The following is a 61,008-nucleotide window of genomic DNA, read 5'->3' on the forward strand; positions in this document are numbered from 1 at the left end:
CCTTACTGGTGAGTTGGACACGCCCACTAACACAAGTCACGCCCACTTACTCATAATTCACGCCTACAATCAGATAAATCAGGCTAACAAGCAATTAAGTCACACCAAGGGTTTATGAGTTAAGCCTATATACACATAAGACACGCCCATTTGTGTGCCAGAAACGCCCACGTCTTCCATTCAGTCATTTAGGACAACCTAAAACACTGGAATATGTCCTATCGTTAATCCGCATGAAATTATGAAAATTTTATTTTATTGTTCAAATTTGTCAAATTATTAATTACAAATGTCAAATTGACATGACATGAAAACAATCTTGCTTCCTTGATGTTGGCAGCCACTTATGGTCTCTTTCCCACATTAGGGTTTTTATCCAAAATATTTACCCCCTATGTTTAATAATAGTATTTTGTAGATGTAAATTAAACTACAATAAGTATACAAAATCGTATTAAATGTAGACGAATTTAACCGTCTACGTGACGCTAAACGGTTAAATTTAAATTTAACCGTTTAGCGTCCTTTTGACCGTTAACACATTAAACCAGAATATTTCGTCTCTTTTCGTCTCGCATCCGACTTCAACAGTCCATCTCTTTCAGTTGGCGCACGGCGCGGACCCTTTTTTAAAAAACCAAGAAGGTCAGACCGCATTAGAGTTAGCGGGGGCTGATGACGTGCGCTCGCTGCTGCAGGACGCGATGACGGGCGCGGCGGGGGGCGCGGCGGGCGCGGGGGGCGTGTCCGCGCAGGCCCCGCCCCCGCCGCCGCCCGCCCCGCCCCGCCTCCCTATACGACTGCCTTCAGGAGAAACTGCAACATTAGCACCACCGGTAAGAAGTAAATTCATATTTCTTAATGATGTTTGATGTGTTTAATGTTTTTTTTATATATATAATATAAGATGGCAAACGAGCAAGCGGCCACCTGAATCCGTAGAAATGGAAAGCGACCGCTGCCCATATCCGCAATTGCAGCGCTGCCTACCCTTCATTAACGAAGAAGACGCACATAAAGAGGACATTTCCTTTTCATATGCCTCTCCTCCACCGTCAAATCCACTTTTCCTTCCCATCTTCTCCTCTTAAGAAAAGGGTGGAAAGTGAAAGGGACTAAAATTAGGCCTCCGGCACCACACTCAACAGAGTGTACGCGGAATTGCTTCCACTTCACGTCTGTCTGTATGGTTGTGGTATTGCTGGCGAGCCCTGCAGTGCGAAGATGTTAAAGCGGGCTCTACCACTGTTGCTGTGATCTTAAGTGTACACACAAGGATATAGTTTTGTATGAAAATGTCCCCGTTTGTTCGAATAATCTCCGGAACTGGAGGACAGGACTAACAGGAATTTAACTGGATGATATATATCCAGGAATGTTTTAGGCTACTTTTTAAGTTTTTCAACATTTGAATTATTTTCCGGTTGATTTATTTTGAAATTTCGTGTTTTAAGGTTATGCCGTCAAACTACTGGGCGGAGGGTTCGCGTGGCAGCTTGGAAGATGCAGCCGGTAGACCTGCATCAGCTCTCTCCACCTCCGAATCCTTGCAGACCTTCCTTACTAGGTAACACCTCGTTTCCTTTAATCTAGTACCGGCTAAGGACGTTGGATATAAAGGGGCGCCATGGCCACATAAATAGGCGCCTTTAATGCATCAATGGGCGCTACAGACGTGTCACACTCATAAATAGGTGCCATAAACTAATTAATAGGCGCCATGAACTCATAAATAAGCGCACACTCATAAATAGGCGCCACAAAATCATGAATAGACGCCACAAACTCAAATAGATGCCATAAACTCAAAAAGGCGCAACACTCAAAGATAGGCTTCACAAACTCATAAATAGGCGCCACAAACTTATACAAAGGTGCCACTATTTTATAAGTAGGTGCCACAAACTCAAATAGTTTCCACACTCAAAAATAGGCTCTACAAACTCATAAATAGGCGCCACAAACTTATAAAAAGGTGCCACGATCTTATAAGTAGGTGCCACAAACTCAAATAGTTGCCACACTCAAAAATAGGCTCTACAAACTCATAAATAGGCGCCACAAACTTATACAAAGGTGCCACTATTTTATAAGTAGGTGCCACAAACTCAAATAGACACCACACTCAAAAACAGGCACCACAAACTCATAAATAGCCGCCACACATGCGTACATAGGCACATGTAGGGGTGCCGCAGACGCTTCTTTTTCGTATTCAATTACTTCTAGGTAAGTCTTGGTGTCCAGAATGCCACCTCTGGCATACGAACTCCTTTTTAGTCAAAAAAGTTGGATTGTCCACTGAATGAGTGTATGAAATGTGTGCAGGATCGGCCTGGAGCAGCTGTGGGGCGTGCTGGAGCGCGAGCAGATCTCGGTGGACATCCTGTGCGAGATGTCGCACGAGGACCTGCGCGCGGTGGGCGTGGCCGCGTACGGACACCGCCACCGCCTGCTCAAGGCCGCGCGCCTCGCGCTGCACGCCAACACGGGTACCTATGCTAGTATTGTACAGAGGAATTGCTATTCGAAAACTACTGGACCGATTTTGTTTAATATTTGGATGTATGTTTTTTAGAGTTTGTAGCCTAAAAATACTGATTTCGTTGAAATTTAGCATTAATTGCATAGGCTTATTTCTATTGATATACTTACTGTTAGGAACAAAATTATTACCGTGCTGTAGAATTGGCGCAACACTAGATTATCGGCATAAGTCACGTCCCTAGCTGACAGCTGTCAATGTCACTGGAAGTATGGAGTTTGGCGCGCAACCTGAGTCCTGACGAGAAGTGTTGCTCTGAGTTTAAAGCGACAGTATCAAATAAGTTATCTAAAAATATCTGTACTCTATACTAATATAATAAAGAGATCGCAATATAATTATTACACAATAGGGAATATGTATGTATTTTTTTTTTTTTTTAAACGATTCTACTTGTTATATAATAACCAGAAAAAAATTGACGCGAAAATATTCAACCATTGAGCTAGACATTGACCACAGGATTTGGCATGAGACACGTGACGTCAATCGTCATATTCCATTCATAACATATGCTCAGATGACATTTCGATGTAAAAACAACGAAGTATCTCATTGGTTAACAAAAGTAAAAAATCGATTCATTTTTATTATTCCTGGTACAAATAAGTGGTAATTTATAATTCTATTCATTAATTTTTTTATTTTAAAGTTGGTTTTGATATCGTGTTTACAGTAAAATATTTCAAGAGTGTATTTCTATATAAACTAACGTAAATGAACTGTGTATTGTCAACGCAGCGACGCCATATTAGATAAGCCACTTGCTTCGACCAATAGTGTGCGTTTTAGAACTTAGCGAGGGAATTTGAAAAAATATACATTTTAAAGATTACATTTCGCCAATAAATGTTATTATATTAAAAAATCTTTACAGGTATGTTTTTATAGTAATAAAGAATACTTTAAAAAGCTTGGTCCAATTCTGCGTCATATGCATATTGCCTATTGCTTCATATATGTTTTGTCTCTTTCTCGTAACGAATATTGTGTTCTAGAATACTACGGGGGCACGACATTAGTGGAGGTGTTGCCGGAGGAGTGTGGGGCGGGGGCGGGAGCCGGGGGCGAAGTGGCCGGGGGCGAGGGGGCGGGGGCGGGCTGCTCCGGGGGCGAGTACGGCATGCTGGAGAGGGAGATGCAAGACTCTGTTCGCGCCCATAGAGATCATGTCGGTGGACAGTTCTCTAAATATAGAGTTGTTAGGGTAAGTACGAATCATCATCACCAGCTCACTACGTCCCCACCGAGGGGCTCGGAGCCTACCCTAAGTTAGTGACTAGGACATAGTCAACCTGCACTGCGGGTTGACTTCACACATATCTTTGAATTTCTTCACCGATTGCATCATGTTTCTTTTACCGTAAGAACGTCGGGTAAAATATGTACATATGAAAATTCGAAAATCACATTGGTACAGCGGGATTCGAACTCAAGACCTGTAGATTACAAGTCAATTGCTTAAACCACTGAGCCACTGAAACTCACATATTAGTGTGATTTTATTCAAATATATAATATTTTAGATACAAAAGATAGTGAACGGCCGCCTGTGGGAGCGCTACCAGCACCGGCGGCTGGAGGTGGCGGAGGAGGCGGGCGCGCACAACGAGCGGATGCTCTTCCACGGCTCGCCCTTCATCAACGCCATCGTGCAGAAGGGATTCGATGAACGACACGCTTATATCGGTCAGTTAACACTTATAAAACATTTAAGTCACTTATAAGTCAATATAAGACACTTTTAAATAATAGGGAATATGCGTGTATTTTTCTACACGATTCTACTTGTTATAAAATAACCAGAAAAAAAATTGACTCGAAAATAATCAACCATTCAGCTAAAAGTAACAAAATAAAATTACGACTATTTTCAAACGACTAAAACGCGAACGGAGTTGTCTTGAGACAATTGACGTCAATTGTCTTATTCCATTCATAATATACGCTCAGATGTCACTTCAATGTAAAAAACAACAAAGTATCCTCATTGCTTCTCAAGGTCTAAAAGTCAAAAATCGATTCATTTTTTTATGCCTGGTACAAATAAGTGGTGATTAATGATCCTTTTCATTAATTTTTCCCCTTTCATTGCGTCTCCTCCACTTTTCTTTCCCATTCTTTTCTCTTAAGAAAAGCTCGGAAAGGGAAATGGACTAAAATTAGGCCTAAAGGTACTAAACTTAATAATTTTTTATATATTTCAGGTGGTATGTTCGGCGCTGGTATATACTTCGCGGAGCATTCCTCTAAGAGTAACCAATATGTGTACGGCTTCGGAGGAGGCTCCGGCTGTCCAGCCCACAAGGATAGGAGCTGCTACCTCTGTCATAGGTATATATACACACAAACTACTAACGAACTACACTAACTACTAACGAACAACACTAACAACTAATGAACTACACCACTAACTACTAACGAACTACACTAACAACTAACGAACAACACTAACAACTAATGAACTATACCACTAACTACTAACGAACAACACTAACAACTAATGAACTACACCACTAAGCACTAACGTACAACACTAACAACTAACGAACAACACTAACAACTAATGAACTACACCACTAACTACCAACGAACTACACTAACAACTAACGAACAACACTAACAACTAATGAACTAAACCACTAACCACTAACGAACAACACTAACAACTAACGAACAACACTAACAACTAACGAACAACACTAACAACTAACGAACAACACTAACAACTAACGAACAACACTAACAACTAACAAACAACACTAACATCTAACGTACAACACTAACAACTAACGAACAACACTAACAACTAACGAACAACACTAACAACAAATGAACTACACCACTAACTACCAACGAAATACACTAACAACTAACGAACAACACTAACAACTAACGAACAACACTAACAACTAATGAACTAAACCACTAACGAACTACACTAACAACTAACGAACAACACTAACTACTAACGAACAACACTAACAACTAACGAACAACACTAACAACTAACGAACAACACTAACAACTAATGAACAACACTAACGAACAACACTAACGAACAACACTAACAACTAACGAACAACACTAACGAACAACACTAACAACTAACGAACAACACTAACAACTAATGAACAACACTAACGAACAACACTAACAACTAACGAACAACACTAACAACTAATGAACTACACCACTAACTACTAACGAACTACACTAACTACTAACGTCTGATATTTTTCGATCATCTAGGGGGCATTAAAATTAATTTAGCATTAATTAGATGTTCGGTATAATGTGTGTGTCCGCAGACAGATGTTGCTGTGTCGCGTGACGCTGGGGCGGGCATTCCAGCTGTCCAGTGCGATGAAGATGGCGCACGCGCCGCCCGGACACCACAGCGTGGCGGGCCGCCCCAGCCACGGCGGGCTCTGCTTCCCCGAGTACGTCGTCTACAGGGGGGAACAGGTATCACTTTGTACTTCCAAATATTACTACACTAGTTTAAGACCGCGACTCTACGTGGAATTGAAAAAACAAAAGTAACTAGCCTATGTTCTTCCAGACCAATGACGGATCTAGGGGGGTCATGGGGGTATGACCCACCTGAGCTGGTTGGTTGGACTTGACCACGACTATGTGACCCCCCTAGCGCCAAAGCTGGATCCGCCCTTGTTCTTGACTATCTTCTACATCTGTACCAGATTTCATCGAAATCCGTTCAGCAGTTTAGGCTATAAACTCTAAGAAACATCCATTCATTTGTTAAAGTTTGTAGCTTGATTTCACGCGGACGGAGTTGCGGGCAAAAGCTAGTCTTACTAATGTTATAAAGAGGAAATGTTTGTATTTTTTTATGTATTGGAGTAAATTAAAAACTACTATTGTTTTTTTTTATTTTAAGCGGACGAAATCGCGAGCAATAACTAGTTATATTAAAAAGAGGAAAATTTTGTATTTTTCTATGTATAAAAATAACTCAAAAACTATTATTTCTAAGCTTAATAAACGTAAAATATAACTACTACGGCGTTTTCATAAAATCTTTTACCATTGAAAAGCTAAAAAAAATATAGGCTGTTTTTATTTTTTAATTTCACTCGGGCAAAGTCGCAAGCAACAGCTAGTATCTAAAATATTATTTTTCTTATTCCAGGCTTATCCCGAATATTTGATAACATATCAAATAGTTAACGAAGAGAACACTGGCTCAGTGTAACTGCATATTAGTCTATGGTGATGTGAAAAAAACTGTCTATGGTCGAATGTGTAACCAATTTGTGTTCGATATTTGAATCGGTTGATAAAACTGTGGTCGAAATGTGAAAATGTCTATGGTAAACAGATAATAAAACTGTTTATGTTCGTAAAACAAGATTATATAAATTGTATAAAACAAAATAGAAGAAAAAAAATTCTTTTCTGTGCTTCAAAATTAAAACAATAAAAATAGTTAATAAACGAAAAAGAAAAGATGAATATTGTTTATGGTCTTAAATTGAGGAAATTGTCTATGACCGTAAAACTATTTTATCTGTGGTTATGAAACAATGCAGTTAACTCTGTAAAAGAAGACATTACGTAAATAAATAATTTATCTATTATTGAAATAAAACGATAGTGTAAATAAATTTAAATTTTATAATTTATTATCTAAGGTTTGGGATGCACGTTGCTTTTATATTTTTCTAAAAAGCTGTGATTTTTAAAATGGCGCGAAAACTGCGTTAATATTGATATATATTCTATAGAACATACAAAGCGAGGCAAAAAAGGTTTTTGACATAATAAATGGAAATACTTTATTAAGTCTGTCCCATAACTGACTGATAGAGGCTCAGATAGATGAAGTCACTGTCAGATAGAATAAAATCCGATATTTCCATCACATATATTTATTGTTATCGGACAGTTAACAATTTGGTGGGACAAGCCCTAAGAGGCTTATAAAAATTCATAAATATAATTTTCATAAATTCAGGAATTATTTACTTCTATATATAACAATTTATAATTCTGTGAATAGATTTGTAAACATTTTAGTATAAAAAACACAAACTACAAAATCCATAGACAAAATGAAATTGTTAATAATGTGTACATAATTTCTCGTTTGAATTAATTTTGACTATTGGTTTTAAAAGAAATGTAACAATTCATAGGAGAATAAATGAATCTCAACTTTTTATTTGGAAATTAAATAAAAAAAAAACAAACTGGGTATCGATGTGTTGTCTCTGTTCTGTCAAAAGTAAATAAAGATGGCATATGACAAATTTTAATGCAGAGTCTATCAATTACGTAATTTACGAAAATGAATTCGTAACGTATAAAATGTCGAATAATGAGTTTTCGTGATAAGTACAATCAGGGAAAATGGCGGTGTTCCTTAATAAGTGTAGAAGTTAAAAGTTTTGTAAATGAACTTTTAAATGTGTGGTTGAAAGTTATTGTTTAATTCACTTATGGGTTATTTATAAGGTTGTGTCTCGTTGCAAGGAATATAGCTCTGAAAGTGGAACATCGCGGAATACCCTGACTGTACTTGCGATTCGAACTTTTTTTAACATCTTAATAGCAATAATGCTAGAAATTCGCTCATTGTATATTTTTAGTATAATTGTATAAAAATGTTTGGTGTTGAATATATTTTGAAAAAAGTATTTTTATAACTGTCAAGATAATTTTAAAATAGCAATAATTTTACCGATCATTTTTTTATTATTATTGTATATATTGAGGTTTTGTGTAGAAATGATTGTGTGTAGAATGGAATACATTATGTGGATTTTATATTGTTTTATTTCTCAAATTTTCTTAACCAATATACTATATTTACTTATTACGTTGGCGCAGCGACCGGAAGTGGGTCTTGGCCGACACGAGAGAGCGCCAGCTTCACTATATTTAGTGGAATTCAATATAAGCGAGAAATGGGGATGTTTCCTAATTTTTGGAATTGCTTTTATTATGTAGATAAACAATATCTAAACAAGAAAAAAAATGTAATAAAATCATACACGCAACATTTCATTACAAAAACACTTAACTAAAAACAACTCCTCGAAAGACCGCGAAAACGCCTCATGACATGACGTCACTTCTTTGCTAACAAACCTCGCGTCGCGGTCTGTCAAAGTCATTCAAAGTGACCAGACGTAAATTGAATTAGCTATTCAAATGACTTTTACTATTTTTTTTTCGTCATAGTGATCAAAAAATTTGCTCGTATAATATGTCGTAAATATAAAAACACTTAATAATGGAGTCCTCATAATATAACACACGAAAACTCAATTATTATAATCATTAAAAAAAATTATAACTACAAAATGCACTGACATTCACTGAAGCTGGTCACACTGCCATGTTGTTTGCGAAGAAGTGACGTCACCGAGCTCTGATTGGTGTTTGAGATAGAGTAATGGAGGGTAAAAAATATTGCAGCGTTTTTATTTTTATTTCAATGGAGACAAACATTTAAGGTCTCCAAATGTTATTATAGGTTTTAAAATACTGTCTTTAAAATATTAAACATAACTTTATTTGAATTTGTAACATTAGGAAACATCCCCATTATAGCAAAGCTATGTAAATAATTTCACTTTTAAACTCTGTAAATAGACTTATTACAAACAGAGATGGCACAATCTTTACTTGAAAATTAAATTTGTTTATAGGACAAGATGAGGGTTTCTAGATAAGGAATAAAACGATTTCGTTTTTTTAAAGTTTTATTATAAACAATGAAATAAATTACACTTATAATGACTAGATAATCATCTAACCGTCGACGTTCACTGTCAGTAAATTTTTATCACAAATGAAAATTCGACGTATTGTTGTTGTTAATATACACGCAGTGAAAATCCACGGTTAGGCTAAATACGGACTATTTAATATATTCTACACTTTTCAATGTTATCCGAGACATCGGAATTCGCCAAAATGGCGAAATGACAAACATTTCATTGCCTACTTTCAATAGACGCACAGATTTACTAAGCATTCGCAGTCAAAGCTTCCCCTTCCCATATCCTTTTCTACAAAGCATTACAAAACTTCAAACTACCCTACAAATGTCTACAAACAAGGGTTCAAATCTCCTGTCATATTAACATGAGAGCATGTCACCTTCTGTCCCGTTGGCACAGCAACTTTGAACAATTTCCCTTGAGGCATACATACACATACTTTAAACTGTCCCGTTACATATTTCTCTGATTTATTCAACGGAATAGCTATAGGTAAATATCTGACATCAACAAACACTCCCTCTTTCCCACTCAAAACTATAGAACCATTGATAGATTTAAGATAAATATCCTGGTCCGCAGACCAGAATAATTCTTTAGATTCCATCCGAGTACCCTCAGCACCTCTCAAATGAGCAGCCGTTTCAGATCTGATGATCAAATCTTCATCAATAGGTGATGAGATGCGTTTAGTTGAGATTTGCTGAAATATAATATACTGTTAAGACAAAGCTTATTAATAATACTAGCTTTTTCCAAAAACTCCATCTGCATGTTTATTTTTATAATATAAGGTGGTAAACGAGCAAGCGGCCACCTGAATCTACCGAAATGGAAAGCGATCTCTGCCCATAAACATCCGCAATTGCTGATGCGTTGCCTACCCTTCATTGACGGAGGAGACGCACATAAAGAGGACATTTCCCCTTCCTATGCATCTCCACTATCAAATCCACTTTACCTTCCCATCCTCTCTTAAGAAAAGGGTGGAAAGTGAAAGAGAATTAGTTAGGCCTCGGTATCACACTCATCAGACTGTACGCAGAGTTGCTTCCACTTTACGTCTGTCTTCTGTGTGGTCGTGGAATTACACCGGGCGGGTCCTACAGTGCGAAGATGTTTAAGCGGGCTCTACCATTGTTAACTGGTAAAAAAACAAAAGTAGTCTCTGTGTTCTTCCAGATGCTCTACATCTATGAAAATTATCGAGATGCATAACAATTTAGGCTACAAACTAACAAACATCCATCCACCACAACTTTCGATGGATGGATGGATGTTTATAGCCTAAACTGATTTTTAGGGCATTGCTCCCCTAGCTATGGCAATACCTGATTGGACATATACAATTTTGAATTTATACTAATATAAAAAGGAAAGATTTGTATTTTTGTATATATTGATATAACTCAAAAACTACTGGGGCAATTTAAAAAAGTCTATCACTAAATAGCTACATTTCAATAATATAGGTTACATTTTTTTAATTTCATTCGGACAAAGTCGCGAGCGACAGCTAGTAGTCGAAGTGTGTAGGTCTCACCTTAGCCAGCAAATTATTAACACCATCAGGAATGTTCATCTCCGGTTCGTTAGTACTAAAGATAACTTCTCCCGAGTCAGGATATACCAATTGCAGGGAACTGACTCCCTTCACAAATACTCCTGATGTGTTGACGGTCAGTTTGGCATCTGATCTGGACAACCTGGAAGGGACAATGAGAAATTATCAACATCTCCATACATCCATAGTGACTATAGTAAATTAGATGTGACTATGAGTCGAGACTCCAAAATATATATAAAAAAATCATTATTGACACTATACTTGAGAAATTTTGCATATAAAATTGCTAACACTGTCTATTACCAGCCTCTAAGCTATGACAATATATTTGTCAATGGGTTTCATCTGTACAAATATCATAAAGAGGAAAACTTTGCTTGATTGTAATGAATAGACTCAAAAACTACTGGGGCAATTTTAAAAATTCTTTCACCGTTAGAAAGGTATCTGTGAGTAACATAGGCTATATTTTTTCATTCCTTTATTATGCTTTTTAAATTTTACAAGGACGGATTCGCTGGCAAAAGCTAGTTAAATAATATTTGAATGTTCTTTTTTTATTATTTAGTGACACAATTTAGTCTATTTCATAACTAGCTGATGCTTACGACTTTGTCTTCATGGAATTCAAGAAATAGTAAAAACCTAGCTTACATTACTCAGTAATAACATAGCTTTTTAATGGTGACCGATTTTCTGTAATTGGCCTAGTTTTCAAGTTATTTCAATACATTTAAAAGTCCAAAATTACAAATCTTTCCTCTTTATATTAGTATAGAAGTTGGAGCATATAATAATTTTATAATAAGCTCTTTCTTAAGATACTATTAAAGTTTTAGACAGACAAAGTCGCAGGCAACAGCTAGTTGATCAACACATTTAAACAAATTGAATTTAAACTACACATATGGGCATTGACAGACAATTATAAAGGTGTGGAGGTTGTAAAGGGAAACAAATGAATATATTTAAAAATAGAAAACCTTGTTTGTAAATTAAATATGACTGATCCATTCTCACTGCTAATGGTCATCGGTGTGTCTTGGAAGCTCTCAAGTACTCCGTCTCTCTTGTAGACATGATCCAAGTCTATAGATCCCAGGAACTTGACTGCATTGTGGTCTAATAAGATTTCCATGCTCTCCATACCTAAGAAATATAGTTAGAAAACTGATATGTACAAGTTTTTCTAAATTAGAATAGTAATATAATTATGTTTTAATATTCACTAGCTAGGAATAATAATTATCTATTTTAAAAATGATGTACGTAATTACCGTATCCAAGTCTCAGAACTGCGAAGACGGTAGAAATCAATACCAAATTCCCAATAGCGAGAACAAACATTAAACACACGAGTGTCCAAAACGCGAAAGTCTTTCGTCCTCCGTGTAAATTCTTACTGACTTCGTTTCCATTCTTATCCGAATAATTTTTAGCAATGTTCCCATTATTCTTGTTGAGAAAAACCTGACTGTGTGTCGGTGTTTTCGTTATAAGAGCTTTTTCAGCGTGATTCCTTTCTAATGTACTTTCAGACATCGCGTCGGACATTGGTGATACCCCACGCAAGCCCGTCAACATTATTGTAACTGGAAATATCGGAAATTTTAATCGTGATCATAGAATTTATAAATAGAAATATAACTATACGATTTTCATTGAATCAAAATATTGAGCGAAGAAAAAGCAATGCTATTGGTTGAAAAACCAGCCAATGAAATGGTTTTCCACTTTTGCCGCTATAGATACTTGGTTTTTCAAAAAAGTTTTTTTACAAAAAGAATAATATTTAAACGACATTTTGGGAGTTAAAAATTAATTCATTTTGTTAACGTTTTCACGAGATAACATATATAGCAATTAATTTTTTTTTAAAGTGGAATATGAAAGATTTTAAACGAAATGTTTAAGTGCAGATAACATGACAGCGCTGAATATTTTTGACAATTTGCTTTGTAATCATGGCGTCAGAACGTTATAGTTTCTCTCTTACAACTTTTAGGTAAATTTAATTGTATTTACTATTTTTCAGAACTTCAAAACTACATAAACTTCTTTAATAAAACTGCCATTATCGATTCTAATATATAAAACATGTTTAACTTGTATTTGAAGCTGAGGATTTTTTGTTTTTGTATGACAATAACTTTCAGTGAATGTGCAAATATAAAATGATTTTATTTCAGCCCGTCAGGTAAATTGGTGCAAATTGAATATGCTTTAGCCGCTGTAGCCGCCGGCGGAACTTCCGTCGGGATTAAAGGTAATTTTTCTAATAAAATAAAGGTTATGTGGTTGTTGAAATTCTACGTTAAAAATTGTACTTACTTTAGATTGTATCTTCTTCCAGCATCGAATGGCGTCGTGATCGCAACAGAGAACAAACACAAAAGTATTCTGTACGATGAGCACAGTGTGAACAAAGTCGAAATGATAACTGGTCATATTGGTAACTACAACTTTCATTAATTTTAATGCTCTTAGCTATAAATTTGTACTAAAAATTCGGAGAATCACTACTAATTTAATATCAAATCAATCATAATGCTTATTTGCGAATTTATGAGACATTGTCTATCCCAGGCATGGTTTACTCCGGCATGGGTCCCGACTATCGTCTACTAGTGACCAGAGCTCGTAAGATGGCACAGCAGTATTACTTGATGTATCATGAGCCGATACCAACAGCACAGCTGGTGCAGCGAGTGGCCACCGTGATGCAGGAATACACACAATCTGGGTAAGTAATTCAGTCTTAAATTTAAGTTTTTTATAACTTAAATAGTTAACTTGCTCTCACTAATGTAATAAATGTTATTTATGAATGTGGAGGAGTACATCGGTAGAGGTAGACCTAGAAAGAGATGGATTGATTGCGTGAAAGGTGACATGATAAAGAAGGGAGTGATGACTGAGATGACGGATGATAGAATGCTTTGGAGGACGAAAACCCGGTGCGCCGACCCTACGGGAGTAGGATAAGGCAGGGGAGATGATGACAAACTAATAATCGAAATAAAAATTAAAAAGAGAGAAAAATGCCGTTTGTATAATTTTATATATTTAAAATGGAATGTTGATCACTTTACCATAAACCCCTCTATAACACAATTTCTGGACCCTCATATAAGACAGTAATTACAACATGTGAATATAACCAAAAAAATTTAAAAGTACCTCCATATAAATAACTCATTTTGTCTGTGCTATATTCAAAAATGTGTTATATGAGGGATTTCTATGACATGGAACTAACAACCATGTTATAGGGAGGTTTACTGTAGTCTTATATTTTTTTGCTTAAAATTGTTCAATAAATTCTTTAATATACAGTGGTGTCCGTCCATTTGGAGTATCTCTGCTGATATGCGGGTGGGATGAAGGCAAGCCTTATCTGTTCCAATGTGACCCGTCCGGAGCCTACTTTGCCTGGAAAGCAACCGCTATGGGCAAGAACTTTAACAACGGGAAGACTTTCTTAGAAAAAAGGTAAGGTAGTTTACATATATGAACTGTAGTGACGTTATACTAATGTAAACTAACTTTTGTCTATGACTGCGTCTGTGTGAAATTTAAAAAAAAGTAGAATGTGTTCTTCCAGACTATTCTCTATGTCTATGACAAATTTCATTGATATTCCGCAGTTTAGGCTACAAACTCTAATACAAACAAACAAACAAACAAAACAGAGACTACAATACATAATACTGTCTTTTGCCTGTTACTTCAACTATGGAGAATTTAAAAAAAGTATGTATATGTGTTCTTCCGGACTATCTTCTACATCTGTGACAAATCGAGGTCTGTTAAACTAACTATCCATCCATCTAAACTTTCTCATCTTTACTAATATAATAAAGCGTAAACACACGCTACTTTGTTGCCTAAGATGTCAGCAATCACAGCACATTTTTGAATAATTCTTTCTTTAATAAAAAGCTCTACACTTACGTCACTCTTTAGGCTATATATTTTCACGCCATTAAACTTAGGGGGAATTTATTTTGGATAAAAACACTAATGTGGGACCATAAGTTGCTGCCAACATCAAGGAAGCAAGGTTGTCATGTTGTTTTGACATTTGCTATTAATAATTTGATAAATGTAAACAAAAAAATATTCATAAATTCATGCGGATGAAGCAGCACGGGAACAGCTAGTTTATAATATTAATGAGATAAGTTACATGTAAAGTTAGTATTGATGTTTGTTACTAAGTATTATTAGACAACTTATTTAATTGATACTGTCGCTTTTAACTCAGAGCAATACTTCTCGTCAAGACTTAGGATGCGCGCCAAATCTATCCATACTTCCAGTGACATTGACAGCTGTCAGCTAGGGACGTGACGTTTATGCCGATAATCTAGAGTTGCGCCAATTCTATAGCACGGTACTGATTTTATTCCTAATAGTATCTACATAATGGTTTAACAGACCTTGATTTGTCACAGATGTAGAAGATAGTCTGGAAGAACAAATATACATACTTTTTTTAAATTTTCCATAGTTGAAGTAACAGGCAAAAGACAGTATTATGTCTTGTAGTCTCTGTTTTGTTTAAGAGAATGAAAGAGATGGCTATATTCTGTAAGATTTTGAGAATAATGTACTGAATGGCTTTGGTATTCCTAGCTAGTTTTGTTTTCAAATTAGAAAGTGACTGATTGTAGTCTAGACATCCTGCTCTCTCATTAGGAGACAACCATAATAAAACTGTTTCCTCTCTATTCTTAGCTATTTTTCCTATGCAAAAGTATATAATTTTAACTTGTGTGCAGGTATACTGAGGAATTAGAACTAGATGATGCAGTCCACACCGCAATCCTCACCCTGAAGGAGGGCTTCGAAGGTCAGATGACAGCTGACAATATCGAAGTTGGCATCTGTGATGCAAACGGCTTCCGTAGACTTGAACCCTCACATGTCAAGGATTATCTTGCTAACATACCATAATTATTATTAAAGAAATTAAAATTTTGTTTGTAATTTAGTGTTTTATTTCTGTTTATCCTATACCAGGGGTAAATCTTTAAAGAATGCACCTGAAACTTAACTTAACTTAACGCTTTGAATCTTATAATTATATGGAGGTGCGCACAATGCTCGATTTTTATTGTGCAAACTAAACAATTGAATTGGCTGCAAAACAATCGACAATCAGACAACAGTTGTGCGATAGTTTAGTAAAAGGTGTGTGCCTGCTATACTGTTTACTTGCATTTTATGAAAGAATGCTTGTTTGATAGCATTTATTGGGTACATTCATACGAATTAATAAAGACCTTTTTATACAAAATATAGTGTCGCGTTACATTAGTTTGCTACCTCTGGTCTTAAACGTTAAGTTATAGTTAACAGTGTAGGTAAGTAAACAATTTTATTATATAATCTTTAATTAAATTGTAATTTCATCAAAAGAAAATAAGCCGTTTATTATTACTACCTAACTTTTTCAAACTACATACATCGAATCAATATTGATAATGCCCGGTTCACACTTAGTCAGTACAGTTACACAGTTGCGACATTCATTGGCGCCTGTTAGCGTTCATACTCGGCCAGTTGATTGACTGTCCAATCAGAGCGCGACTGACGAACTAGTCTTGGGCTTAATCGGACATCTGCAAGTACCTGCACCGTACTAGTACAATTGGGAAAACGTACTAGTACACACTTTTAGTACCTTTAGTACTTCAGATTTGTGAAAACACAATACTTGAATAGAATATAACGAGGGTTATATATTACTTCACATCAAATTTTAAGCAGGGTCAAACATATGTTATTAGCGAAAATAAATTTAGTTATGAATAATTTTATCCACTTTTGATTCTCATTATCGAAGGTGGATGCTTCAATCTGACAAAAAGGCAAATACCGATATCGTGTAGTGTACTAAAAGTACTAAATGTCCGATTAACAGAAGCCGTTCGGTAACGTTACTTTTAGTACAGTGCCGAGTAACATTACTTTTTAGTACATCGTACGTGTACTACCCAAGAGTAACGAACTATACTGGCCAAGTGTGAACCGCACTTTACAATCGACACATCAATCCGAAAATGAATGAGAACCATCGGTAAAGCATTCAATCGCTGTTAACTTCACACTTGCTCATTTACTTCGTTCATTTCACTGGTGCTCATTTCATTCAAGTGGCAGTTGTCATGGCGGCAGTGCGTTCTTTACGGACTAGTGGTGTTTTTCTATTATTATTTTTGTTGAAAATAACGAACGCATCGTCCGGACCATGGATATTTTCGGTGGATGTAAATGAAAAAGCGTGTTCCGAGTTAAAATGTGTTTACAATTTGAATGTGAACGGGTTAGATATCGATGTGTGGTCGTTAACCGAGGTGCCGGCGGCTCGTGGTGGGGACTGCGAGGGTCGTTTTCTCGAAGAAAAGTCGACCAAAAACGTCGAATTGATCGTACCTGTTGCGAAAAAGTTGTTCTTCTGTGCGAAAGGACCTGATGGAGTGTGGTATAACCAGGGCGAGAGCTTATTTTTGGAAGCCAATGACGTCATCGAAGCGAACGCACAATACGAGCCGTAAGTCCTCATTAAGTATACCAAATGGACAGATAACATACTACAAAACGTGTCGTTTTTTTGTTAATTTTTTTATTTATCAACCAAAAACACGTACGTCGTTAGCACAGACTTTTTGCGATGTTGGGATATTTCACTTATTGTTAATTTAAATTTGTTACGTAAAGTGATAATGAAAATTTTGAAGTTGTAGTTTTGCTTATCTGTAAAAGTTTAGATAAATTTTTGTCTTGTAACTTGTCGGTAGCAAATACCTCGGCGTTCGTGTCAATGTTGGATTTCCATATTTTTTATGAACATTTTCTTACTAATTATCTCACAGTGGGGAATGTAATTTGTATTTACGATTCTAACAATTTAAATGATTGAAAACGTTAGAAATTAATTTCTTACTTAATTCAATTTCATTCGATATTTAAAATTTTAACAACGAATGAATGAATTTCTCTTAATTGGTTTGACATAGACAATGTAAATAAATGAATGATCTTTATCGTTCTTAATTTGAAATTACCAATTTTGTACAACTACACTACATTGAGACTTGTATATTATTGTCGACCTCTTCTATTCTCTTTGATATTTTATATTTACAATAAAATAATGGTACAGACGAAACCTAGTGGTTTAGAAAATAGTTAACAGTATTCGACGAATTCATTAACTCTGCTTTACGTGAGTAAGCATTATAACTTTACTAGCTTTTGCCTGCGACTCGGTCCGCGTGGAATTAAATAATAAACAAAAGTGAGTAGCCTATTGTTCTTCCAGACTATCCTCTTATCTATGCCATTTCATCGAGATCCGTTCAGCAGTTTAGGCTAGAAACTCTAACAAACATAATATGATATTAGTAAGGTAACATTTCCTTGTGAGTTTGTTTAATTTGACACACACATCATTCAGTTCATGTATAGAATGACTAAGATAAAGAGATGAATGACTCAGTAATTTCAATGCGTCATAGTTTAGGATATGGGGGCGTAATTATCTGAAATACAGGAAATATATGTAACGCAGACAATTTGTGAACCTCCATTTTGAAGTTGTTTAAAACTAGTTTATGCACGCGACTCAGGCTGCTGGAAATCGGTTGAGGAAACATTTGTATTTTTGGACTTTTGTATGTGTTCGATTCACGGAAAAACTACTGGGCCGATTTTAAAAATTCATTCACTAGTAGAAAGGTAAAAAGTTATCTGTGAGTAACATAGACTATATTTTCGAACCACTAATAAAGAGCATATTTCTGGTCCCTGGCGTTAAAGACACTAAATTTTAACTTTTCTTGGCTAATTAAAAATAAGTAGCCTATGTGTTCTTATAGACTACTATATTTATGCTAAATTTCATGGAGATCCGTTCAGCAGTTTGCTACAAACTCTATCAAACTTCCATCTGAAGTTTCGTATTTATCATACTTTATACTAATATTATAAATGCGAAAGTTTAGATGGATAGATGTTTGTTAGAGTTTGTAGCCTAAACGGCTGAACGGATTTTGATGAAATTTGGTATAGATGTAGAAGATAGTCTAGAAGAACACATAGACTACTCACTTTTGTTTTGTTTTTTAATTCCACGCGGGCGGAGTCGCGTGCGAAAACTAGTAATATAAATAAAATGATAGTTACAAACGCTGACTGACGTTAAAAGATTTTTAAGTAGCTGTTACCTGAGGCGCCAGCGTGGAATTTAAAAAGCCTATATTACTCTCGCAATCATCAGCTATCGTCCAGTAAAAGTTACGGTCAAAATCAATCCAGCAATTCCGTAAACCTGAACAAACGCAGACGTGCAGACAGAAATAATAACAAAAAATCGTTATAAGACCGGTCGCACAACAGTTGTGCGATTGTCGACTGTCGCAATTCAACTGTTTAGTTGCACAACTAACGAGTAGTGTACCATTCAAGCTCTTAGAAACCGGGACTAAATGGTTGTGCTATAATTTAGTTCCTTTGTCTTAGAACTTTATTTCCTAGAATTTCTTTGTCATCGGAATGCAGTAAACATTCTACCGCCAGACACGTGAGCAAACACACAGACAGGAACGGCTCTGTATCACAAGCAAACAGTCAATATATGTACGGAGATATACATTGATATATTGTATTTAAAAAAAATTATATCCTAAAGTAATAAATGTAGAAAATAACGGTATAGTAGTAATTTAAATGTATACAAAACGTTTAATAACTTTGTGAGAGGATCTGAATTAGAGGCTATTTTATTTATTTACGAGCAGTCGCCCGCAAACTTCGTTAGCGCAAATTTGGACTACCAAAAAAAACTAAAAAAAAAGTAGCCTATAATATGCCTATCTATGTCAGCTACCCTCAGGTGAAAGTCCCGTCGAATTCGACCCAGCCGTTTCGGAGATTACCCGGAACAAACGCGGCTTGCGGACAGACAGACAAAAAAAATTTAAATGCCATTTTCGTTATCAGCAACGCAAATACATCATCTTCCCGAAATCTGGATTTTTTCTTTCGATATAACGAGTACAAACAGACACTCCAATTTTTTTAAACGTCAATTGCCTAATGGTTTGGGGTACGGACTATCGATCTTGAGGTCGAGCTTAGAGCTTAGTTGCAGTGGTTAAAGGAAATGTTAGTAAATTTACAAAAATCTACTAAAACTCTGAATAAAAATGTTAAATGTTATGTAACACATAATATAATATATTTTACGCTAAAAATATTTAAAATTATCGTAACGTAAGATAAACATCTTTTACGTGAACATTATCAATAGCAACCGAAATATGTAACATATCTAAAATAATCTAAAAAAACTAAAACGATAGTAAACATATACGCTGTTAAAACACCCACTTTGCGTTCAAAAGATATATATAAACTCGCATTCACGTGACAAAAAGGCGTAGGTAGAGATCGCAGTTTTAAGTGTGGACCAATTTGCAAAAATACAATTTTCTTTTACACCAAAAGTAAGCACACCTTAGATAAAATTATCGCAAAACTGTTAAGACTCGCTTTAATATCTTTGAGCTTATATGGAGGTGCGTACCACTCGATTGTTAGTTGGGCAACGAAACAGTTACATTAACTAAAACAATCGACAATCGCAAAATAGTTATGCGCCCGCTCTAAACAAGAATTAGGGAAGACTGGGGGAGACGTTGTACTGGATATTTCCCTTTCCTATATACCCTCCCCAGCACTTCCCCTTCTCTTCTAGTATACGTTAAACCCTTCCATCTATCCCACTTTACGTACGGGCGCAACAGTTTTCGACCTCCACATCGATCTTCCGTCACCTCAGTCATCATTTGACACAGTCCATCTCTTCCCAGGACTCAACATTTTCATCGTCTCCCCTTTTTCTTTCCCAGAGGAGAATGCTTTATGCATACTCCGTGCCTCGGGGCAGGCACGAGAGTTATGTGGGATTTTCCCCATAATGGGGCATACCAACTAATGCCCTCTGTTCCCTCCTGGCCATTGTGTGGGACGCCACGAGATCGCTTTCGCTGGCTACCCCGATGCCCCACTGACCGCTCCGGGAAGGGGCCCTCAATGCTTCCCAATAAATTGGGACGCTGCGCCCTAAGGCGTCCCTCTGAGACGGCACCGTGCAAAGCAGGTGCTGTCATCATCTCCCCTAGCTTATCCTACTCCCGTAGTATCGGCGCACCGGTTTTTATCCTCCAAAAAAAATCTACCATACGTCATCTCAGTCACTCTCTTCTTGATCATGTCGTCTTTTACACAATCTATCTCTTTTTATATCTACCTCTGCCGGTGTACTCATAACTAACGTTCTCCTTGTTACATGCATAACATACCATGCTAAGCTACACCTTAACATCTCAACCATTGGGGCTACTCTCAAACTTCCACAAATTTATTTAATTCTTGAATAGTAGAATCGGCAATTCAACGTATCCAGATGGCCTCTTAACGCGTATATAGGCGTAACTTCAGATATTTATAGGCACGCTCCATCTGGCGTGTACAAATCATAATTAAACGTATCTTTTGTAGTTGAAGAATTTAATTCGCTTCCCACCTTGGATAGCATACGCTAAGCTAGTGTGCAATTTTGAAGGTCAAATTTCACTAAAACGAATAAGAAATAAAGGTTCTCTATGTAATAAAATGTGTAATCATACTATCATACTTCATAGTAATGTTATAAATGCGAAAGTTTAGATGGATGGATGTTTGTTACAGTTTGTAGCCTAAACGGCTGGACGGATTTCTATGAAATTAGGTATAGATGACGAGGATATTCTGGAAGAACACATGGGTACTTGCTTTTGTTTTTTATTTATTCCACGCGGACGGAGTCGCGGGCGAAAGCTAGTAAATTAATAAAATGGTAACATTACTTTTGTCTTAGTTTTTCTATATTTTGTCGGAAAAATTAAAATTACCACTGGTAAAGATTTTTTATGCCTCAATCTATACTCTATACTAACATTATAAAGAGGAAAGATTTGTATATTGAAATAACTCATAAATTATTAGGACGATTTCAAAAAATCTTTTAAAATTAAAAAGTTACGTTATTGCTATGTTTTTTTTTACTTTTTTTAACTCCACGTGGGCGAAGTCGTGAGCAACAGCTTAGCAGCTAGTAACTTAATAAATCTTACGGGTTTATTTATTCCACTGCGTATGAAATTTAGATAGCTAGTCTTTCTAGTATTATAAATGCGAAGGATTAATATTGTAAAGACTAGTTTGTAGCCTAAACAGCTGAAAGGACCTCGCTTGTCATATATGAAGAGTATCTGAACAAACACACTGCATTACTTTCGATTTTTTCATACTTCTCGAACGGAGTCACGGGCGAGAGCTAGCAGTAAGTTATCATGAGCTTATCTGAATGTCTTACTACTTAATTGCGCCAAATGAGATGTAAAATGATACGACAAAACGTTGTTTGAATAGAAATTAAAATAGCAGTTTTATCTCATACTATCAAAATATCGTTTAAATTTTTCTATGTTAATTATGTTTCTGTTTTAGTATTTTTTTAACGTCGGTAGCTCAGTGGTTAAGGCATTTGTGTTGTAATCTACAGGTCTTAGGTTCGATTCCCGCCGTACCAATGTGATTTCCGATTTTTCGAATTTTCATATGTACATTTACCCGACGTTCTTACGACGTTATTTTTTTAAATTATAGAGGTTTTTAAGTTATCGAGCTTCTACTGTATTTGTATTTTTGTATGTATTGAAATAACTCGAAAATAACTGGGCTGATTTCTAAATTTCTAACATCATTTAAAAACTCCGTTAACAGTAACTTAGACTATACTTCTTATATTATGTTCACGCGGACGAAGTCTCGAGCAACAGCTAGTGTGTATAGTAGAAAAAGACTTGAGTTATCTAATGTGATGTAAATATATATATAAGGATCGGAAAGGAAATGGATTTGACGGTGTAGGAGACGCATAGGAAGGGGAAATGTTCTCTTTATGTGCGTCTCCTCCGTCAATCAAGGGTCGGCAACGTATCTGCAATTGCGGATGTTTATGGGCAGCGGTCGCTTTTCATTTCGGTGGATTCAGGTGACCGCTTGTTCGTTTGCCTCCTTATATTATAAAAAAAAAATACTTTTCGTATTAGACCCTTACGAAGTCTGGGCAGTTAATATCTAAAACGGAAAAGTGTTGTGGGGAATTACCCGTATATCGTATTCGCGTTCACATGAAGTTAGTTCATTGATATTCAATGAGGCAGTCCCGGGTTCGATTCCGAGGTCATTGGTTAGGTTTCGAATGCTCTGTTGAATTTACGCATTTAAGATTGATAAATCAGACAGCGTATTTTAAATGCAATTGTCTATGTCTAGACATACGAAACCCAAACGACACTTTTATATACGAATTCAATGGTTATAAGAAATCATAGCTTGGTAGTACAGGGTAAGGTGGAGGGCACCAGACCTAGAGGAAGATCGCCTATGAGATGGACTGACCAGATTAGAATGGCTATGGAAGTACCTTTGCATTAATGTGCGAAAAAAGCAGCGTACAGGGAGGAGTGGCGGCGGCTTGTGAAGCGGGTCACTGATACGTGATAACCACGACGAGTCTGTAAAGACTCAAGCGACAAAAAAAAGAAGAAATCATAATTAAAGCGACACCTATGACTATACTATCGCACAACTGTTTAGTCTTGCTTTGATTCCTATGAGCTTATATGGAGGTACACTTCTTGATTGATAGTTGTGCAACTAAACAGTTGAAAGTTACGAAACAATCGACAATCGCACAACAGTTGTGTGGTAGTTTATTATCGTTTTAAAAAGTCAGCTACTGGTACAATACGTTTACACATGCCAGTGTCGTCGACGTGTCAGGCGAGTTACGTGTTCTGTCGACCTGTCGCTTAACTTGCATGTCGCTTACAGAATCAAATAACATTCGAACTACTTGTATATGCTGGCAAGTAAGTTGGTAAATTGATGATACCACTGTCACTGTCAGAATACACGTGATTTTCAAGGAAAAAAGGATAAAGATGCAAATATTTCGACAATAAAAACCCACGCTATACTACAATCCTCGTACACGCGCTTAGAAACAAATACAGGCGGATTGTTTGCCGAGAATTCCGAGACAATTGTTCGCTATGACATCACTAGCGCCTCAATTTGACGGCGAGTAAACACGCGCTAGTGATGGGAACATCGCCTCGTGATTTATATCGATAGTGTAAATATTGTATTTTTATTACATACTAGCTTTCGCCCGCGACTCCGTCCGCGTGGATTTAAAAAAAACAAACGACAAACAGACTATCCTCTACATCTATACCAAATTTTATCGGGATCCGTTCAGCCGTTTAGGTGTGTTGATACATGTTGAGTTTAGGATTCGCGATTGAACATTTTTAAAGCCCGTTATATAGCGTATATAGGCAAAACTAGGTTATCATTTCCCCATTAAACATCAGTTTGTGTGTTCAGTTAAAAATGTCAATGTAAACTGAGCCATCAACTTGCCCTTATCCCTTATGGAGGGTCGGCACAGTATGTGCTGCTCTTCCATACATCTCTATCAGCCGTCATATCTGAATCCATTCCTTTCTTAAGCATATCCTCTTTCACACAATCCATCCATACTTACTTCGGTCTTCCTCCACGTTTGTAGCCAACAACACAACACATTCATCCTTACACTTTATGGTTTATTCCATCGTCTCGCATATGTCTATACCACGCTAATCTTTTGCTTCTCAATTCCTCCACCACTAGCGCTACTTTCCAACTTAATAGTTCAACAAACAAACGCAATATATTTCTGTACCAATAACTGCATATGTTTTTAACTTTTCAAATTAACAAAGATCATTCAAGTTATTTTAAAAAACAATTGAATGTTGCAAATTCTTCGAGATTAATATTTACTTAGGAGTCATCGTTAATTATGTTTTTCAGTTGTAACTACTTACAATAACATAAACGTATCTATTACTGACATCTCAATGTTTGATACTGAGTCATCCAATTAGCGCTGGCTATCTAATAGTGTTGTGCGGTTTATCGACGTTTTTACCTATTATTTTTGATACTGGAACTGCACCTTTATTGACGACTAGCTGTTCCCGTGCGACTTCATCTATACTATTATAATAAAGCGTAAACACACACTTTTTTGTTGCCTAAGATGTCAGCAATTACAGCATATTTTTCAACAATTCTTCAAAACTAAATAATGAAATAAAATTTTTATAATTATATTTCATCCGCATATAATTATGAAAATTTAATTTTATTGTTTACATTTGTCAAATTATCAATTGCAAATGTCAAAATGACATCATGACAAACCATGGCAACCTTGCTTCCTTGATGTTGGCAGCAACTTATGGTCTCTTTCCCACATTAGGGTTTTTATCCAAAATATTTACCTTCAAAGTTTAATAGCATGAAAATATATAGCCTAAAGCGTGACGTAAGTGTAGGGCTTTTTATTAAAAAAGAATTATTGAAAAATATGCTGTAATTACTAACATGTTAGGCAACACAGAAGATTGTGTTTACGCTTTATTACAATAGCATAGATACTAACGGTATACAAAGGTTGAGGAAGATCGAAGAAACTATGGATGGAATGTGTGAAAGAGGATATGCTTAAGAAAGGAGTGGAGATACGACGGCTGATAGAGATGTATGGAAGAGCAGCACATACTGTGCCGACCCTCTGTAAGGGATAAGGGCAAGTGGATGATGAGGAACGGGATAGAAGATCATGATCTCTCGCAGTGGCTTAGCAGGTTTCCGTCCTCCAAAACTCAATCATCCGTCTTCTCAGTCACTTCTAGATGTCACCTTTCACGCAATCTCTTTCTATGTCTACGTCTACCGGTACCGCTCTACCTATTCATAACTAACGTCCTTCTTGTTAAGTGAATAAAGGGATAGATGATGTACAGAATACGCTAATTTTGTTTTTTAAATCTATCGAAATCTAACGACCACTAGTGAAGTGTGTTTATCTTTAACATGAAGATATATCGATAAAGTTGATCAAAAGATCGTCCACACAGATATCACGAAAGCTCTCAATCTTGTTTTATCAGAATCTCGAATCTAACAAACGTCAGCTGTTATCAAGGATTAACGATAAACGCATTGGTTTTTACGATTTATATTATTTACAGTCAAAGACGTTTATTTCCTACCCACATTATCTTTGTTATGTCGATAGCTAGCATTCCACAACCGTGCGGTTTTCAATACGAATTAGGGTCCTTCAAGAAGCGAGCCTATAATTTCCTGAAAGACCAGCAACGCATTTGTAGTTCCTCTGGTGTTGCGGTAAATGGGCGTCGTTGACCACCTCTCCTCGCCGTTCGTTTGCCCCCTTCTATAAGAAACAAAATCAACTATACATCCCCACCGAGAGGCTCGGAACCCTAAGTAGAGTAAGGCCTTAGTCTTTATGTGCGTCTCCTCCGTCAATTAAGGGTAGGCAACGCATCTGCAATTTGCAGATGTTTATGGGCATCAGTCGCTTTCCATTTGTGGATTCAGGTAGCCGCTTGCTCGTTTGCCAACCTTATATTATAAAAAAAAAACACGCTGGCCAAGTGCGGGTTGACTTCACAGATGTCCTTGAATTTCTTCATCTATGTGCTGGCACAATGTTCACCGTAAAAATGTTGGGTGAATGTACATATGAAAATTCGGAAAATTGAAATACACATTGGTACAGGATTCGAATCCAAGACATGTAGACAAGTCAAGTGCTTAAACTAGGCACCGATATATTCCCTACCCACTGTAATTAAGTCGAAATTTAGTCATAGAAATATACTAAAGCGTGGAATTATAGCTCTTATGGTGATTGTTATACAAATCTCGATTTTAAACGGGAAGTGAATTAAATTCTTTATCCAAGGCATTCCAAAGATAAACAGACAAATATAAAAATAAAAGATAAGTTTATCTTTCTTATATAAATGCGTTAGTCTTTTAAAATTCGTACTGAAGGAATTATTACATAAGCGTGTTTGTTTTCAGAAATATGCTTTTCATTTATCTATACTGATGTTATAAAGAGGAAAGATTTGCATTTTTGTATGTATTGAAATAACTCAAAAACTGGTCTTGATTTCAAAAATTTTTCACCACTAGAAAGCTACGTTATCACTGGGTAACTGTATTTTTTAATTTTGGGCCGGCAAAGTCGCGAGCAACAGTTAGTACAATAAACGGAAACTTCAGAAACACAGTGGTAGAGCCCGCTTTAACATCTTCGCACGAATGGATTTGCCCGGTGTAATACTACGACCACACAGAAAATAGACGTAGAAGCAATTCCGCGTTTCGTCTGATAAGTGTGGTGCCGGAGGCCTAATTTTAGTCCCTTTCCCTTTCTAACCTCTTCTTACGAGCAAAGGATGGGAAGAAAAAGTGGATTTGACGGTGGAGGAGTCGCATAGTAAAGGGAAATGTCCTCTTTATGTGCGTCTCCTCCGTCAATTTAGGGTAGGCAACGCATATCCAATTGCGGATGTCTATGGGCAGCGGTCGCTTTACATTTCGATAGATTCAGGTGGCCGCTTGCTCGTTTGCCACCTTATATTATAAAAAAAAAAACAGTATAAATGAGTTGCTATTCTACTTGGCTAAATTGCTACAATAGAACAAACTAGTCTTATCTAAACCGTTGTAACGCTTCCCATACAACGTAAACATCATAACAAACCATTACCAAATAGTTATAAATAAAATTGAATCGACCCGTCCGTCCGTCGCGCCTACAATTACGTTGATTGAATTCAATGAATGGCGTATGACAACAGGGGGGCCACAATAACACAAACAAACCAAATGAATATATAATACAATTTAATTTTGCGCATTTACTTAGTGAAAGTCACAGTAAAAGTTATAGTCATATGCATTTTTTACTTTTCCATTAACTTGATGAAGGCTCGAAAATGTACATCACTAGCTGTTGCTCGCGTCTTCGACTGCGTGAAATTAAAAACATAGCCTATATTCCTCATTGCTAACGTAGCTTTGAATGGTGAATGAATTTTTGAAATCGGCCCAGTACTTTTTGAGTTATTTTACATACAAAAATGCAAATCTTTCCTCTTTATAATATTACTAGCTTTTGCCCGCAATTCCGTCCGCGTGGAATTAAAAAAAGCGAGCAGCCTATATGTTCTTCCAGACTATCTTCTACTTCTATGCATAATTTCAAAGAGATCCACTTTAAGCAACGCAAATGTCTGCCCGAAATCTGGAATTTTCCATTTGATATTACAAACAGACACACCAATTTTATTATATGTATATATGTCAGGTCTGGTTTATTTGAATCTACCTGTTCTGTACAGTTTGGACAGTGACGTCATAGCTGATTTCCTGTTATCGATCTCGCATCAAGCTTTTGTTTGCGTGAGTTCAGTAGCACCATATGACCTCATTCGTCGATGCATTGTGTTTTTGAGTCTGACTCATTTGTCTGATAGGAATTTGAATAGTGTTCTAAATTCGTTCCATACCAATCCATTGACTAAACTGTACAAAACTGTTGTGCGATTTTTTCGTAGCCTTCAACTGTTTAGTTGCACAGTTAAAAATCGAGTGTTCGCACCTCTATAACCTCATAGGACTCAAAACGCGACTGAACAGTTGTGCGATAGTTTAGTCAGAGAAGTGCGAGCTCTAAACGACTGAATCGATTTTGACGAGATGTCCAATTCGTCTTCTTCGGTTTGTCATAGGGTATATCGACACAAAATATAAATAGCAGAAGCAAGAATTGGGGTATTTCCCACCAGTGGCTGATAAAGGCTCAGATTAAAAATCACGTTACATGAAATACAAAATTCTTGTTCCACTGGTTTAAAATTTAGCAGACAATTTCAATCTGGTAAAAAAATACAAAAAAGTGAAAACATCGATTACAAATCTGATCCGCTTTTTTAATTTATTTTATTATTTCTGCGTAAATGTGACAATATCAAGAAGGTGACTGAGATGACGGATGATAGAGTTATTTGGTGGAAACCCGGTGCGCCGACCCTACCAGAGTAGGATAAGGCAGGGGAGATGATTGCGTACATTGAGACAATGTACAAACATTATGTTACTTTTACCTTCATAAATAATTAGTCTGTCAATTGTTTGGTTTTATCGCTTTTCAATTCGCGTGTAACCCAGTTATCAAGGTTGGATGACAAAATGACCTTTTAGTTATTTACTAGCTATTTCCCTGAGGTGCACTTGTTTTTTTAATTGAAAAAAAAAATAAATGCGATTTTCGTTAATAGCAACGCAAATACACCATTTTCTGGAAATTTGTAATTCTTCTTTTGATATTACAATCAGACACTTCAATTTTATTATCATCATCACCAGCTCACTATACGTCCCCACCGAGGGGCTCGGAGCCTACCCTAATAAGGGGTGTCTAGGCCATAGTCAACCACGCTGGCCAAGTGCGGGTTGACTTCACACATATATTTGAATTTCTTCGCCGATATGTGCAGGTTGCATCACGATGTTTTCCTTCACCGTAAGAATTTTATTATATGTATGTATAAATTTAGAAAAAGATGTTGTTGAACATTTGTTTTTATTTAGGAATAAATCAACGTTAATATAATGATACGGCTGATTTCTCGCTTAAATATTTACATAGGTATTGTGATATAGTTAACATAGTATTAAATGCAAAGAAAACTGTTATCATATACTGTTTGCAGATATATTTAGTTCTTTAGCACTTATACTTGGGCAATGTCATAACAAATATCATATAAATATTATAAATGCGAAAGTTACGTTGGATGGATGTTTGTAACCTAAACGGCTGCACGGATCTTTATGAAATTTGGCACAGGTTTAGAGCTTAGTCTGGAAGAACACATAGGCTACTTTTTATCCCGGGAATAGTTACGGTTGCCGTGGGATTCATTAATATAGTTTTTTTTAATGTTAACTCTATCATTCTGCAACGGTTCAACATATCTTATTGAAATTTGGCACAGATATGAAACAAAGTCTGGAATACACATGGAATAAATTCATCCTCGAGAAATGTCCGGTTCCCGAGGGACACATAGCTTTTTGTTATTCACAAAGTTCCTATGTTTTCTAATATCACGCGTACGAAGTCGTGGGCAAAAGCTAGTAAGTATATAAATGTACTGTACAAGTGTTTGAAATCTAGGTCTTAAGACCTAGATTTTAAAGTGTTAATACCTTAAGATAATAATCTTTATCAATGTTAATTAAATAAAGAGGAAATATTTGTTTAAATATCTACTTTTTCCTCTCGTTCAGGAACAGGCAAGTTTTAAAAAGTTATTACTTGCTGCAACTTTTTAATTTTTACTCAATAACTATCCCATGCTTCTTAAGCTTAAGGGACAGATCTACAAGTCCATCATAAGACGTGTCGTATTGTATGGAACTGTATGTTAAGATGGATGTGTGGTGTGACAAGAATGGATAAAGTAAGAATGTGTACATTAGAGGAAGTTTGAAAGTAGCGCCAGTGGTGGAGAAATTGAGAAGCAAAAGGTTAGCGTGGTATGGACATGTTATGCGACGAGACGATGAGGACATGACCCTCTACTGAGCTGATTGGCCAAGAGCTTGACAAAGCATATTTTGTCAAGCTCTTGACTTGACTACGACTGTATCCCCCCCCCCCCTCCTGGCGCCAAAGCTGGAACCGCCCTTGAGTGATGGTTTGTTTTGCATTTCATTATGGTCCAGTCCAGTGAGCACAGTACAGATAAATTTAAAGTATTTGCCGTAATATCAGCGGGATAAAATGGAATTAAAATCCTTGTTTGAATATAGTTCATTCGTTATAATACTTCTTGGTCTGCTTTAGATTCCTGTCTAGACGTAACTCATCGACTTGGTCGTAAAAAATCGTATCTCATTTTATAACATGATTCATTTTACAGCTCTCTTAGCGTAATTGTAATAAACTGGAATATAAACGTAACCCAGATGTTGTTTCGCGCCATTTTTTGCCGCCATTTTACGTTTTAGTGCCGGTAAACGCTGTCTGGGTGCGCTTGGCGTCGCGCCAAAATGGCGGCCGCTGTGCGTCCCGAAACGTCACGAAATTATTTATTATTCAAGATTCTTTGCCAAGTTGGACAGTTACCATATTGCATAAAAACCGTGGACAAATATTTAATGAGCGAGGTTAAAATTGTATGGAAGTGACAATATGTTTTGATAAGTCACGTGCTGGAGGTATTTATTTCCATGCCAAAATGCACATATTTAGTCGATTTTAATAGCGATATCGCTTATTAAAAGTCACTGTCTAGATTAGCACTTTAAAAAATTGGCAATTATTTACATATTCGGCAATCAGCTCTGTATTTGTTTTAAGCGCAGGGTAAAATTCAGGACCATCTCGTAACAAATAAAGCGTAGAAATGTCCGGAATTTTTGTCTAAAAGCATAGCCATTCTATCTGCGAATTCGCGTTATTCGAAAACATAAGAAATGTGTTTTTTGCCTCCGCTAATTCATACTCGTATTCTAATTATAATTTAGTTTGGTCTTAATGTTTTAACGTCAGATTCTTAGAGCGCGCGCACACCTTTGACTAAACTATCGCACAACCGTTTAGTCGCGTCTGATTCCTATGAGCTTATATGGAAACTACTCGATTCTTAATTGGGCAACTAAACAGTTAAAGGCTCCGTAACAATCGACAATCGCACAACAGTTGTGCGATAGTTTACTCAAGGTGTGCACGCTCTAACAGTTACGTCCACTAACTTTTATACATGGACAGGCTGCAGACAGCAGCAAAGCTGTGGAATTTTGTACCTATTGAATTTACACCATTTTAGCGCTAATAAAATACAGTCAATGATCCGTATAAATAGATAGGCGATTGCTTGGAAATGATTTGATTCATTTTGGCACTGACGGTAGCGGTCGTAGATTTATCCATCTATGGACATCATTTTAGTATTTGGCCTTAAACAACTTGATTTATTAGCTGAAATATAGGACACTGCGTGCCAGTGGGCTGGAGATATGAAGTAATTAATGACTGAAATTGCCGAGTCCATTTTACTTAATGGTGTAAAGAAATTAAACTCGGCACTCCCATTTCGTGATATAGTAAACTATAGAGGTAACAGATTTGACCTTTTTACGAAATTATATAAACTTTCACTGCGTTACCCATAAATAGTTCTATAAAAACAAGGACAGGATAATCAAATCGTATTTGCATATATACATATAATAAAATTGGAGTGTCTGTTTGTAATATCAAAGGAAAAATTCCAGATTTCGGGTAGATATTTGTGTTGCCTGATAACGAAAATCGCATTTAAATTTTTTTTTGTCTGTCTGTCCGCAAGCCGCGTTTTCCGGGTAATCTCCAAAACGATTGAACCGATTTTGACCGGACTTTCACTGAAGGTTAGCTGACATAGGCGGGCATGTTATAGGCTATTTTTTTGAAGTCGCGGGCAACAGCTGGTAAATAATAACTTTAATAATTTTTTTCGGAATGTATAACTCATTTTTGTTTTCATGCCCGCTATTGCATCCGTGCGAAATTTAAAAAGAAATAAGTAAAGAAATAATCTCTTGCAATGTTTTTTATCTTTAACAAACATCGAGAATCGTTCAATCCTATTGGATTGCATAGTAACATCATAACATAACATAACATAACATTCCTCCATACAAACTTTAATGTATCTATACTATCTTCTATACTATTACAATAAAGCGTAAACACACACTTCTTTGTTGCCTAAGATGTCGGCAATTACAGCAAATTTTTGAATAATTCTTTTTTTAATAAAAAGCCTTACACGTACGTCACGCTTTAGGCTATATATTTTAACGCCTTTAAACTTAGGGGGTAAATATTTTGGATAAAAACCCTAATGTGGGAAAGAGACCATAAGTCGCTGCCAACATTAAGGAAGCAAGGTTGTCATCATGTCATATCATTTTGACATTTGCAATTGATAATTTGACAAATGTAAACAATAAAATATAATTTTCATAATTACATGCAGATGATGTCACACGGGAACAGCTAGTTAGTAATAGTTAAGGTTGTTGTTGATGTAATATAGATTATCTTATGCCTTGTAAGTGTTAAATATTTATTTAATCTTATTATTGGAGTACTGGCTTAACGCCCGGTCAAGTACTATTGGCCTATTTATTCCAAGTAAGCACTTGTATTAATTATTGTTTACTAGAGCGATTTAATTTTATTTCATACTGATACAGTAGAACCTCGATAACTTCAAAAAATAATATGTTCTCTTCCCATTAGAGCCCAAAACATCTATAATATACCCTTGATAACTTAAAACCTCTATAACTTTAAATATTTTGTGTTTCCCTTGGACTTTAACTTATCGAGTCTACTGTATTATAAATGCGAAAGTTTAGATGGATGGATGGATGTTTGTAGCCTAAACGGCTGAATGGATCTCAATGATATTTGGTACAGATGTACAGGATAGTCTGGAGGAACACATAGGCTACTTACTCGTTTTTTTTTATTATTTCAATTTCACGCGGACGGAGTCGCGGGCGAAAGCTAGTGTTTTATAAATGCGAAAGTTTAGATGGATTGATGTTTGTTAGAGTTTGTAGCCTAAACGGCTGAACGGATCTTGTTTAAATTTCGCATAGATTTAGATAGACTGAAAGAACACATCGGCTACTTTTTTTTAATTCACCCGGACGAAGTCGCGAGCTACAGCTAGTATTAATATAAAGGTCAAGACAATATTGTGTGTACTAATATAAATTCGAAACTTTGGAATAATGGATGGATGGATGTTTGTGACTACATGTTTCCAAAAATGCTTAACGGATCTCGATGAATGGAACAGATATAGAATACTGTCTGAAAGAACACAATATCTCATCATCACCAGCTCACTGAACGTCCCACCGACGGGCTCAGAGCCTACCCTAAGTAAGGGTGACTAGGCCATAGTCAACCACGCTGGCCCACAGCGGGTTGGTTGACTTCACACATATCTTTGAATTTCTTCACAGATATGTCCATCATGATGTTTTCCTTCACCGTAAGAACGTCGGGTAAATTATGTACATATAAAAATTCGAAAAAATCGAAAATCACATTGGTACAGCGGGATTCAAACCCAAGACCTGTAGATTTACTATTTTTTAATTCGCGAACAAAGTCGCGGGTAAAAGCTTGTTTATAATATTAGTGACGATAAACATATTTAAGTTATAGTCCATTGAAAAATTGTATATGCGATAAAAATTACGTGTTTATTACGATTTTAGTGAAGTAAAGATTTTAATTTATTGATGGTATTATCTATAAAATATGTTTTAATGTTTTTCTGATAGGAAGATAACGTTTTTCTCGAATTTATAGTCAAAGAATTTAATTCGCGACCCACTTATCGACTACTGTCACGAGCTATATTGCACGTATGTTGCTATGACGTATTTAAGAAATACAAGTGGTCAAACAAGAAAATCCGGTGAGAGAAGCACTGCTTTCGATTCTGAAAATATGTCAAATATAGCCATAAAAGTTAAAATACATGACTACAGAACAAAAAGGGGTTTATGACATATTTTGTCAGACTATCCTAATTTAGTTCAATTTGTCTCCTCGGGGTTAGATATCCATGTCGGTGATAGCTTTATGACTATCAAATGATTTGAAAAGGAAATGGATAGGAAATATATGTCCTCGACTAAAATAGCGCACAACTGTTTAGTCGCTCTTTGATTCTTATGAGCTTATATGGTGCGCACAATACTCGATTTTTAGTTGTACAACTAAACAGTTGCTGCGAAACAATCGACAATCCCTAGCTTAGTCAAAGGTGTGCGCGCTATAAGGGTAGCCATATCTATACTAATATTATAAAGAGGAAAAATTGGTATTTTTGTCTTTTTGTATGCATAGAAATAACTCAAAAACTACTAGGCAGATTTCTAAAATTCTTTAACTATTCAAAAGCTACTTTATGTCTGTGTAACATAGGTTATATGTTTTAATTTTTTTAATTCCATGTGGACGAAGTCGCGAGCAGTAGCTAGTAATAAACAGTTACTAACAATTGTGTCTTGTTACAGATCAGAAATCGAAAGCGATGACGACAATGAGGTCGACATTGACAATGTTGACAAAAAGCTGACAGACGCTAAACTGGAAGTATTCGATGATATCAAATATCTCGATGATTTGGACGTCAACCGACACGGTGTTGAACAGAGCGATCTCATTATTGAAACATTCGCATATCCAACGAATACGGATAAAATAAGAATTAAACGTCAAATTGAAACAGATAATACAACTGAATTGGATAAAGGGGATGTTACCTTAGATAATGCGTCTGTGGTAACAGGTAGTCTAGGAGCTAAAGTGTTTACCAATGGTAACGTGAAAGTAATGGGTTTAAGAGTGGAAGAAGGAGAGAAGCCTAAAATAGTAGATGGTTTACCAAGTGTTTTGAGAGAATATCTGTTTACTGTAAGATTGTTTGGGGAAGGATTTACTGAGAGCACAGAAATTGCCTTCACTCATATACCAGCGGATTATGGAACACAATGTGTGTTTCTTCTGCCCGGAGAACATAAGGTAAGGTTTACACCCAACTAGCTATCGCTCGCAACTCCATCCGCGTGGAGTTAAGAAAAAAAAACACAAAACCAAGAGCCTATGTGTTCCTCCAGACTATGTTCTACATCTGTGCTAAATTTCATCCAGATCCATAGAGCCATTTAGGCTACAAAGTCTAACAAACATCTATCTAAACTTTCGCATTTATAAGTATCACTAGTTTTCGCCAGCGACGTCATTCGCGTGGAAATAAAAAAAAAAACAAAAGTGAGCACTCTATGTGTTCTTCCAGACTATCCTCTACGTATCTACCAATTTTCATCGAAATCTGTTCAGCCGTTAAGACTACAAACTCTAACAAACATCCATCCATCTAAACTTTCGCATTTATTATATTAGTATGATTAGTGTGATTGACAAAGACGGTACGATGTATGTTGCATTTTTAAGTATGTAAATTCCGTTGTAACGGCCTACAATCTAAAAGACTGTTCAGATTTTGACAAATGAGGTGTCATTTGACTCGTATTCTTCTCCGAAGTGTCAAGGGGTATATTACATCGGAAAAAAACTCATATATTGGAATTCCTCATAAACGAGGTTTAGGCTAAGCGCCATCTGTAAATGCCTTTTCTAGGCAAACAGTGGCCATTCAGTCACAAAAAAAATCATACATCGGATGGACGTGAGAATTTATACTTCACTGGCTTTTTGTTCTTTAACCGACTACCCAAAAGAAGGAGGTACTCAATTCGTCTGTATGTTTTTTTATCCATTAAAACCTGTCAGTCACATTTTGTAGGTAAAATGTTAACAGTTGGACTGTTAGTTAATGTTTTGCCTTCACAGGTTATATTAAGATTGGGCGCACACCTTTGGCAAAACTATCACACAACTGTTTTGCGATTGTCGATTGTTTCGCACCCATTCAACTGTTTAGTTGCACACTTAAATATCGAGTAGTGTTCACCATATAAGCACATAGGAATCAAAGCGAGAAACAGATTTGCGTTAGTTTAGTTAAAGGTATGGGCTCTTGAACAATTAACAAATTAATATTGAAATCTGTCCACCAGGTTAAGGAGATAACAGAAGATTCAGCACTGTTTGAATTGATAGCACCAGCATTATCCGAAGACAACCGATTCTATATCTGTGCTAGAAATGCCAACGGCTCCTTCTACCACCAAGGTAGTGAACGATGGAAGATTCTAGCAGTTCACGATAAACTGCTCCCTCTTTGGGCGTCTTTGATTCTTATCGTCATCCTCTTGATGCTGGCGTCCCTCTTCTCCGGTCTTAACCTTGGTCTTATGGCTTTAGACAGAACTGAATTGAAAATCATTGCGAATACAGGAACTGAGAAAGAAAGGAAATATGCTCGCGCTATAATGCCTGTTCGTGCTCATGGGAATTATCTTCTTTGTACAATTTTATTGAGTAATGTAGCTGTGAACAGTACGTTTACGGTAATTTTGGATGATTTGACGTCGGGTGTGGTAGCGGTTATAGGGTCAACTCTAGCGATCGTGTTTATAGCTGAAATTACCCCGCAAGCTATTTGTGCGAGACATGGATTGCTTATTGGTGCGAAGAGTATTTGGATTATGAAGGTAAGTTTATTACTAGCTGTTGCTCGCGACTTTGTGCACATAAAATTTAAAAATGTAGATTATGTTATTCAGCGATGACGTAGCTTTCTAATGGTAAAAGAATTTTTCAAATCTGCTCAGTATTTCAAATCGTACTAATCATTTTTTTTTTGGCGTTTGAAAGGGAATATTCCAAAGATACCTCGCCCGCAAAAGGAAGGCAGGGTTATGTAGGATTTGACCCAAAATCCCCTTGGTGGCCATCAACAAGTGACAGTTGAAGGTTCCGGGATCAAGGAACACAACAGAACCGTCGGCTATACATGCAAATCTATCCTCTTTATATGGGCGTCACAGCCATGTTATGCTTTAATAAAATATAATCTTCATTGCCTCTTATGTTTTCTTCCAATTTGCACAGAATAACCTTACCAATATGGCCGTCGTGTCGTCGAACTAATGCAACACCCTTGTTTTGACATCCGACTAGTATCCGATTATTAACATAAGCACAATTACGACATTTTAAAACCATGTCATAAATATTTTAAATAATGTTTTGGACAATTACAAAGCTTATATCGTTATTTCAAATTATGACAAATGATATTGATTTATAGCACAGACTAATAACCTTCAAGAATACAGAATACATCAAAATAGTTAAATAGCTAACATTTATAACATCGGTATAGATTTTGATTTTTTGGCAAAATTGTATAATATTCTTCAACTGAAGTAAATAATCGATCTCTGTATTATTGATTTTACGTGTTTGATTATTATTAGTGAAAATATCATCTATATTCTATCTATACTATTAAAGAGGAAAGTTTTTAATACTTTGTTTGCAATAGACTCCGAAACTACTAAACTGATTTCGAAAACTCTTTCATCATTAGAAAGCTACGTTACCAATGAGTGACATAGAATATATTTTATTAGAAAAAAAGGTTAAAAAACATTAATAAATATAGTATTTTTAATCCAGGCGAAACTGGGTCAATTCATTAGTATCGAATATTTTTAATACAAACCTTAGTACTTTAAATATTATTAATCCGTTTAGAAAGATTTTAGGGTAAAATTATAATGTACTAGCTTTCGCCTGCGACTCCGTCCGCGTGGAATTAAAAAAAGTGAGTAGCCTATGTGTTCTTCCAGGCTATCCTCTACAAGTGTACCAAATTTCATCGAAATCTATCCATCAGTTTAGGCTACAAACTCTAACAAACATCCATCCATCTATAATTTCGCATTTATAATATTAAGTATGAAGTTGACTGTATAGGGTTTTTTATATAAATAATTATTGTGTTTGTTTTTAGATTGTTATGGGTATATGTGCGCCCCTAGCATGGCCTACTAGTAAACTCCTAGATTACTTCCTAGGAGAAGAGATTGGTACGCACTATAACAGAGAAAGACTAAAGGAGTTGGTCAAGGTAGGTGACATCGTAAACAAAGGCTCCTATGTAAACTGTAGTAAGTCACAATTTTATGATTTACAATGTGATGTGTGTGTGACCATGCTATCCAATTCTAGAAATCCTGAGAATGACTGAGAGAATCATTAACTCGATTATCGATTTCAAAATTTCAAATGTTCTATACATAAAAAGAACTCTCAAACGATATTTCTTTCCTCTCAATTTCAAACGATTCTCTAGCGATTTGCATAACGGATGTTATATTATATTACGAAGTAATTTAAAATAATTATTAATAAAAAAAAACGGATGAATATTGTTTTTAAAAGTAGAATTGAATGTTTGCAACATATTAATACAAACAATAATTATGATGTAATTAAAAAAAATCATCTAATTTAAAAGTGACTCCTAGTTAATTACGAGACACCGTTGGAGACTTGGCACTCCGCCGACCGCCGACAACCGAATTAACCTCCAGTTTATAAAAATATCCACAAAACTGACTCCAGTCGACAATTTCGCACGGATTATTCGCATTTCAGACGTAACAAGGTTAAGAAATATACAGATACCAAAATTTTAATACATTAAAATAAAGATGAAATTGTCAATAATTATGATTTGACAATATCTTAGACTATTTGACACTTTTTTATTCATTCTATTATTATTTTCTTAATTTTATTCACAATTGAATGGGCACACATACTATCGGTGGAATGTTAAAGCGAGTTGAAGTGTTAAAAATTCGTTTCAGTATACGCCCGTTGTGTGTCAATGAATAATATTGCTCATTGAAAAAAAAAACGTACTCGATACTATGAAATTCATACTAAAAAGAGAATATCTATTTTCCTAACATTTTTGGTTTTGATTTAAGTACTATGACGTCATATGTCGCGGGCTTACGCATTCTTAGAGCGTACGTACACCTTTGATTAAACTATCGAACAACTTTTTAGTCTCGTTTTGATTCCTATGAGCTTATATGGAGGTGAATACACTATTCGATTTTTAGTTGTATCGACAACCACACAGTTGTGTGATAGCTTCGTTAATGGTGTGCACCCTCTCTTAAGTAATGGCTATACGGAGGGTTTATCACAAATATTCGTGAGAATATTTTCGAAACGTGATCGACATTTGTATAAGATTTGTACAAAGCCTGTATCGTTCGTAAAACACCAACAAATATTCTAGAAACTATCACTCATTTCGTAATAGACCCCATATACATATGCGTGTTTAATTTCGAATGAAATTGACGTCCATCTTGAAGTTATAACTCTTACTTCCAGGTAACGAACCACGTGAACGATTTAGATAAAGAAGAAGTGAATATTATCTCCGGTGCTCTCGACCTTCGGAAGAAGACGGTCAAAGATGTGATGACCAAGCTCAAAGACTGCTACATGCTGCCAATCACTAGTGTACTGGACTTCGAGACAATGTCAGAGATCGTCAAATCTGGTAAGAATATGTTTTTTTGTGTCTTTAAGTGTACTGTGACGTGGAAAGCGCGAAGTTTTATGAAAGAGACAAAAGATATGACTTTAATATGTAAAATAGTGCACTGCATTGACAGTATTCGTTACACGAAAGAGACAAAAGATGTGAGATTGGTTTTTTCTTTCCTTATTTACACAAAAGAGATACACGACACCATATCAGTGTCTACTATATCGATTGTAACATTTCAACACACGTTACAAGAACGAGACAAAACATACGACTCATCACCATCTCACTATACGTCCCCACTGAGGGGCTCGTTACACGAGTGAGATAAAAAGACTTTCAATGGTTTGTGGTACGGATTACCGATCTCGCGGTCAAGGGTTCGAATCCCACCATTCGACTATTGTAAACCATATCCTAGCACAAACCTATAGCTTAGTTGGAATGGTTAAAGGAAATAGTAAATTAACAAAAGTATACTATTATAAAAAAAAACATCTGTCTTTCAGGTTACTCCCGTATCCCGGTATACGAAGGTAACAGAGGTAACATTGTTACTGTGCTGTTCATCAAAGACCTCGCGTTCGTGGACCCTGATGACAACACGCCGCTGAAGACCCTCTGCCAGTACTATCAGAACCCTTGCAACTTCGTCTTCGAGGATATCACATTGGATGTCATGTTGAAACAATTCAAAGAAGGTGAGGAAAAAAATCTCTAGAATAGACTTAAAATTTCATTAATTTCACTTGAAGTCTAAGCTAGTACTTAAATAATAAGCAGTCTTAATCATATTTAAAACACTTTCTATTTTAAACACGGACAAATCTAGGTCAATACTAACTGTCGCCAATATGACGTCATCAGTAATAACGTCACACTCTCACTTTAGCCCATTGACGCTCTGGCAACGTCAACTGAATACCGATTTATGACGTATACACAGTATTTTTGGCGAGTATCCGTTCTAAATATGACAATAGAATGAGCGTTGCTTGATATAGGGGGTAAGAACCCTATTATGAGGAGAGAAGCAAAAAAGAGGGGGGTATTTGTAAAAATACCTTTTTTGTCTGCTACCGAATGTCTGTTCTGTTTATTTAGATATCTTGGACTAGTTCAACAATCATACTTCATACTAATATTATAAATGCGAAAGTTTATAATATTAGTATGAAGATGGATGGATGGATGTTTGTTAGAGTTTGTAGCCTAAACTGCTGAATGGATTTCGATGAAATTCTGTATAGACGTAGAGGATGGTCTGGAATAACACTACTCACTTTTGTTTTTTTTTTAATACCACGCGGACGGAGTCGCGAGCGAAAGCTAGTTTAATCTATTTTCGTGGCATAGTCCGTTATAGTTAAGTCTTCTTTCTTACTAATTGCTTCATATTATCGAACAAAGTCACAGTGTATCCCTAAGAAATGTATATATTTTTCTTTTTTTTCTCTATATATATACAAATGCCAATTTTTTGCCAACAACATCTAACCTTACTGAACCTCTGAATTCTTTCGTATCACATATTTCATATAACATAAATAAACAGAACGGATGTTACAACGATAGAGTTTGTTCTATTATTTAAAAATACACCTAAAGTTATAAGCAAATCGAGTTATTTTCCTATATTTCGATTGTTTCTGTTTGAAGGTCACAAAGGTCATATGGCGTTCGTACAGCGTATTGAAGAAGGAGACGGAGATCCAGTGTACGAGACTGTTGGCTTGGTGACTTTAGAGGATGTTATAGAAGAGATGATCCAGGCTGAGATAGTAGACGAAACTGACGTTATAAGTAAGTATGACTACGATACCAGGTTTACAGTGGTAGTGCCCGCGTTAACATGTTAGCAGTGCAGGGCTCGCCCCCAGTAATACCACGACCACACAGAAGACAGGCGTGAAGTGGAAGCAATTCCGTGTACAGTCTGATGAGTGTGGTGCCGGAGACCTAATTTAAGTCCCTTTCTCTTTACCATCCCTTATAAGGCGAGGATGGGAAGAGGAAGATTTGACGCTGGAGGAGATGCATAGGAAGGGGAAATATCCTCTTTATGTGCGTCTCCTCCGTCGTATAAGGGTAGGCAACGCATCTGCAATTGCGGATGTCTATGGACAGCGGTCGCTTCGCTATTTTGGCGGATTCAGGTGGCCGCTTGCTCGTTTGCCACCTATTATATAAAAAAGACCATTGATTCTGAACTACTTATTCCCTTAACAAACGTTAGCCAATGGCAAAACCTTTATTTTAATTACTTCTGATAGGCAAACGCAAGAGTACTAAGTATTCATATTAATGTTATAAATGCGAAAGTTTAGATGGATGTTTGTTAGAGTTTGTAGCCTAAACTGCTGAAATTCGATGAAATTTGGTATAGACGTAGAGGGTAGTCTGGAAGAACACAGCCTAATCACTTTTGTTTATTTAAATTCTACGCGGACGAAGTCGCGGGCGAAAGCTAATCTATACTATTATAATAAAGCGTAAACAGACACTTCTTTGTTGCCTAAGATGTCAGCAATTATAGCATATTTTTGAATAATTCTTTTTTTAATAAAAAGCCCTACACTTACGTCACGCTTTAGGCTATATATTTTCACGCCATTGAACTTAGGGGGTAAATATTTTTGATAAAAACCCTTATGTGGGAAAGAGACCATAAGTTGCTGCCAACATCAAGGAAGCAAAATTGCCATATTTTGACATTTTCAATTGAATTTGACAAATGTAATCAATAAAACAATTTTCATAATTCCATGCGAATGAAGTCGCACGGGAACATCTAGTATTTCATAGTTTTTCAAGCTGTGAATTCCTTATTGCTTCACTGCGAACATACCGGGTATAAACCCTTTCATTATATCGACTCGTGTTAACCTTTGTTAAACAAAAACTGTATTCCTATCTGCTATATTTGACGTTATATTTCAGGTGACAACCGCACTAAGAAGAGACTAGCTCGTCCCCTCAATAAATTCCAGGATCTAGCATCATTCGCTGGTCATCAACCGCACCGAGTGCACGTGTCTCCACAGCTCGTGCTCGCCACCTTCCAGTTCCTCAGCACTAGTTAGTATCCAATCTATACTATTATAATAAAGCGTAAACACACACTTCTTTGTTACCTAAGATGTCAGAAATTACAGCATATTGTTGAATAAATCTTTTTTTAATAAAAAGCCCTAAACTTGCGTCATGCTTTAGGCTATATATTTTCACGCCATTAAAGTTAGGGGGTAAATAAATTGGATAAAAACTAATATGGGAAAGAGACCATATACTACAAGCTGCCAACATTAAGGAAGTAAGATTGCAATGGTATGTCATGTTATTTTAACATTTGCTATTGATAATTTGACTAATGTAACACAATAAAATTTTAATATTTTCATGCGGGTGAAGCCGTATAGGAACAGCTAGTCTTTTATAATGTCAATTCAAGGTCATTTACATCTCCGCATCCACACTTATTTAAAATATCCCAGGATATTCCAGTCGGGATATATAAAATGCGAAAGTTTAGATGGATGTTTGTTAGAGTTTGTAGCCTAATCTGCTGGGATTTCGATGAAATTCGGATACTCTGGAAGAACACATAGGCTACTTACGTTTGGTTTTTTTTCACGCGGACGGAGAAAAGACGCGTAAAACCTGTCATGATGTATCGATCTGAATGTTTGGCAGTAAAAGGGACGGATGAAAGGACATATGGCAGAAATGCGTATATTAGAGGAAGTTTGAGAGTAGCCCCAGTGGTAGAAGGTTAGCATGGGGGCATGTTATGAGGAGGGATGAATCGCATGTAGCAAAGACGTTAGTTATGAGTGTGGAGGTACATCGGTAGAGGTAGACATAGAAAGAGATGGATTGCGTGAAAGGTGACATGACGAAAGGGAGTGAGTGAGATGAAGTATGGTAGAGTTATTTGAAAAAAAAATACTTGTTACATCACTACGTAGAAGAAGAAAGATGAAGAAATTATCTATAGATGGTCTATAACTTGTAGGTGTGGACGCATTCCGTGCGGACATGATCTCTGAGACGGTGCTCCGTCGTCTACTGAAGCAAGATGTTATTCACCACATTAAGCTGCGTGGGGATGAAGATAAGAACGACCTGAAACGCTACGTCTTCCAGGAGGGCAAACCGGTAAGTTATACCCTACCTCCGGAGAGTTTTTTACCCAATGGCTGTAGGTTTTTTGTAATTGACCATGAAAGAACCCCACTAGAATACGGGATACAGTTTAGTATAGAGGTAAGTTGCTTTTGCCCGATTGATTTGGTAGGGTATTTTTTGCCCGACTAATATTTTTTCCACTAAACTTACGAACGTAGTTGTTACATACTAAGGATGGTAATTTTTTTGCCCGACTAATTAGTAGGTTTAATTTTGCCCGTTTTATTTGGTAGGGTATTTATTACCCGACTGATATTTTGTAGAGTAATTTTTCTACTATACTTATGTAGGTAGTTGTTACATACTAAGGATAGTAATGTTTTTGCCCGACTAATTAGTTTGTTTAACCTTGCCCGATTTATTTGGTAGGGTACTTATTTCCTAACTGATATTTTGTAGAGTAATTTTTTCACTAAACTTACGAAGGTAGTTTATTACATACTCAGGATGGTAATGCTTTTGCCCGACTAATTAGTAGGTTGAATTTTGCCCGATGTATTTGATAGGGTATTGATTACCCGACTGATATTTTGTAGAGTAATTTTTTCACTAAACTTACGAAGGTAGTTTATTACATATTCAGGATGGTTATGTTTTTGCCCGACTAATTAGTAGGTTTAATTTTGCCCAAAGTATTTGCTACGGTACTTATTTGCCCGACTAATATTTTGTAGAGTAATTTTTGCCACTAAACTTACGAATGAAGTTTCTCGATGGAGAAAATGTTCTGAAAACTTAATCCTTCCTCACATTCGCTAAAAGTTTTAAAGACTGATTGCAGATAATGAAATAACAAAAAAAAAACTTACGAATGTAGTTACATTACACATTACATACTAAGGATGGTTATGTTTTTGCCCGACTACTTAGTAATAATAATATTTTGCTCGACTGACTCATAAAGGATATTTGTATTTGAATTACTCGGAAGGGTAAAGATTACCCGACTTATTAGTTTGTTGCCTACTGTTTAACGTATGAAGGTAATGTGTTTGCCCGACTGATGTAGTTAAGTAATTTATGCTCGACTAATTATTTTTAAAGACATATAACTGTAACAACGTAATTAAATCAGAGAGTCAGCTCATAATCTTCCATCAGAAAGGCGCGATTCCAATACTTCAAATGACATTGACAGCTGTCAGGTTGGGACGTCTATGGAATAATCTAGTGTTGCCCGATTTTATTCTCAAAGTTATTGAGAGTAACTTTTTTTCATATATTGGGGTACAATAGCACAAGAAAAAAAATGATACAGGAGAATTCAGAAGTTTTGAATAGATCTGCCATCCAGTAACAACAATCATACTAATATTATAAATGCGAAAGTTTAGATGGATGTTTGTTAGAGTTTGTAACCTATACTACTGAACGGATTTAGATGAATAAAGAGGATTGACTGAATGAACACATACTTGCATTTGTTTTTTTTAATTCGGACGGACGCTAGTAGTCGGAGTCGCGGGCGAAAGCTAGTAATAAAATAAATCTATATTTTTTTTTTATAACAAAAGGTGGCAAACGCAAGCAGAGCAAGAGGCCACCTAAATCTGCCAAAATGGCGAAGTGACCGCTGCCCATAGACATCCGCAATTGCAAATGCGTTGCCTACCCTTATCCGACAGAGGAGGAGATGCACATAAAGAGGATATTTCCCCTTCCTACGTATCTCCTCCTCCGTAAAATCCACTTTCCCTTCCCATCCTCTCCTTATAAGAAAAGGGCGGTAAAGAAAAATGGATTTAAATTAGGTCTCCGGCACCACACTCATCAAACTGTACACGGAATTGCTTCCATTTGACGCCTGTCTTCTGTGTGGTCGTGGTATTACTGGGGGCGAGCCCTGCAGTGCTAACATGTTAAAGCGGGCACTACCACTGTAAAATATTCTTACTAACTATATTTCTTGCACTTTTATTGAAATACTTCCCCAACAGGTGGATTACTTCGTACTTATCCTGGAAGGTCGTGTGGAGGTGACAGTGGGCAGAGAGAACCTCGTATTCGAAGCGGGACCTTTCACGTACTTCGGTGTGCAAGCACTCACACAGAATATTGGCGTTGGTAAGCTCTAAAAACAATTTTTTGACCGACTTCCCAAAAGAAGGAGGTACACAATTCGTCTGTATATTTTTTTTTATGTGTGTTACGGCATAACTCCGCCGCTAGTGGATCGATTTTGATAATTCTTTTTTTATCCGAAAGGTAATGCTTGCAGGTGGGTCCCATTTTTTTGTTTGATTTTTGGAGTCAAAGACTACGACGTAGTTATCTTGTTAAAGGTTCACACTACCTAATTGGACAGGATAATGGACATTCAGTACAAACGTTTTTGCTGTATCATAAGGCAAACGAGCAAGGGACCTCTTGAATCCACCAAAATGGCGAAACGACTACTCATACATTTGCCTGCAGATGCGTTGCCTACCCTTAATCGACGGAGGACACAAAGAGGATGTTTCCCCCTCCAATGCGTCTCCACGTTCCCTTCCCATTGTTTACTGAAATTTTAAAAAGGGTATGTGGGAAGGAAAAGCGACTAAAATTGGGCCTCCGCAATTAACTGTAGGCTCTGCAATACCTCGACCTCACAAGACGTGAAATGAAAATTAGCAGCTGCTTATATTATAAAAAATCTACTTTGTAATAAATAGCTGTTCTTCGTTGAAAATATATAGATACTAGCTTTCACCCACGAGTCCGTCCGCGTGGAATTAAAAAAGAAAACAAAATTGAGTAGCCTATATGTTCTTCCAGACTATCCTCTACATCTATACCAAATTTCATCGAAATCCGTTCAACCTTTTGGGCTAAAAATCTAACGAACATCCATCTAAACTTCCACATCTTACGATATCATACTTCATACTAATATTATAAATGCGAATGTTTAGATGGATGGATGTTTGTTAGAGTTTGTAGCCTAAACCGCTGAACGGATCTTAATGAAATTTGACTTAGACGTAGAGGATCTAGAAGAACTCATGGGCTTTTCCCTCTTGCTTTTTTTATCGACGCGGACGGAGTCGCGGGCGTAAGCTAGTTTATAATATAATGTTTCCCAGCGGAGACTCCAGCTCCATCGACGCTGGGCTCGCTGCAGAACCTGAACATGGACTCCATGCTGCGACACACCTTCGTGCCCGACTACTCCGTGCGCGCCATCGCCGAACTATACTATCTTACTATCAAACGGTAACACAATCATTTTATCTTCTTTTTAAACTTATTTTGTCTCCATTTGGCTGGCTTTTATATATCTATCTATACTATTCTAATAAAGCGTAAACACACACTTCTTTGTTGCCAAGATGTCAGCAATTACAGCACATTTCTTAACAACCCTTTCTTTAATAAAAAGCCCTACACTTACATGCTTTAAGTTGTATATTTTCAAGCTATTAAACTTAAGGAGTAAATAATTTGTAAAAAACCTTCATGTGGCAAGACCATAAACTGACAACATTAAGAAACCAAGGTTATGGTAATTTTGACCTTGGAATAGGTATTATGCATGTATTTTAAAAAAAAAAAGGACATTTTTAATGATTAAATTTTGCCACTAAATCACACTATATTTAAAAAAATCTTTGCAGGACTGTTTTTATAGTAATAAAGTATACTTAAAAAAAGTTTGGTACAATTTGGCGTCATATGCATATTGCTTATTGCAAATTCGACAAATATAAACAAGAAAATAAAGGTTCTATAATTTCGTGTATATGAAAATTTTTTTATGTACGTTTATGAAATCCACAATTCCAAATGTCATTTAAATTCACAAATGACAACAAAGCTCTTGATATTGGATAACAATTACTACTATACTTTGTCTAAATAAGATAGATTAATTTGATAAATGAGGCACATGAAGTATGGAATTCAATTTGTATGAAGGCAAATGCCGTACTTAATAGACAGGTATCGTAGTGACGAAACAAACACACAGCGAACAATTGTGAACTATCGATATTCGGTTTAAATATTTATCAAACTCAACAAAAATTATTATTTCCTAACTAATTTAGAGGACAATTTTAGTATTGATTATAGTGTAGAGAATTTAGCGATGACAGAAATAATAGCGAAATCCAATTCAATTACGTACAGCTGTAGTAGTAATAAACATCTATTTACTCTCATGATTTGTTATAGTCATTATTAATTTGAGAAAACAGTGTTTTTTTATTTCATAAGTTATAACTATAAATCTATCGATTCCAACTATAAGAATAAAAATCGAAAATCGATAAGATTCATGACTGATTTTACACAACCCATCCCTACTTAATTTGAAGTGAATTGTCAAACTAATCTAAATTATTTAGACACACTGTACTAGCAATCATAGATAATACATATATATACTGAGCAATTTTGCTTCTTTGATGTCAGCTTATCGTTTTTGTCTCTTTATCACATGATGGTTTTTCCAATTTATTTACCCACTAAGTTTAATAACGTGAATATATATTGCCTAAGCCTAAGCGCGTCGGTGGCTCAGTGGTTTAAGCACTTGACTTGTAATCTACAGGTTTTGGGTTCGAATCCTGCCGCCATGTACCAATGTGATTTTCGATTTTTCGAATTTTCATATGTACATAATTTACCCGACGTTCTTACAGTGAAGGAAAACATCGTGATGCCTGCACATATCAGCGAAGAAATTCAAAGATATGTGTGAAGTCAACCAACCCGCACTAAGCCAGCGTGGTTGACTATGGCCTAGTCACCCTAACTTTAGGGTAGGCTCCGAGCCCCTCGGTGGGGACATGTAGTGAGCTGGTGATGATGATATTGCCTAAAGCGTGAAAGTGTAGGACTTTTTTTAAAGAAAGAATTATTCAAAAATGAGACTAAAATTAGGTCTCCGGCACCACACACATCAGAGTGTACGCGGAATTGCGTCCACTTCACACCTTTCTGTATTATAGTGGTATTGCTGGGCTACTGTTAAACTTTTTTAATTATTTCAGGTCAATGTACTTGGCGGCGAAACGCGCTACACTAATGGAGAAGGGCGCACTCACTAAGGGCAACACTAATGAACAAATCGAACCTGAAGTCGACAAGGTAAGTGTATTATTCATAAAAACTGTTTCAAATATATCGATAGGGAAAGGCTATTTATTCTAAGAGCCACTAAGTTAAATGTCCAGGTCCATTTAAAAGTTTCATTTTTACAAAAAAAAAACATAGAAGAAAATTCTGAAAATAATTTCAATTGAAAGATTTTCAGACCGGTTCTAGAACATAATTATTATAATTCTGCATACTTCATTATTTATTTCATATTAATGAATCCCACGGGAACCGTAACTATTCCCGGGATAAAAAGTAGCCTATGTGTTCTTCCAGACTATGCTCTAAACCGGTGCCAAATTTCATAGAGATCCCTTCAGCCGTTTAGGCTACAAACGCTAACAAACATCCATCCATCCATCTATCTAAACTTTCGCATTTATAATATTAGTAAGATTTAAAATTCGCTAAAAATGAATATATATAAGACAATATCTCCTAAAAAGGCGATATAGGAAAAGTACTAAAAACTATTAAACTAGCCTTCACCCGTGACTTTGCGTAGAATTAAAAAAAAGTATTCTGTGTTCTTCCAGACTATCTATACTAATATTATAAAAAGGAAAGATTTGTACTTTTCTATGTATTAAGTCAAAAACTATTGCATCGATTTTAATTCTTTCACCATTAAAAAGCTATATTTTCAGTAAGTAACATAAGCTATGATTAATTTTATTATTTTAATTTTACGCGGGCGAAGTCTCGAACAACTAGTCTATAAATTACATCGAAATCCGTTCAGGCGTTTTTAGTATAATGTGGTATTGCTAGCTTTAACCCGCGACTTCGCGTGGAATGAAAAAAACAAAATTAGTCTGTGTTCATCCAGGATATCTGTGACTTGCTTTGATATCCGTTCAGCAGTTTAGGCTACAAACTCTAACAAACATCCATCTAAACTTTCGCATTTATAATATTAGTAAGATTTGATATAACTAGATAACATTTTCCCTCGATTTCGCGTGATATTAAAAAAAAAAAAAACAAAATTAGTGTTCATCCAGATTCTATATATCTATGACTTTCTTTGATATCCGTTCAGTACAGGCTACAAACATCCATCCATTTATAATATTAGTAAGATTACCTTTTTTTATTTCAGTTGCTTCGTGACGGTGACAAAATGGAGGATATCCCGGAACATGAGAGATTGCCGAAACAGGTATTTGATTTTGTACTAGTTTTTACTCGTGACTACGTCTGCGTTGAGTTAAATAATCTATACTATTATAATGCGTAAACACACACTTCTTTGTTGCCTAAGATGTCAGCAATTACACCATGTTTTTGAATAATTCTTTCTTTAATAAAAAGCCCTACACTTACATGCTTTAGGATATATTTTCACGCAATTAAACTTTGGGGGTAAATATTTTGGATAAAAACCCTAATGTGGGAAAGAGACCATAAGTTGCTGCCAACATTAAGGAAGCAAGATTGTCATGTCATGTCATTTTGACATTTGCTATTGATAATTTGACAAATGTAAACAATAAAATAAAATTTTCATAATTTCATGCGGATGAAGTCGCACGGGAACAGCTAGTAATAAATATATTCATTTAGTAATAATTGAGCTTTCTTAGGGTGAAAGATTTTTCGAAAAAACTACAGTAGTTTTTGAGTTCATTAGTTACATATATTACAAAATTTTCTTTGCAGTATTATAATCAATTTTTTTAATGTAATGTTAAATTGTGCAATAAAATATTTGATATATTATTGCACAATGAAGAAGATAATGAAGAAAAAAAAAATCAGTATTTTTAATTTTAATAAGTATGGATTTTCATATTTGTATTATAAATTATCATTATTCTTCCATGCTGCTTAGAAATCGGACATTTCTAAAGGAATATGAAGTATTTTGGTTTGTATTGTATTTAAAAAATATACTTAAATCGATAAAAAACAGTAATAATAACTTAAAATATTCTTCTCTTTAGAAAAAATCTATCTCCCCCTTAATTATAGAACCTAATCTAGTCTACTTAGTACCAAAACAAGAATACTTTGTCGTAACTTTAACATTGGTAGTGCCCGCTTTAACATGTTAGCAGTGCAGGGCTCGCCCCCAGTAATACCACGACCTCACAGAAGACAGGCGTGAAGTGGAAGCAATTCCGTGTTTCATCTGATGAGTGTGGTGCCGGAGACCTAATTTAAGTCCCTTTCTCTTTACCACCCTTTTCTTATAAGGAGAGGTTGGGAAGGGGAAGTGGATTTGACGGTGGAGGAGATGCATAGGAAGGGGAAATATCCTCTTTATGTGCGTCTCCTCCGTCGTATAAGGGTAGGCAACGCATCTGCAATTGCAGCTGTCTATGGACAGCGGTCGCTTCGCTATTTTGGCGGATTCAGGTGGCCGCTTGCTCGTTTGCACCTTATGTGATAAAAAAAAAAAATTTCGTGTTAGGCCAGCTAACGTTTATTAGTACTTATAAACCACTTAATTTCAAGTACATTTTGTAATATTCAAGTTAATCTATTCATATATTTTCCAGTTTCTACCAACATCCGCCAGTCCTCATACAAACTCCACGTTCAAGAACAAAGATGGCAACCCCGAGGAGGAGAAACTGCTGAAGTAGGGCAACACCGGACAAGGAAATACTGTGGGCAACATTATCATACTTTTATAGATATAAATTATGTTTGAAACATATTAATTCTTTTTTAATACTGTTTGTTAAAAAAAATACACAAAACTTAACTTAAGGATGTAATTTTTTAATTCAAAAGAAATGAGAAATTAGATACATGTAATTTATTTTCTATGGATTTTGTAGTTTCAGTCATAGATATAAAGAAATAGATCGGTTCTTAAAAGCTTTTTTTATGTTAATTCCAGTTAAATCTATAATTATTATGAATTCGAAAACTCTTCGGATAGAAACAAACTAGAAGCGAAAATCAAATAGAAATAGGTTAAGTTTATAGCCTATCTATTTATAAGTTCATTGTTTTTTGTTTTTAAAAATCTATTTACAGAGTTTAAAGGTAAAATTATTAAATTAGTTTATTAATTTTTCGTTTCTATTGCATTTTTTTATATTTTTTTCAACGTAAACCCACAGTTATACGTAACATGCACATTTAATTGTAATTTTAAATATATTATTTAATAGTTTATAGAGAAATACATTTAACAGAGCATTTTTCGTGGATTTTTTAACATTTATATAGTCTGTAAGTATTGTACTTATTTACGAACGAAAAAAAAAACCGTTAGTTTTGCCGCCATTTTTTGACAGTTGGGATGACGCGTGACATTTTTAGTTTGGGATTTTTTATTTCAAAACATCACAAATATTAATTTAATAAAATATTGTATTTACCAAATGAAAATGTCGCATTTTATTCGCAATTTTATACGAAATGTTAACAATTAATACGTTTTTTTGTAACTTTAGAGTTTACTTTAAGTATGTTTTTTTGTTTTCGAATGAATTTCAAAGAAGTTTACTCGGTTTTTTTATAGTTTAGCGAGTTTTTATTGAATAAAAAATTAGTTTAGTCCTTTTTGAAATATGAAATGTTTAATATCCAAAGCTAAAATCCTGCCATAGACAATGCTAGGATATATAATCTATAGATATCTAATCCGGAGCAGTGTTGCCAATGTTCTTGTTTTCGAACCATAAAATTGCAAAAATTTTTTTAAATAACAAATAAAAAATCGTTGATTAAAGTTTTTGTACCTAGAATAACGAAAATCAAGTAAATAATATAGGCTTTTATATAACTGTTGCTCGCGACTTCGTCCGCGTGAAATTAAAAAAATATTAAAAAACCATGCCCTATGTAACTCTCAGATAAATTACCTTTCTAATGGTGAAAGAGTTTGAAATCGACCCAGTAGTTTTTACGTGAATACATCCAGAAATTCAAAAATCCAAATCTTTCTCTTCAAAGTTTAATATTAAAAACGTTAAAATAGCGACATTTCGTTAATATTGAAGAGTTTCCTTTTTTACTGGTGTTAACAATGATTTTTTTTTATGCAAAACAAAATAAACGGGCGGGGAAAAAATTTTCATTGGCAACACTGATCCAAAGCATAGAGGCGGGAAAAATCTTTCAAACGCCTTTCATTGGAGTTTTAGTGGATTTTTATCCAAAATGTATTCTAACAGCCTTACAAATAAACGCGGTAAAAACTTAGGAATAAACTGAGTATAAGCAAATATTAGTACAAATTTTTATTCCTAAGTTTTTATACCGCGTTTATTTGTAAGGTTGTAAATGTCAGTTTTATGACACACTCCATCTATAGATTATACATCTATAGCTGTCTTATTTTAACCTCGTAAATGCCTTTATAATGTGTCTTTACCTTGGTGCTGAAAATCAGATTTTTTATAAATATTCATACTTTGGAATATATTTACTTAATATATGAAAATTTGTATTAAAATTCTATAAAATTTTGTAATGTGCAATTTTAGGTGCTTTCTACATACAAATTATTTGGAAATTTCCATAAAAATGTATGAATCGTTTATGCTGTTTAGATTGTATGAGTTTTTTTTTTGATAATAAAAGTTAGAAATCGCTTTTTAATAAATATTAAATATTTAAACAGATATTTGTTTTATTTACCTTCTGATTTCCAAATTTCATTGAAAAAAATCATTACCATTGATGTTTTTACGCTTATTTTTTCCAAAAAAAAGTTTTTGTCAAAAATCACAAACATAACCAACAATATCATTTAGAAAAATCTTACTAATATTATAAATGCGAAAGTTTATATGGATGTTTGTTAGAATTTGTAGCCTAAACTGCTGAATGGATTTCCATGGAATTTGGTATAGACGTAGATAACAAGGAAGAACCAAGGCTACTCACTTTTGTTTTATTTTAAATTTCACGCGGAAGAAGTCGCGGGCGGAAAAGCTAGTCTATTAAAAAATTATATACAGTAAGCATATTTGACACTTCAAACTTTTCGCATAATCATTAAGATAGTACCGTACAAAGTACCAATAAAAAAATATTTTCCTAAGTCTAGTCTATGTTTTTTTAACTGTCTTCTAAAAACAAGACAACCACCTAATTTTATAGTCTAAAGCAGTGATTCTCAACCTTTTTTGCGCCACATATTTAAAGATTACAAAATTTGACAAACAAAAAAAAGATAATTATCTACTTACAACACACTGCATAAATAATTTATGTTAAAAATATGAAAAATTTAGCGACACACAAGTGCCGCGGCACTGGTTTAGAATCAGTCTAAAGAGTGTTAAAAAAAACGACATATTAAAAATAAACTTATTTATTGTGTAAATTATATTTCGCTATGAAGCCAGTTTGCTTATATCTTCATACTGAACGCCTTTCACCAGCCGACCTGAAAGCGGCCCCGCTGATATCTGAAAATTATGAAAGGGTTAACCCTTATACAAATATTGGGAAATAATTTCCCACTTAATTATATTTTGCTTTTCCATGCTGGATAATGGGAAATAATTTCCCACCGTAAAACCCCCATTTCCCCTCTTTTTATAAAAAAAATGATGTTTTTTTCGAAATCTACAAAGCCCTTTTACCTAGAAACCATGTTTAATTCATAATTTTATTTTAAAAAAAAATCCATTTGATTAAGGGTTAACACTTTATGTAGGATGTATAAATTAAAACCTCTAGACTTGTCACACGCTACAGGCTATATATTTTAACACTATTACACTTAGAGTGTAAGTAAAAAGGAGAAACCAACTCTGTAGGACATGGACATAAACTACAAGCCAATAGGAAAGAAGGAAAGATTTGTATTTTTGTATGTATTCGGTACAAAAACTACTGGGCCGATTTAAAAAATCTTTCACCGTTAGAAAGGTAATTCATCTGCAAGTAACATAGGCTTGCTAAAGTATATTATTATTGCTAAATTATATTGAAAAGTAGCAGTTAGTTTAGTATATATTTTAAAGATTATCACCTCCACATCACAGCAATATTCTTCAACATTGATATTTTTCAAAACTCCATTCTGTCCGCTGTAGGCTCCGTTCACAAACTTCACGACACGACCACTTGACGGTATCACAGTTTCTAAATGATTCTGTTGTAAAAATAAACATTGTCTTACTAATATTATAAATGCAAAAGTTTAGATGGATGTTTGTTAGAGTTTGTAGCCTAAACTGCTGAACGGATCTTGATAAAATTTAGTAAACACTTAGAGAATAGTCTGGAAGAACACATTGGCTACTTACTTTTGTTTTTTAAATTCTACGCAGACGGGAGCGAAAGCTAATACTAATATAAAGATAAGGAGGAAAGATTTGTATTTATTGAAAAAAACTGGAAAACTGAACCGATTTCAAAAATTCTTTGATCATTAAAACTTAGACTAAGTAATGGCTATGTTTTTACTGTTTTTTTATTTCACGTAGGCGAAGTCGCGAGCAATAGCTAGTTTATAATAAGTATAAAAATTAGATTATGAATTAAAAAAAATAATAAAAAACAAAACGTATGTTACTTACTGATAGCTTTTTAATGTTGAAAGAATTTTTGAAATCTGCCGAGTTTTTAAATTATTTCAAAACATACAAAAATACAAATCTTTATATTAGTAGAGAAAAATTAAATTTAATAAGAGAAGAAGCTAGAGGAAGTGATAAAAGACTTCTTCTTCTTCTTCTGTAGCTCTACAGCCCTTTGTGAGCCTTGGCTTTGATACAAGACTACCATCATGATAAAAGTTAAAATATGAGAATGTATGGACAAAGTATGTATGGATTGTATGGAAGATGTATGGAAGTGATGTACTCACTTGATCAAGTTTCAATTTGACATTATCATCGACCAGTTTAACATGAGCTGCATATTTCTCGACAACTCTCTCGATGACAGCTTTCCTTTTGAAGAATTTATCTCCGAGACTCTTTGTTACTATTTTTACTATAATACCTTCAGTCAACCAATGATCTTTCCTGTAAGGAACAATTTTACTAATAAATATACGAAAGTTTAGATTTCAGGTTTCCATAAACTGTTGAAAGATGTCGACAATTGTCACAGATGTAGAGAATCTGGAAGAACACAGATTGCTTACTTTATTTTTAACTATCTATTACTTGCGACTTTGCCCGCATAAAATAAAAAATAGCTTAAGCCACTCACAGATAAATTAGTGAAAGAATTTTTGACATCGGTCCAGTAGTTTTTGAGTTATTTCAATACATACAAAAATAAAAATCTTTCCTCTTTATAATATTAAGTATAGATTAAAAAACAAAATAAGTACCCTGTGTTCCAGACTATCTTCTACATGTATGAGATCCGTTCAGTCGTTTAGGTTACAAACTCTAACAAACATCCATCCATTCACATTAAAAATAGTAATTACACACGGACGGAGTCGCGGGGAAAAGCTTGTATTTTAATATAATAAAAATTAATTATGAGAATACACTAGCTATCGCCCGCGATTTAATCCGCGTTTAAATATTGCCTATGTGTTCTTCTAGAATATTCTACATCTGTGACAAATTTCATCAAGATCCGTTCAGCGGTTTAGGCTACAAACTCTAACAAACATCCATTTATAATGTAAGATTGAGAGCAATAAGAAGGAACCCTTTTAAAAACTAGCTATTGCACGCGACTTCGCCCGCGTGAAATTAAAAAATATAGCCTATGTCACTCACAGATAAATTAGTGAAAGAATTTTTGAAATTGTCCCAGTAGTTTTTGAGTTATTTCAATACATACAGAAATACAAATCTTTCCTCTTTATAATATTAGTATAGCTGTGTTATGTGCTATATGTGAAATTTCCCGAAGAATTATTTCCCTCACCTGTTTGCCCTTTCTCTGGCCTTTTCTTGCATTTCCTTGATAGCGTCTAATGCACTCTGTTTGTTCCTTTCTTCTGTCTTCTTCTTCTTGCTAGTAGATTCTTCTTTCGTCTTCTGCGCTTGTAACGCTGATTTTGTTAGACCATCAGGTTTTTCTACAAAAAAGTCAGCATTGTTTTGTACCTATTTTGGTAAACTTGGTTGCTTTTTTTTTTTTAGGGAAAATACCCGCTTCCAAAAGATGTATAATCTATACTATTATAATAAAGCGTAAACACACACTACTTTGTGGCTTAGGATGTCAGCAATCACAGCATATTTTTGAATAATTCTTCTTTAGTAAAGAGCCCTACACTAACGACACGCTTTAGGCTATATATTTTCACGCTGGGGAGTAAACAAATTGAGGAAAACCTTCATGTGGGAAAGAGACCAACTACAAGGAAGCAAGGTTGTCATCATGTCATGTCATTTTGACATTTGCAATTGATAATTTGACAAATGTGAACAATAAAATTATTTTTTAATAATTCAGCAGCTAGTGTTGTAAATATTATTCAACTAGCTTTCGCCTGCGATTTTGTCCATGTGATATTTGAAAAAAAAAAGTAAGTAGCCTATGTGTTCTTTCAGAATATCCTCTTTGTCTATTAAAAAAAATAATTGTGATCCATTCAGCACTTTACAAACTCTAACATTTATATAAGAAGTAAGATTTATTACTCTCAAAACTAAAATGTCTTGACTAATAAAAATAGATTAAGTGTCTATTCTATCTGTAGAATATTATACCTTCTGGTTTCCTCTTCAAATTTATATTTAATGTCAACCTTTCTTGACTGTTCTCTCGCTTAAACTCTGTATACGAAGGTTCTACATTCCTCTCCTTCTTTCCTTTCTCAACTTGCTTCTGTATGAACTCTAACATTCTTTCCTGTAATATGAAATTATAAAGCGTAAACACACACTTCTTTGTTGCCTAAGATGTTAGCAATCACTGCATATTTTTGAATATTTATTTTTTAAATAAAAAGCCTTACATTTACGTCACACTTTAGGCTATATATTTTCACACCATTAAACTTACTGGGTAATATTTTGGATAAAAACCCTAATGTGAGAAAGAGACCATACATTGCTGCCAACATCAAGGAAGCAAAATTGCCATAGCGAGGTAATTGGTATTTTTTACATTTGCAATTGAGAATTTGACAGAAGTATACAATAAAATAACATTTCTAATTTCATGCGGATGAATCCCCACGGGTACAGCTAGTTAATTACATACGTAAAAAGTAGCCTATAACATTCCTGGATATATTATCTACCTTCCAGTCAAAGTAATGTTAAATCGGTCCACCTGTTCCGGAGATTACAAGGAACAAACATGGACATACTTTATGAAAAAAAATATTTTATATTCAGGATATGTGTACTTTTTCCCTATTTTACAGATACTTCAATCTTATATATTAACTAATACGAGGGGCTTCATCTGCATAGAATTGGAAAATATAGCCTGTGTTCTTCCAGACTATCCTCTACATCAAGGTTTGTTCAGCAGTACAAACATCCATACAAACATTCACATTTATAATAGTAGTAAAATGGATGTAGATGAAATAAATTTAGAAATTCAGAAACTTGTTACATGTATAGAAGCATACAGGCATATTTTTGGAACCAAAAAGCATCTCTTGCTTGGTAAATCATACTAATATTATAAATGCAAAAGTTTAGATGGATGTTTGTTAGAGTTTGTAGCCTAAACTGCTGAACGGATCTCAATTAAATTTGGTATAGATGTAAGAATAGTCTGGAAGAACGCATAGGCTACTCACTTTTGTTTTTTTTTTAATTCCACATGGACGGAGTAGCTAGCTAGTACATAACCCTAAATTAAAACCAATATTTCTCAGAACCATTAATGTTTCTTTTAAATTAGACCATACCTGATCATCTTTATCCATCTTCTCTTTCTTAACCTTAGCCTCCTGTGCAGCAATAGCTGCTGGATCTCTGTCTATATATGCCACAAACCAACCCTTCTCCGTTTCATCAACAACGCACTTCCCTTCCCTTCCTAACCACTTCACAAAGTCGGTGAGAGTCTCCCATTGCGTTGCATTCATGTGGAGATGGTCTCTAAAACATGTAAAATACATTTTATATAGTTATAGCTTTTACTGTGACTTCGTCTGCTCGGAATTAATAAAACTTAATGTGCTCTTGATTAAAAGATATGTGTGAAGTCAACCCGCAGTGCAAGTTGACTATGGCCTAGTCACTAACTTAGGGTAGGCTCCGGCTCCTCGGTGGGGTCATAGTGTGCTGGTGATGATGTGTGTTCTTAAAGACTATGTTTACATCAGTGACAAACTTCATGAGTTCAGTAGTTTAGATTACAAACTCTAACAAATATTAAATATAACAATTTATAAATAAAATTAGTGAATTTCACAATAATTTAGTAAGTTTCACATTGGTATTTGCTTCAATCAAATTAAAACTAACAATAATTTTTTTTAAGTGTTCTTTCCCTTTTCCATTCTTTCTTTATAAAAAAACACACATTTTTTTTATAACAAAAGGTGGCAAGGGGCCACCTGAATCCGCCAAAATGGCGAAGCGACCACTGCCCATAGACATCCACAATTGCAAATGCGTTGCCTACCCTTATCCGACAGAGGAGGAGATGCACATAAAGAGGATATTTCCCCAATGTATCTCCTCCAACCTCTCTTCCTAATGTGATACATATTTAAGATTGTCAGTTGCAGTAATGTATTATAAAAAATATTAGTGTTAGAGTACACTAAGGGGGGCCTACCACAAAGGGATATAAAGAGAAAAGAGAGGCGCCATAAGTGCATATAAGGATGCCTAAATTTGTGTGTATAGTAGTTAGTAGGCGCCACAGAATCCTCACCTAGGCCTCCCAAAATGCTAAAACTGACGCCGATTATTTAAAATTTATACAATTAGGCTACCTGTTAGAAATATAGTCCTGATATACTTTGTTAGCGTTCACTCGTTTAGTTCCGAACTGACGCTTCAATAACTCTAAATAACCATCAGCAAACTCTCTGGAGAACTCGTCGATGTATCTCGAAGCGTTGTCAGCGAACAACAAAAGCTGCCGCTGATGTGATTCCGACATTGTATGACATTTGAATCCATTTTCATCTCGACACTGTTTCTGACACATTTGGCAATACCATCGTAATTTCTGTAAACCTTTAGCTTTTATCTTATTAGCTATGTACTTAGGAGTACCCTTTTCAGCTTTTCCACCCATTTTAAAGCTTAATACTTGGTAAAATAGAAATTATGACTGAAGTTGCTATCCTGAGATGTTGGTTAAAAAGTTCACGGGAAAATCATAAGTCTTTCGTACACCGTGTTGTGTATAATGCGAATTTGAATCTAACACGACGCAAATACTGATAAACAACTGAAATAAATTGATTATAAAACTGAATCTAACAACAGACACAAGTTTTTGTCAAATTGTCAAAATATGTCATTTTGGTCTATGGTGTGACGTTTGACTAGTAAGGATCGTAGGGATGTGGAAAGAACGCATAAACGTCTTTCAGTTTGACTATGGTTAACTTAAGCGGCCAAATATAATAAACATCCAAACACAGATTACTGTTTGACTAATGTCTTAAAATTAATTAATTGTACGTATTTATCAGAATTTAATTTTACGTAGTGAATTGGCCAATCAAGTCATCGATTCATGATTCGACGATCACGGGAAATTACTGGTTAACGTTTCGTTAACAAATTATCTGTTACCGACTAATGGCATCTCTACTTGGCATTAGACAGTAGGCGTGAGTCGTTACGTCATTTTCGAGAAACGTAACGAAACTAGTGATTTGTTCGGTGTCACATGTTTCAAAACTAGTGATTTTTG

The 61,008-nt window shown here is 35.4% G+C and overlaps 5 protein-coding genes across 5 annotated transcripts in view; 3 read left to right on the forward strand and 2 right to left on the reverse strand.

Annotated features, from left to right (window-relative positions):
* The window catches only part of LOC106103893 (tankyrase-2), a 56,238-nt gene extending 49,474 nt beyond the window's left edge, over positions 1 to 6,764 (forward strand). Inside the window, exons 17-25 of the mRNA XM_013283803.1 lie at positions 1 to 8; positions 606 to 836; positions 1,455 to 1,567; positions 2,329 to 2,492; positions 3,544 to 3,752; positions 4,072 to 4,234; positions 4,753 to 4,879; positions 5,857 to 6,013; positions 6,702 to 6,764. The exon at positions 1 to 8 is cut by the window's left edge and continues 225 nt beyond it. Of these exons, the coding sequence (XP_013139257.1) occupies positions 1 to 8; positions 606 to 836; positions 1,455 to 1,567; positions 2,329 to 2,492; positions 3,544 to 3,752; positions 4,072 to 4,234; positions 4,753 to 4,879; positions 5,857 to 6,013; positions 6,702 to 6,764 (1,235 nt within the window). The remainder of the gene's footprint in view (positions 9 to 605; positions 837 to 1,454; positions 1,568 to 2,328; positions 2,493 to 3,543; positions 3,753 to 4,071; positions 4,235 to 4,752; positions 4,880 to 5,856; positions 6,014 to 6,701) is intronic.
* Positions 6,765 to 9,310: 2,546 nt separating this feature from the next.
* On the reverse strand, positions 9,311 to 12,553 carry LOC106103907. Its single transcript, XM_013283822.1, has 4 exons — positions 12,145 to 12,553; positions 11,851 to 12,016; positions 10,844 to 11,006; positions 9,311 to 10,003 (listed from the first exon to the last, which is right to left on the reverse strand). Exons 1-4 carry the CDS (start codon positions 12,449 to 12,451, stop codon positions 9,629 to 9,631), a joined length of 1,011 nt encoding a protein of 336 aa, XP_013139276.1. The 5' UTR covers positions 12,452 to 12,553; the 3' UTR covers positions 9,311 to 9,628.
* A 228-nt stretch (positions 12,554 to 12,781) lies between these two features.
* Positions 12,782 to 15,859, forward strand: LOC106103897 (proteasome subunit alpha type-2). The gene is made up of 6 exons (XM_013283808.1): positions 12,782 to 12,872; positions 13,057 to 13,133; positions 13,221 to 13,319; positions 13,454 to 13,610; positions 14,204 to 14,359; positions 15,652 to 15,859. Exons 1-6 carry the CDS (start codon positions 12,832 to 12,834, stop codon positions 15,824 to 15,826), a joined length of 705 nt encoding a protein of 234 aa, XP_013139262.1. The 5' UTR covers positions 12,782 to 12,831; the 3' UTR covers positions 15,827 to 15,859.
* A 1,148-nt stretch (positions 15,860 to 17,007) lies between these two features.
* On the forward strand, positions 17,008 to 51,956 carry LOC106103924 (metal transporter CNNM4-like). The gene is made up of 14 exons (XM_013283840.1): positions 17,008 to 17,426; positions 35,027 to 35,534; positions 36,593 to 37,129; positions 38,437 to 38,553; positions 39,840 to 40,011; positions 40,509 to 40,700; positions 41,659 to 41,802; positions 42,940 to 43,077; positions 44,015 to 44,157; positions 46,125 to 46,251; positions 47,253 to 47,382; positions 49,164 to 49,260; positions 50,372 to 50,431; positions 51,774 to 51,956. The coding sequence occupies exons 1-14, from the start codon at positions 17,041 to 17,043 to the stop codon at positions 51,858 to 51,860; spliced, it is 2,838 nt and encodes a 945-aa protein (XP_013139294.1). The 5' UTR covers positions 17,008 to 17,040; the 3' UTR covers positions 51,861 to 51,956.
* Positions 51,957 to 54,534: 2,578 nt separating this feature from the next.
* Positions 54,535 to 60,627, reverse strand: LOC106103896 (DNA/RNA-binding protein KIN17). The gene is made up of 7 exons (XM_013283807.1): positions 60,074 to 60,627; positions 59,036 to 59,228; positions 57,876 to 58,017; positions 57,085 to 57,238; positions 56,057 to 56,216; positions 55,217 to 55,339; positions 54,535 to 54,647 (listed from the first exon to the last, which is right to left on the reverse strand). The coding sequence occupies exons 1-7, from the start codon at positions 60,379 to 60,381 to the stop codon at positions 54,573 to 54,575; spliced, it is 1,155 nt and encodes a 384-aa protein (XP_013139261.1). The 5' UTR covers positions 60,382 to 60,627; the 3' UTR covers positions 54,535 to 54,572.
* Between the last annotated feature and the right edge of the window lie 381 nt (positions 60,628 to 61,008).

The sequence above is a fragment of the Papilio polytes genome, unplaced genomic scaffold (genome assembly GCF_000836215.1).
Source record: "Papilio polytes unplaced genomic scaffold, Ppol_1.0 DF823693.1, whole genome shotgun sequence".
Classification (NCBI taxonomy): domain Eukaryota; kingdom Metazoa; phylum Arthropoda; class Insecta; order Lepidoptera; family Papilionidae; genus Papilio; species Papilio polytes.

Excerpts from the sequence above, each read along its gene's own strand:
- LOC106103907 (XM_013283822.1), bottom strand. The coding sequence starts at position 12,451 with ATGTTGACGGGCTTGCGTGGGGTATCACCAATGTCCGACGCGATGTCT. Across the intron at positions 12,017-12,144 it reads AGTTCTGAGACTTGGATACG|GTATGGAGAGCATGGAAATC; the intron begins GTAATTACGTAC and ends TATATTTCTTAG. Across the intron at positions 11,007-11,850 it reads ATATTTAATTTACAAACAAG|GTTGTCCAGATCAGATGCCA; the intron begins GTTTTCTATTTT and ends TGTCCCTTCCAG.
- LOC106103897 (XM_013283808.1), top strand. The coding sequence starts at position 12,832 with ATGGCGTCAGAACGTTATAGTTTCTCTCTTACAACTTTTAG. Across the intron at positions 13,134-13,220 it reads AACTTCCGTCGGGATTAAAG|CATCGAATGGCGTCGTGATC; the intron begins GTAATTTTTCTA and ends ATCTTCTTCCAG. Across the intron at positions 14,360-15,651 it reads AAGACTTTCTTAGAAAAAAG|GTATACTGAGGAATTAGAAC; the intron begins GTAAGGTAGTTT and ends ACTTGTGTGCAG.
- LOC106103924 (XM_013283840.1), top strand. The coding sequence starts at position 17,041 with ATGGCGGCAGTGCGTTCTTTACGGACTAGTGGTGTTTTTCTATTATTA. Across the intron at positions 35,535-36,592 it reads TTCTGCCCGGAGAACATAAG|GTTAAGGAGATAACAGAAGA; the intron begins GTAAGGTTTACA and ends TCTGTCCACCAG. Across the intron at positions 40,701-41,658 it reads GTTGAAACAATTCAAAGAAG|GTCACAAAGGTCATATGGCG; the intron begins GTGAGGAAAAAA and ends TTCTGTTTGAAG.
- LOC106103896 (XM_013283807.1), bottom strand. The coding sequence starts at position 60,381 with ATGGGTGGAAAAGCTGAAAAGGGTACTCCTAAGTACATAGCTAATAAG. Across the intron at positions 57,239-57,875 it reads TTTGAAGAGGAAACCAGAAG|AAAAACCTGATGGTCTAACA; the intron begins GTATAATATTCT and ends ACTTTTTTGTAG. Across the intron at positions 56,217-57,084 it reads GCCAGAGAAAGGGCAAACAG|GAAAGATCATTGGTTGACTG; the intron begins GTGAGGGAAATA and ends TGTTCCTTACAG.